The sequence below is a fragment of the Phoenix dactylifera genome, unplaced genomic scaffold (genome assembly GCF_009389715.1).
Source record: "Phoenix dactylifera cultivar Barhee BC4 unplaced genomic scaffold, palm_55x_up_171113_PBpolish2nd_filt_p 000320F, whole genome shotgun sequence".
In the NCBI taxonomy this organism is placed as follows: Eukaryota; Viridiplantae; Streptophyta; class Magnoliopsida; order Arecales; family Arecaceae; genus Phoenix; species Phoenix dactylifera.
In genome coordinates, this window is record NW_024067789.1 from 33,606 (window position 1) to 105,352 (window position 71,747).

At 44.3% G+C, this 71,747-nt stretch overlaps 4 protein-coding genes across 6 annotated transcripts; 3 read left to right on the forward strand and 1 right to left on the reverse strand.

The window, feature by feature from the left end:
• Positions 1-6,648: 6,648 nt before the first annotated feature.
• On the forward strand, positions 6,649-8,917 carry LOC103708716 (pentatricopeptide repeat-containing protein At5g66520-like; the record flags this gene model as incomplete). Its single annotated transcript, XM_008793772.4, has 1 exon — positions 6,649-8,917. A coding segment is annotated over one exon (1,416 nt), but the record flags the coding sequence as incomplete, so codon positions are not given.
• On the forward strand, positions 8,078-8,710 carry LOC120105606 (pentatricopeptide repeat-containing protein At3g24000, mitochondrial-like). The gene has a single exon (XM_039118206.1). It carries the CDS (start codon positions 8,078-8,080, stop codon positions 8,708-8,710), a length of 633 nt encoding a protein of 210 aa, XP_038974134.1.
• A 6,311-nt stretch (positions 8,918-15,228) lies between the features above and the next one.
• On the forward strand, positions 15,229-31,195 carry LOC120103705 (serine/threonine-protein kinase D6PK-like). Of its 3 annotated transcripts, none has more exons than XM_039118208.1 (3): positions 15,229-15,397; positions 16,376-17,574; positions 30,100-31,195. In XM_039118208.1, exons 2-3 carry the CDS (start codon positions 16,583-16,585, stop codon positions 30,962-30,964), a joined length of 1,857 nt encoding a protein of 618 aa, XP_038974136.1. In that variant the 5' UTR covers positions 15,229-15,397; positions 16,376-16,582; the 3' UTR covers positions 30,965-31,195. The 3 variants fall into 3 exon arrangements, with proteins under 3 accessions (XP_038974136.1, XP_038974138.1, XP_038974137.1); XM_039118210.1 differs by having other exon boundaries at positions 16,380-17,574; XM_039118209.1 differs by having other exon boundaries at positions 15,230-15,397; positions 16,458-17,574.
• Positions 31,196-33,954: 2,759 nt separating this feature from the next.
• LOC103708718 (UDP-glucose:2-hydroxyflavanone C-glucosyltransferase-like) lies at positions 33,955-35,722 on the reverse strand. The gene has a single exon (XM_008793775.3). It carries the CDS (start codon positions 35,685-35,687, stop codon positions 34,320-34,322), a length of 1,368 nt encoding a protein of 455 aa, XP_008791997.2. The 5' UTR covers positions 35,688-35,722; the 3' UTR covers positions 33,955-34,319.
• Positions 35,723-71,747: the final 36,025 nt, after the last annotated feature.

Below are 71,747 nucleotides of genomic sequence, written 5' to 3' on the forward strand. Positions count from 1 at the left end.
TCTCGTATATCTGTTTCTTTTCATGGTTTATCAAGGCTGGACTCCTATATTTAAACCTTTTGGCATCTCTACGGTGTAGGATTCCTTCTTATACCAATTTGTATTGTTAAAGTTGGTGCGCACAAAAAAATAGAGTGAGAGATTCTTTCATAACAAATGCAGAAATATTATGATCCAATGAAAATTGATACATCAAAGTGCATCAAAGTGTGGTTGATTGTATTGATATGTATTGATGGTAGAAATATTGAACATCTCGACTTTGGATTAGGCCGATCTCGTTGACCTTGGTATAAATCGAGATGAACAATATCTCGACCTCGGATTAGGCCGACCATGTTGACCTCGGTATAAATCGAGGAGAACAACTTAGGCAATAGTGGAGGAGCCAATCAGCATATGTCGATAGAAACTAATAATTTTGGCAATCGGCAATCAAGGCAGCACTACAGTCGGTGCACGATCAGCGTCGTATGCCGCCCATGCTGGTAAACGTATAACTGGCTATTAATGCACATTGCATCAAATTAGATAACGACAAAATAAATTACCCTAAGGTGTAGTCTAGGAGTCCTCAAGTATGTGAAGTTCGTTTAGAGAACTCTACTATGTAAAAAATTTCTCTTTTCTACACTATTGCTTCTCTATTCTAAATTAGGCGTTGGGAGGGTTCTCGCCGGAAACTTTTCCACACCCTCGGCAGCCTTGTTCAGCTCAGTTCTTGCTGACCTCAGGGTCAACTGAGCTGCGCTCCTAACTGGAACCGAAATTTTGCGGTAACATATTGGCACTAGAGAAAGGGCGCCAGTTACACTGACATCAAGCGAATGGAGAAATTGTCAACATGAGGTCGCGAGGGGCACACAGTGAGTCTCATGCATCACAATGTCGTGCTCCGGCCTCACGAGGATCTTTGCAGAGCCCAGAACTCTTTTGGCCAGCACAACCCCTTGCGTCTGTGAATAATGAGCAGTTCAACCTATACATACAACAGGTGCAGGCTTTGACCACAATAGTTCAGGGCTTGTAACAAACAGCAGCACGATAGGACCCAACTGACCAAAATTTGTACAGCCTAGCTACCACTCCTTAACAACCAAAACGCCACATGCGCCTGATCAGTCAACACTCTCGACACCAAGGCTCGAAGAAGTCTCGCCAGAGTCGGCACACCCGACGAAGTGTCTTGGTCGAGATGGAAAATGGCATATTCTAAGCCCCCATTCCGACAAGGATTCTACTCCGAGTTTCTCACCTCGTTGCCAGGCAGAGCCCTCATGTCAGCAGATGCCGAACCTCGATAAAAAAATTAAGGAGATGAGTCGACAGATTTAGGCCTTAGCGGACAGGCTTCAAGGGTAAACAACAACCTCAATTTCTCCTCGGAACCCCCCTTTTCCAAGCAGATTATGAAGAAACAGATTCCACCTCAGTTCAAGATGACCCAAGTAGAGCTGTTATGACGTCACCTTGGATCCTCTAGATCATCTGGAGAGCTTCAAAGCTCTCATGATGCTGCATGGAGCCATCTGATGCTGTTTGTAAGGCCTTCCTCGCAACTCTTCGCCAAAGTGGTTTCGTTTTGGTTCTTAGGGCTTCGGCCTGAATCTATTCAGTCCTTTGAGCAGCTCGAATGTATCTTCATGGCACACTTCATCTCTAGCTAAAGGTAGCGTCATGGTTCTGATGCACTGCTCGACATCAAGCAGAGGGAGAAAGAGTTCCTTAGAGGTCATGTCAACCACTTCAATGTGGCGACATTGGAGGTCTGCAACTTGGATGAATCGGTCGCAATGTTCGGCATTGAAGGACGGTTTATGTGTCACGCTTCTTCTCCTTAAAGAAGCGCTACCCTACCGACTTCATTGAAATGTTGTCATGAGCAGGAAAAATATGTCAATATGAGGAAGCTAGGGCCTCCCATCGTGAGTCTGTTTATGGAAACCTCCCCGAGGAGGCAAAAGAAGGCGCGAAGAGCGAGGGGCATCAAGGAGTACTTCATCTTAGCGTGAAATGAGCTTGCGACGTCCCAAAAACCCTCCTTGAAAGTTTAAAAGTTGCGCTCCCCTCACTGCCCCGAGGAGTCAGATCCTTATAGAAATCGAAGGCCGAAGCTATATGTGCCCCCCACATTGAACGAAGGCTCCGATGAGAAAGAGAGATAAGAAGAAGTATTCCTGTTTCTATCAAGACCACAACCATGACACTGAGGAGCGCATTCAGGATGAGATCGAGGCCTGGCATGACCGAGAAGGGCCTACCTCAGCCTTTGATCTGCCTCCCCCATTATGGATCAATAATCGTCCGACAGCGGGGGTTATCAATGCCATTGCTGGCGGACTTGCTGAGGCTCCAAGCACCTCAGACGATCCAGCTTCTCAAGAGGCCAAAGCTGCCTCGAAGAGATAGCATATGGGAGACATCATTTTCTTCTTTGATGCCTACCTGAGAGAAGCACAAACTCCTCACGATGATGCTGTAGTCATTTTTCTTACAATTGCAAAATATGATGTAAAGAGAATCCTTATTGATAATGAAAGTTCGGCCGACGTATTGTTCTACGATGCATTCCAACGAGTGAAACTGCATGCTAAACAACTCTGAAAAGTAAATGCACTCATGGCCGGCTTCTTAGGAGATTCTGTCCCTATGGAAGGCGTGAACAATCTGCCGATCACCATGGGATGAGCCTCGAAGCAGCATGTTGAAACTGGACTTCCTCGTGGATCAGGTCCCCTCAGCCTACAATATAATCTTGGGCCGACTTGGTCATGTTATCTTTTAGGTTGGACAATTATGACAAGCATATTCGACTCAGACAAAATAAGAGACACCCCAAAAATGCCTAGGCCCTAACTTAAGACCTCCTAGGTCAACGATAGTTCGGCAACAAAACCAACCATTCCTATGGAGACACCTCGGACCTGTCCGAGACCTTCTTAAGCCGAGCTTACTCAGAATTCGAAGTAAATTTGGAGACGAACGCCAAAAAATCAACCGAGGAGTGTAAGATTGCCTGAAAATCCTCTTCGATCATCTGGTCGGAATTATCAAGAAATTATTCGAGGAGCCCAAGATTTGCTAAAATTCCTTGCCAATTCTCTGGTCGGAATTAAGCTAAGAAAAAGCATAAAAAAGAAGTTTGGTATGATGAACCAAACTTAGTTGAAAAAAATAAATCATGAAAGAACGAACCAAAGACAAGTACTTGGAAATATTTTTACTTTCATTACTTTTTAAGTTTGTACATAACCTTGGAAAAAACTAAGCAAAAAGCAAAGTACATTGAGCTCAGTCTATTCGAGCAAAAAGAAACAAAAGGAAAAAGAAACAAATGACTTCATTATTCGCTGTTGCTGCCTTCATCATCTTCATCGCCGAGGTTGGCTTGAAGGATGGAGAAGTCCATCTCCGAGAAGAGTCGATGAGCCTGAGCTCGACACTCTTCAAAGGCCTTCGTGAATGCATCGATCGCATTCACGGTGACTCATCTTTGAACTAATCCGAGGAGAGATATTCCTCGACTGCTTTGGCGGCCTTCTCCTCAGCTTGGATGACAGGCTCCCTGGCTTCGTGGCCTTCTCCTTGGCCATGGCGGCTAACTCCTTGGCCTCGATAGTCTCTTGCTCGGCCCGAGCAAGCTTTGTAGAAAGCTCTACGACATTCTGCTTGGTAGCCAAGAAGGCCTCTCACAACGGACATATGGCTTCCCATGATCATTGCCTGGTTCACGTGGCTGAGGTTTGGGATTTCACCAACTCGACTTTGTCCTCGAATGTCTTCGCCCTCTCCTCAGCTTGCCAGCCTCCCGCTTCATCTTGGGCTCTGAGCCATGCCTCTTGAATGCCAGGATCAACTTATACATGTAGCTGACCTTGTGAGCATATTGAAAAGAAGAAAAATTAGTGACCGAAGTGAATGACTTGGCGAAAATTCACAAAACAGAAACTTACCCGGATGACCGAGGAGAAGGCCCCATCGATTAGGCTGTTGACGGTGAAGGAGTGCATGAGCTTCTAGTTGGCCTGAAGCTGGATAGCTCGGACCACCTCCACGGCCACCCCGGGGGTCGCCAACGTTAAATCGGTCTCTTGGATCGACCACCTCGGGACGTAGGTGTTTGAGGCGCGGGCCAAGGTTGAAGGGTTGTCCTCAGCTGGGGAAGATGAACTCAGACGGGAGCAAACTGAGCTATGAGCCTTGGAGGATGATAGATGTGAATACGTGGTAGCGGCAGACGGCTGGGTGAGGTCGACCCCCTATGGAGGGGTTGACCTGATCGGAGATACAATTTTGACCCTAGGGTCGAGCTCCACATTCTTTTCTTGAGGTATGACACCTCGGGGGAGATCACAGAAACTGAGGCCTCGGTAGCTTCGGCGGTAGAGGTTAAGAGGATTACCCCCTCGACTTCTTCCTTTGTGGGGCTTCACCCTCGGATGACATGGTCGACATCTTGTGTTCTTGCGGACCAATGCCAGGTCGGTCTTCATTGCTGCAATAGCTATAAGGCCAAAGACAAAGTTAGACAAGAATCCTAAAGAGAAAAGATAGAAAAATTTCTGAAGAAGTTTACCCTGGGGGTTGGTTGGGTTTACATAGACGTTGATTAGCGTCACTTTGGACAACAATTCTTGCAATGTAGGAATCTTGGATCGAGATTTAAGAAAAGCACCCAAGGACCTTTGATCGTCTCTAGACAATCTCGAGTGCTGATTCAATGATCTCTGAAGTATCCTCCATAGGGCTTTCAAACTGCTATGGATGCTGGGAGAAAATAAGAAAGTATCTCCCTTTCCATCCATGAATGGAAGAGGGAGTACCTCGAATCAATTGGTGGCCCTTTTGAGGAGAAAAGTATCAATAGTTGGTTTCTCGAGGATGCCTCTTTAGAGTGGAGTATCTTTAAAAGAGAAAAATCGAGGTCCGAATGTTCAAAAAATGAAAAAGAGAAAAAAAAACTATTGAAGACCTGCCAAGAGTTCGAAATTGGCTGGGTCGGGACAAGGCTATAAACCCTCATCAACTGAACAAAGAAGGAATGTAGAGGTAATCTCAGCTTGGCCCTTAGAGTTTCCTCGTATAGGCCGAATCGAGATGGAGGAGGATTGGTTACCCGAAAGGTGAACTTGGGAGGTTAGAAGTGTTGAGCTCGGATGACATCCATTTTCTCTTGAGTGAGGACGGACACCTCATAGTTTGGTCTAGAGTGGACCTCAAGTTCCTTCCTCATCTAGAGGTAAAGACTGTCAAGCTCGAGTAGAATGGTTGGACGACCAACTCCTTGCCGAGGTGTGGACCTTGACATCACTCATCATGGCAAAAAAAGGAAGAGAAAAGATTAAGGAGAAAACAAAGGAAGGAATCCGAGTAGCCAAGAATGGGTACCACTGGAAAGTAGAGGAACACGGAGGACGTTGGTGCTGGAGAGGAGGAACTTCACCTGAACACCACTCGGAGCTGAGCTTGGAATTTGCAAATGAATCGGAGAAAGCAAACTGAGGGAGGGGGTTACCCTTATATAGAGGCATGGACGACCCTGCTCGAAGCAACGATTTGACTATCCGAGCGGATTCAACCACGAGTCAGCTGGGTATACGATGGGAGCAATTCACCAGGATTGTTGCATTAATGGCCCTTCAGGATAGCTCAGATATGGTGATGCTTCGAGAAGATCAACCGATGCATTAATGCTCTCTTCCAAAAGCCTTATCCTCGATCGGGATGATGATATGACTTCCATCATCCGAACTAAAATATAGCTTGGCCTCGAAAGTGGGAGGCAAGTGATAGAAAAAAATGTTGGACATCTCGACCAAGGTGAACAATATCTCGACCTCGGATTAGGTTGACCACCTTGACCTCGGTATAAACTGAGGTGAATAAGTTTGATAACAACCGAGGAGCCAATCGGCACGTGCCGATAGAAACTGACAGTTTTGGCAACCGGTAATTATGGCAGTACTGCAATTGGCGCACGATCAGCTCCGTATGCCGTCCACGCGGAATGATTTCTATGTTGTAAACGTCCAACTGGCCATTAATGCACGTTGCATCAAATCAGGTAATGACAAAATAAACTACCTTATATAGAAGGGTAGTCCGGGGGTCCTCATGTATGTACAGTTCATTTAGAGAACTTCACTTTGCAAAAAATTCTTCCTTCCACACTGTTGCTTCTCTATTCTAACTTAGACATCGGTGGTCCCCTACCAAAAACTCTCCGATAAGCAGATTTCTTGCAGGCTATCTTTGGAGGAGATCAACTTTCCGCACCTCGGCTGCCTCGTTTAGCTTAGTTCTTGCCAATCTTAGAGTTAGCCCAGCTGTGCTCCAACCTCAGTTCGAGATTTGCGGCAACACGTACTGTCTCCTGTTGTATGGATATGCTGTATTAGTATTGCACTGAAATTTGTCAAGGAAGATATATTGAGTTTCAGTGTATCGAACCTATCTTATATTGAGTGTATCAATATAGTACCGAGTACGGGCTTTGATATCGAGATGATGAACTTTGTACTATTTTTTTTTCTTTTTCTTTTGTAACCTTATTTCCAAACAAAACACCTAACTCTAGGAAATAATCTGGCTGCATGACTCAACTGGGTCTGCTATACAAATGCTTAATAGTTTGTTTTTTCTTAAAAAATCTTCGCTTGGACCTCGAGAAGGAGATACTTTCCCCCAAGCATCTCCCTGAAAACTAGGTGGTCTGATCCAAGTCCGTGTCGCCAGCAGCATCCAAGAGTGGCTTTATTGGATTTCGGATCTGCCGATCCGCCGAATTCTATCGTGGAAGGTTTAGAGCGTCCGAAGCCATGCTGTCGGCTGACCGTTTCTTCCCGCCAGCTCCCCCCTCTTCAGAACAACCAAAAGGGCCCAAACCCGTGTCCTCCCTCCAACCTCCCCACCACCCACTTCGCCTCCCCCTCCGAACTCCAGCAGCTGCACTCCCACCTCATCAAATCCGGCCGCGCCCTCTCCACCCTTCCCCTCTCCCAGGTCGCTGCCGTCTGCGCCCTCTCCTTCCCCTCCGCCTTCTCCTACGCCCGCGAGATCTTCCACCGCGCCGCCCACCAGCCCGAGACCGTCCTGTGGAACACCCACCTCAACTCCCTCGCCTCCTCGGCCTCCCCCGTCGACGCTCTCGCCCTCTTCGCGCGCCTTCGCTGCTCCGATATCGCACTCGACACCTTCACCCTCTCCTTCGTCCTTAAGGCCTGCTCCAAATTGTCCGCCCTGCCCCTCGGCCGCGCCGTTCATGGCCTTGTCGAGAAGCTCGGCTTCCATTCTGATCTCTTCCTCCTCAACACCGTCCTCCATATGTATGCTTCCTGCGGTGAGATGGATGTTGCGAGGCTCTTGTTTGATAAAATGCCGATGAGAGATGTTGTCACTTGGAATATCATGATCACCCAGTACACGAAGGTCGGAGAGATGGAGATTGCTCGCGAGCTCTTTGATTCGATGCCCGAGAGCAGCATCCTGTCCTGGACTGCGTTGATTGCTGGGTACGTCCAGTGCAGGAATCCTCGCGAGGCCATTCGCCTGTTCCACGAGATGGAGGCGGCCGGGATGAGGTCCAATGAGGTGACCGTGGTTGCAGTTCTCGCCGCATGCGCCGACCTGGGGGCTCTCGACTTGGGAAGGCGAGTCCACGAATACTCGGACCAGTGCGGTTTCCAGAAGAACATCCGGGTCTGCAACACGCTCATCGACATGTACATCAAGTGTGGGTGTGTGGAGATTGCTCGGAGAGTATTCGACGGGATGGAGGTGCGGAGCGTGGTGTCATGGTCCGCCATGATCGGCGGGCACGCGATGCATGGGCAGGGGGAGGAAGCATTAGAGCTCTTCTCAAGGATGACTCAGGCCGGCATCCAGCCCAATGCCGTCACCTTCGTCGGCCTCCTGCATGCTTGTAGCCACATGGGCTTGCTGGAGGAGGGCCGGCGGTTCTTTGCCAGCATGACCAGGGACTATGGCATAACCCCCGAGATCGAGCATTACGGCTGCATGGTCGACCTCCTCAGCCGCGCGGGGACTCCTCGAGGAAGCTCATGAGTTCATAAGCAACATGCCGGTGGAACCCAACAGCGTTGTGTGGGGAGCTCTCCTTGGAGGGGCCAGAGTGCACAAGAGCATCGAGATGGGAGAAGAGGCAATTCGGCACCTTTCTGTCTTGGACCCCCTTAATGATGGATACTACGTCGTGCTATCGAACATCTATGCCGACGCGGGGCGTTGGGAGGACGTGGCACGGATGCGGCGCTTGATGAGGGACCGAGGGGTGAAGAAGTCTCCGGGGTGGAGCACGGTCGCTTTGGATGGTGCGGTTCATGAATTCGTGGCCGGGGAGAGCGATCACCCTCGAGCGGAGGAGATTTACAGGAGGTGGGAGGAGTTGCTGGAGAAACTGAGGCAACGAGGGTACGTCCCTGACACCTCGGCAGTGCTGCTTGATATGGACGAGGGGGAGAAGGAGCAGGTTTTGTATCGGCATAGTGAGAAGCTGGCGGTTGTCCTTGGACTCATGAGCACGCCACCCGGGACACCCATTAGGATCATGAAGAACCTCCGGGTCTGTAGTGATTGCCATGCGGCTCTCAAGTTGATATCTGAGATAGCTGATAGAGAGATCGTTGTCCGCGATCGAAACCGGTTCCATTGTTTCAGGGGTGGGTCCTGTTCTTGTAGAGATTACTGGTAGGTTCTTAAATGTTTGATTGTGCTGGGTTAAAATGGTGTAAAGCCTGTAGTTATATGCCTACAAGAGTGAGCGACTTGGGAGGTCTTTGTGGTCGGATACTTTGATATTTAGGCTTCCAGACCTAGGAAGCAGTTTTCTAATTCCTCACTGTTTTCAACTCATTTGTTCAGTAATATTTGGTTGAAAATTTTGCTGAGTTTTGACAAATGAAATATTTCCTGTTCTTGCTTCAAATTTAGATTTTTGTGTTTATTAAAAAAAATAATGTTATAAAGGAATTCTGATTGGATGTTCATTGTCCATCTTAGCTGAACCTTGGTTCATGGTCACTTTCAAAGGGGTTGTTCTCATAAATATATCTCTTTTGACTTGGAATGCTCTCTTTCTCCCCTTCTTAGAAAGAAGTAAGAAAATATAGCAGCTAGGAGCAGAAAGATTTTATCACTAATGTATTTATCACAATTTAGTCTATAAATTATGTCCAATCTGTTTTGTTTTAAATAAATACATCTTTGCTTGCATTTATGATTTGATATTGTCCAATGTGATATATGTGATGTAGCCGTTTTTTTTAGGTAAGGCGCTCGTTTGGTTCGCGGGAAAAGAAGGGGGAAAAGTGTGGTCAACGGAAAAGTAATAGGATGCCTCTTGTTTGGTTGGAGTTTTCAAAGGAGAGAGATCGAAAAGTTGTATTCCCATGGAAATATGATTCCCACATTTCGGGCTCGTTTGGTTCGTGGGAAGTATTTTTCCTCCTATGAATATGATTCATGGGAAGCAGATTCCTATAAAGAGGATGTCTAGGAAAGTACTTTTGGCATGTTTGGTTGACTATGGAAAAATGATAAATTTTCAAAGTGCTTATGTTTAGTTGACTATCCACTTTTCTGGGAAAGTTATGTATAATTTCTATTCACCCCTTAATAAAAATTAGGCCTTTAATGCTTCTTTAATGCTGAAGGGCTTTTTTGAAAAAAAAATAAAAATATAGTGATTCCCGCCTCATGGGAAAGAAAGTCTTCGAGAGGTGCTCAATTGCCGATGAGATGAAGGATTCACACCAGCAGATTATAAAAGATTGGATTTTTTCGGATCTCGTTGCATGCGATACGATTATTAAGGCCTACCAAAAGGAAGGAGATCTTGCTGGGGCAAAGCAGTACTTAAGATACTTATCGGAAGCAGGATGGGAAGCTGACACCTTTTACGTACAATTGTTTGATCCTAGGCCACTGCAAAATTCGGATAGGGCTTGTTGGGTCTTTGTGATGATGCCACAGTTGGGCTGCCAGAGGAATGAAGTCTCATACACCATTCGTGCCCATGGGCTCTGAGAGGCCTGTCAGATTGACAGATTTTGTGCTGTTCTTGAAGATGGGGGATGACGGATGCTCCCTGAGTGCGCGTACTTACACAATGATGATTGCTGAAGCATTGCTGAATGAGATTTGTAGTAGAGGTTTGGTTCCCAGCACCACGACTTACAATGCTTTAGTCGATGGGTTCTCTAAATGTGGAAACATAGAGGCTGCTTTGGGGATTATGAAGCTGATGGAATTGAAGGGGTGTAAGCCTGATGCTTGGACATACTCAATGATGATTCATAAGCTTTGTAAGGAGATTGGCCTTGAGGATGCTGAAGCCATGTTTACGAATGGCTCGTTTGCTAATATCTTTACTTACACTGCATTGATCGATGGGTATTGCCAGCAGGGAAAGTTTGGTGATGCTTGTAGGTTTCTAAAACTGATGGAGTCAAAGGGGTGCAAATCAGATGCTTGGACTTATACAAAGATGATCTATAGCCTAAGGATAATAGGCTACATGATGCAAAAAGCATGCTGAACGAGATGTTTGATAAATAAATAAGCTGGTTGTGACTATTTGCTGTAAGTTCATACTTACATATCTTCTACCCCTCCCAATTTTCAGCTGGAGGCTTGTTCTGGTGTCTGGAGCTTTTTGCATACATGAGCTGCACAAGAGATCGACTTGTGAACGATCAGAATCTCAGATACAGTGCTAAAATCATCCAGTTCAAAAATAATGTACATATCAGCTCAAAAAAAACTGAAATTTTTTTTATTGAACATATTATGTAATGCACCAAATATACTCAAATTGTTCGCAGAAATTTAATTGAAGTAAATCTAAATTGAAACAATCTATGAAAGGCTCAAACGTTTTTTTTTCATGCAATATAACTTGATACATATCATCTTTTTTTTTCTTAATTTGGCATTCATGCTTCTGTTTGTTAAATTAAGCTATGTAAAGCTCTAAGTCATTTGGTTTTTCACTGTAACTTGGGGAATGCATATCAATAGTCTTGTGGTGAACTGTAGTTACTAATTAGAGTGAAGTCATAGACAGTAGAGGTCTGCATCAAACATAAGATGTATATGTAAATTCAGAAAAGAGTTGCAGTTAAACTGCACCTCTTTTCCCTCCCTATCAACAGCAAAAGTTGCACTATGGTGGCTGATGGTTGTGTTGATCTGGGCATATTCCACAACTCTCAAAACTTGTATCAAGAATTTACAGAAGTCTTTTAGGTCAACAACTCAAAATTCTAAAGACAACAACAAATACAGTATGCCAACATCTTGCCTCCAAATCTCTTGACTTCTATCTGGTTGTGCTTACAACGCCATGAGATCTCGTTCTTGTCCAAAACCATTTTGGCTAACTTCTAGAACCTAATTAGGGTTGTTTCTCTCATTGCTGAAGGTGATTCATTTTATTTTTCTTTCCTTTCATTTTATTTTGGGTTACATACAATCTTTTTGAGGGTAATTCCATCAATCCAGGTGATCTTTTGTAAGCTGATATAATAATTATTTCTCTGATAGAAAAAGCCTGAAGGTGATTATGGTCCGATTTAAAATTAAAAATTCAAACCATCGAATGTAATTCATGCACTCATCTTGTTGCCATTGCCAGTCACGGTCTGCTTGTATTCCGTCATGCACATTCTCATATTGATTGATTAACACTTAACTGTCTTTTACGTTGTGCAACAAAGCTTGCTAAAAGATAACCTTAGGGCATGTGGGACTTGCTACAACCTGCATCCACTCTATAATTTGGTGCTGCCACAGTATTGAGGACAACAAATTGACATATTTGGCACATCCCGGTGGCTTTTGCTTTCTTGCTACAGAAATCTGAAAACCGAGCCCACGATTGCTGACTGCTTCCAAATTCTTTCTGTTTCTAAATTCCATTTGCACCCAGAATGCAAATTTAATTTTTTCTTGTTAGATGTTTACACTTCCATTTCATTCTGTCACTGCACATATCTTTTTCATTCATATGCATGCATCTCAACATTAACTCATACAATCCGCTGGAAGTTTACCTTGGGAGTTTCAGGTTTTAAATTGGAATGTGATCATGGGGTCTCCAAACTCCCATGCCGAGCTTTCATTCATCGATGATAAGAAGCTACTGCAACTGTCTTGCCAAGTCTGTTCCCTAAGGACCTTATTACAGTCCTCATGGACAAACTATTGCAATTATATGATAACTCTGGATGAGTAAATACTAACATGAAGTTCCTATAGAAAATTACTAGTTCTGGACAAGTAAATAATAACATGAAGTCCCTATAGAAAATCAAATACAGAAGTCAAGCAGTAAGAAGATAACAATGTTAATAAGCAAAACTGGTGTATGGGATACCAATTACACTCTTCTTAACGGTTTTTAATCGCTCCAAGGGTCTTTGGTCCACAAACCCAGCAGGCAGTAATTCTGATTTTGATCTAACTATCATTATTGAGATCATGTAAGCACCACCTTGGAAGCTGCAGGCGGTCAACCGCACTAATCTTGAAATATATTTGTTTAAGCTTATTTAATTTGCACGTTTCTGGCCTCTGTTTGTAATTTATTATAGAGCATATATGCCTGAATCCAACTACATGTCTTCCCTGCAGGTCTTCTGCCAAAAGCTGCATTGTCATTTGGGCATCTTTCCATTTAAACAAATACTGTAGATTTTCCTGCAATTCTTTAGCAGTATCCAAGCTTTGATCCATGCGCATCCCTATCCTAACATTCAGTCATCGCCATTTGATCAATGTCTGATATCCTATCATGCTCGATGCACACTACTGATGTGATCACCAGTGCAATGCAATTCTTGAAAGTGGCTTGTATTAGCATATATTGCGACCACCATCGATTGTGAGTCCATGCAGCATGATTAGTACTCGATGAGCTCGTAAGTGCTAGCCACGCAGTCTCAATCCGATGCTATAATTTTGATTATCCTCCACTATATTCATTGCTTCTTAATGAGCTGCAAGCTCGTCATCTTACACCCGTAATCTTTTCTTAGAAGGTCTGTACCTAATGTATCCTATATATTGGATCCTAAATTAAAAATCATCCATTCTCATAATGCTTCCTATCTATCATGTGCGATGCACAAGCACCCTCAAGGTAGAACAAAGGAAAGGAGACTAATTAATGGCGCAATCTTTGGAGCTTTACACTGCTGAAGAGGTTTAAGAGATGCCTACCAAGGAGAGAGCTCCATGTGCTTTAGCTCATGGCCCTATGCATAGGCTTCATTGGGTTTTGTTGTGTTTTCTTAAAGAAAGGATTAGATTAATGCTGGTCCCGCCCTCATTGGACAATGCTGCATTGGCTCTCTGGATGACCTTGTTGGAGGCATCATTGGCTGATATAGCCCTTTTAATTATCCCTATATTCTACTCTGAAGGATGGAGTTAGGCCCTTAAGCATGCTTGATTGCCTAACATTGACCTAATCCCTAAAAGATACCTTTCAGAAATCCCATGACCTTGAGCTGTGACTTAGGACCACTTCAAAGCATCGAACATTGAGGGGAGAAAGAAAAAAAAGAAAGAAGAGGAGAGGAGAATATAGCAGATGGGAAGCCATGGGTTGAATGCGACTGCTTTGCCAGGATGAAAACACTTGGGAGGACTGACAGAATATTAAGACCTGAACAATAATAGATGTTGTGCCGCAGCTGATAGTGATAATTGGCATTTAGAAGGTACTCATTATTGCAAAAAGTGAAGCAAATACATGTGAGATTAATTGGAAATGTACCTCAAATGTCGACATTTCTGTTGGCGTTAGTGAAAGAAGCAATCAGGATTTCTAATGAGGTCATAAGCAGCATAATTTATAGGAAGTCACAATATTGAGTTCAGAGGAATATGGAAGCATGCTTAATCTAGGCAAATCCTTTTTTTGTTCTCTGTTTTCCTATTTCCACAACATCCCCCAAACATTATCCCAATGTTGGAATTCAATGGCTGTGAGTCCACTGCGGCATTGATGGATGGGCTCCATCATTAATCAGGATCTTGTCAGTTTGGGACCCTCCATGAATCTTGCAGCTAGATAGCTACAAAAAGTCCCACATGCTCCCAAGGGGGAGACTTCTACAGGTAAATAGACCCCCAACTAAGCATAGCACAGCAAATCTCACACTCATGCCCCTGTCCATGTTTGAACTTCTCCTTCCCTCTCTACTATCTATCTAGTCCCTCCTCCTCTCTCTTTTTAATGGCAATTAAGAAGCTCTGGTCAATGTGCACCAGAGCCACAGATGCTGCTGGCTGAGCTGATTTGGCTGCAGATTGTGCAGCACCAAAGTGCAGGTTTGTCGTTGCCCCACAACCATTATGTTTGCATGACTATTTCTTCTCAGCATGACAATAATTTCCAAACCTGCATGCCCTGAGAAGCAATTGAAACAAATCCGGTGCTCGCAATACCTGATTAAAAACATCACAAGTCATCCCCACACACCACTGTCACTGCGAAATGTGACCATAGCAATTAAGCTCTACAGAGCTGCATCATTAGTAAATCAAATTCAGTAGTTGTCTGGTGCCCTCGGGCGCCACCTCCGACAGGCTTCACGCAATGATCAGGCGGCCCGACTTAGCCTTCTGGTTTTGCCATATGACTATTATTAGCCTCTCAGCCACTTTGATTTCTAGTACAAACTATAGAATGCATGGGGCGATCTGAACTGAGAAAGTGTCCATCTTTACTGATAGATTCTTATCCAAGTTCCAAAATGCATTGGTTTGATGGGAATGGGAACAGGAATCGATCGAACAAAGGACGTTTTTGTCATTTCCAAAGATCACAAATTGGCTTTTAGCAAGGTAATAAAGACATGAGAGGGGGGAGATGTGAAGGAGGGAATGTATGTTATCTAGAAAAGTTTCTTTGGGGGAGTTAAAGGGGCTATGGGGAACTGCACCTAGATATTGGGGATTGGGGGGTAAATTTGAAGGGCATTGAGGCAAGTGAGGGTGGGATTTTGGGAGGGAGGGGAGAGCTCCCCTATTTGCCGTTAACTCACTCATGGGCTGTGGCCTGTGGAAAAAAGAAAAAAATATTGAAATAATTTATGAGAAAATATTTAGTTTTAGCCTTGACTCCTTTATTCTTTACACCCTCTTTGGGCACCGCACATACAAATAACCCCACAGCCAACGCCCACACGCTGCCCCAGCACCTTTCTAAAACTTCCCCCTTAATTTTTTTTATTTCCCCTCCCTTTTTCTTCAGCTCTTCTCCTTTCCCCCTTTCCCTCTCTTCTTTGTGGATACTGGTAGGAGGAAGGCCTACAGCCTACCTTCCCGTCTGTCAAACTGAAGCTTTAAAGTTGTGATCTTTGGGGAGAAGGTATGCTTTTGTCCTCCCTTTATCTCACTTCTGTTTTGATTTTTTCACCCCCATCTTCCTTTACTACTATTTTCTGTCTTTTTTGGTTCCGTGTGAGGGAGTTGGATCTGTGTTAGGGTTCGGATTTGCCTTTTAGATCTGTCATAATGTTTTGGAGGGAGGGGTTGGAGATTTCAAGGGAATAACATTCCAGTAGGATCTGCATGACTCTCCAGATATTCCCTCTTTCTATTCGGGCTTGCTGAAAGGTCCTTCTTAGGTGTTATTCTGGTTTTTTGTCGTGGAGAAACAACGCATTTTGATGTCTCTGGCATGACCCCTGGACGTTGAATCACAGTTTTCACATTTTTCTGATCTTTTTGGTTACTGGGTTTTTGGGGTTTCCTGGAAAAAAACATTATATAAAGGTGTGGATGTACTAATCCAGGCTGCATCTAGCTCTTTGTTGGAGAAGAAGTTATTTATTTTAAGTACGTCATGGTCCACCTTCCTCTCTGTTGTGGAAAGATGGTATCTTGATGTTGCTTTCATGATCTTTACTTTCTTTAAGCCCTTTTATTTAGTTGATTTAGGTAGATGCCTTGTGGCCTTCCTCTCAACTATATTTGATCTGTGTACTGGTGCATTGTTGGAGATACCTTTATTTCTTTTGTTCTCAAGATCTTATACTACTAAGTGGGTTGGAATTGTGTATCACCTTTTGTTACATAAATACTTCATTCTTGTGTATCATGGTGAAGTTATTGGGTGAATCCGTCTGTTCTGCATTTTGAATCTTGATCGATGGATCAACATGGTTTTTCCCTCGAAGTGTTAGGTTTGTTACTGGAATGAGGGGGGGGGGGGGGGGGGGGGGGCGCATGTTTTGAGCATATAGCTTCTGCTTTCCTGATCTCTTGGGATATTTTTTAAGCCACATTTTTCTTATGTTTGTTTCCCGTTCTTTGCTACTTATTTGTTGTTAATCATCATGGATAGGAAGGTTGCAAGGTCTGTTTTCTTTCTTGCACAATTCATAGTGTTATGAACTTTATCTGATGGTGGAGCACCCCATGCATAGATCTATCAAAGATGGAGAACAAGGCATTTGATTCTCCAACAGAATGCTGCATGCGTTTCCTGAAATTACTGAGAGTTCATGGATTGGTTTAACCTGCTAAATGTACAAATTCAGCTTTTAGATCAATGGATTCCAAAACTGTTCCCCAAACTTGCTCTGAACAACAGCTCAAAACACTTGCTAACCGGATAATAGAGCCAAATTCTTGTAAGCCTTCGCCTTTGCAGATTCCTAAGCCAAGCAAATCAGAGCCTACCACACCCGAAAGAATGCCAAAATCTGTAAATCAGAGCATACTAAAGCAAACTGCCACAAAGGTACCAGACCAAAAACCAAATCACCATCGAAAGGGATCTGTTGATCCTTTACCAGATAAGGTTCCTCTGAAGACTGTACTTTCTCCAGAATCTAAAGATATGCATACTTCCTCTGGTTGTCTGAAACAACCAGTACAACAAGAAGATCCAGTGCAATTGCCACAATTGAATGGGACCATGAGCTTGGAAGGTAAAGATCAAGATAAGAAAATCTCTGAGCGGAGCATTGCAAATGATAGCTTTGTTTCTGCTAAAGTCAGTGATGGTACCAGCAGTGTCACAAAGACCAGTGGAAGTGCTAAGATCAGTGACCGAGCCGACTTTGTGGAGAGTGGAAAGAGTAGTATGTGCAGGGCCAGTACAAGCAGTGATGAGAGCTCATGTAGCAGCATGAGTAGTAGTGTCACAAAGCCTCATAAGGCAAATGATTCAACATGGGAAGCAATTCAAATGGTGCGAGCTAGAGATATTGTTCTGTGTTTGAACCATTTCAGGCTACTAAAGAGGTTAGGCTGTGGTGATATTGGTAGCGTATATCTATCAGAGTTAAGTGGAACAAAGACTTATTTTGCAATGAAGGTCATGGACAAGGGATCTCTGGCAAGTCGTAAGAAGCTGCTTAGGGCTCAGACTGAGAGGGAGATATTGCAATGCCTTGATCATCCATTTCTTCCAACATTATACACCCATTTTGAGACTGATAAATTCTCATGTCTGGTGATGGAGTTCTGCCCAGGAGGAGACTTGCACACACTTCGACAGAGGCAGCCTGGGAAATATTTTCCAGAACAAGCTGTGAAGTATGTCCTGCTACTTCTACTCTATAACTAAATCAAATTTCTACCCTTTGAAAACTATTAAGTGGTCTGATAAGTTGGCTGATTGTTTATGTTGACACACACTCTCACATGTATATAGATATGTTTCTTGATATTTGCTTGTGCTAAAATAGATAGCAGTAATCTTCATTAATTTTTGTGTCGTGAAAAAATTATGCACAGAATTTGAATCAGTTATTTTCGACATCTTGGTATAACTATGAAATCTTCCTTGTTTCTTTTACTTATATCCATGTGCACTGTCACAATCATTTCTGAACTGCTACAAATTTTTGGCTGCAAATGCGTCTCCAGTCGTTCAGTTTGTAGGTAAACTGCTGGAGGTTTGGAGAAAGCATCACGAAGTTCGATAAAATCACTGAGTGTTAAAACTGAAGAATAAGCTGTGTGACAGAGCTGACAAGCATTTTGTAATCATCATGCAACCCTCCTATTGCACATGGCATCTCCTACCTGCTCGGTATGTTTGATTATGACCAGTACATTTTGATGGTAGAGATGCTTTACTCACAATCAAGATGTTTTACTCACAATCTGTAGTGAGTTCACATCAGTAGGACTTCAGAACGTCAAAGAGCTGTTGATAAGTCTCATTTAATTCAATGTCGAAGTAATGTTATGCCATGTAATTGCCAACTGATCTTGCACATATCAAGTGTCAGAAATCGCAGCCATGGTAAAATATGTAATCGTCACCCACTATGACCATAATTAATTCTTTTTTTATGTTATCTTGGATAGTTCAGAAGGAATGCAGGGGTGAGAATGCATGCTAAAATTGGGTTATCAAACATGAGCTCTACCAGTCTTCCATAAAGTAGAAGTAATGTTAAAGTTACCTTAACAACGTACTGAAGATTGTCTGGGTTCCTGTTTGACTCAATGGCTTAAATTTTTTGCCTAAGAGATCAACAGGGTTCTCTTTATTGAACATTGTCATCTTCCCCTTTATCAAGTTTCTTTGCATGCCTAAGGAAATTTTAGAGGGTTGCCTTCTGATAGGTTTAAAGTGCAACCAATAAGGTAGATTGCCCTGCAGCCAATTATCATGGCAAGCCCATCTCTTGCTTAAAGTGTCCTTTAAAAAGGAAAGGGGACCAGTCGTAAAGTCTGCTCAATCATTCTCAAATTATATGCTTAATAGTTGACCCCATTTCAATGGTAAAGGTCCTGGATGACTATGCTGATGATTTTTACTACTTTTAGAAGAAACTCTTGGATGAGCTGAGTTAGCATGTTTCATTTACATTTTCACTTTCTTATAGTGTCCCCAGCAGTACTATGTCGCTGTGCACAGGTCATGGATTACATAAAAAGTAATAGAGACTGAAAAAAAAGGATTGTATCACACATGTCATCACACTAGGGAAAAATTATATGAAACCAAAATTTTGATCAGTCAACTTCACACTTCATCTTGTAGAGTTATTATACAATTGATTTTATGTTTCTGTATGGCATCACCTTGAAGAAGCTAAGCTTCTTACTTGCAAGAACATCCTTTTGTGTGTCCTCTATCTCAACAATTGTATACCATCTTTCATAGATTCTTCTTCACAACCTATTAATGGTTAAGTCTTCAACCAATAACATTAAATGTTTTTAACTCCTTTCATCCTTGTGTTACTAGTTTCACCCATTTTCTTACAATTTTAATACAAGCCCAAGATTCTCTGCTCATCAATGCTTCCTTCACTCTTTGTTGCATATAAACATGCCATATTAAGTGGTTCTTCATTGTTTTATCTTCGATTACAGCAGTTTTTATGACTTTATAGTTTATACTAATAATTTGTTCTCTTAAATTCCTGACATGGCCTTACCATTACATCTTCATCAAATGTTCATATGTGCATCAGTAAAGGGGTTCAACTTTCTTTGGGATGAACTATAAATGACCTTAAACATAAAATTGGCTGTTTGCTGATATCAATCTATATATGACTATTAGATCTAGCAATAACTTTTTTCCCATTCACTTATAACTCTCTGATATGTTTCTAGTATGCAAAAGTGCTCATTTTCTGCTACATCATTATTTTAATTAGTTCAAGTTCTTTTATTCCATAAATGGACATGTATAACTGTTAATATTTTTCCACCATGCATATATTTTACCATTGAATGTGGATGTTGGAATAGGTTCTATTTTCTTGTTGGTGCATGCTTAGATGTCCGCTTCCATCACCTAACACAACATTCCTAGACGCTGAGATGTGCTACATGTCTACACCATCTTTCAAAATTTTGCTTATAACAAAGTTTATGTATTTTATCCTTATGATAATTGATCTGAGAGATAAATGTTTCTTCAAATATATTAACAACTTTGTTTATTAGACAGAAATGTGCATTGTTAAATGTAAATCTCTTTTAAGTATTCATAGTGCTAAAAGTTACCATCTTGGCTTGTTTTTCCTCGGGTAGATCTTAAATAGTTCTTTCGGCTGTTGTGAAATTACAGGACAATGTTTGGGTTTCGGTGGGAACTTTAAAATCGAAATTAAAGGTTCTGGTTTCAGCTGCAACTGATATGAAAATTTTGGCATATCAGACAATCTAAATATTTGGACCATATTAAGTGTATATAAATGAACTATTCATTTTATCTTTTGTTTTTCTCCTTGTTTGTTGAAATATTGAATAATATTCTTGTCACGCCCCATATCCGGAGCATGACATGGTCGTGCTACCGAGGGTACAACCCAAGATAACACAAAGCCAACATTACATTAGTGTTTCAAATCTATCTCAAATATAATAGAATAAATAGGAATCCAATTTCATTATCTATTAAATGCAACCAATACTGGTTTAGAGCGTCTAAATCCAAACGTAAATACCAAACCCATAATCCTTAATATTTAGAAAATCATTGACTACAAATTCATAGTCAATTTAAAATATTAAAATTCTTAACTTCAAGCTTGGACCATCCTTCGTTTCTGTCGACTCTATTCATCTAGAGAGAGAAAAATAAAAATAGAAGTATATGAGCGACGTAGCTCTGTAAGTAAACTTTTCACTGTCTTACCGAATTAGGCATAAGTTTTTGCATGTCAATGCATCATTTAAGAAAAATAACAGATATTCCAAAACAAGCATTCATAGTACAGTATATTAAAATAAGTCATAAAGCAAATCATGCATGAACAAATCATTCATTTTTCATAAACATAGTTTCAAGTTTGTATTGCAAATAAATTCGTAAATCATTCTTTACGTCATTTAATCCTATCATGGATCAAAACATTGCTCACAGATATTCGTGTCATGGTCACTATAATCTGTGACAGGGCTATCTTCGTAATCGACAAGATATCATAATTCGTATTCGATACCAACTTTAATCCGTTAGCAGAGGGCCATTTATGTTGGATGCTAGCTTCAGGATGTCGATTGACCCCCATTTCTAGGAGCGGTTATAGCAATCTGAGAGCCTTTAGAAAACTTATATCTTTTCTTAAACATATACACATAAATAGATGAAAAACACTAAATGGCATGATTTCATAACAAAGCTATTTTTATTAAACATTCATGAAACTATTTTTTATAATAAAGAATAATTTTTATAATACATATGTTGATTCATAATTTTAAGAAAAGCATAATATTTTCATAAGCAAATTTTATGCACAGAAAACATGATCATTTGAAAAATAATGAGTGTAAGATATACTTACCTCTTTTGTCTTAGGCTGTTAGATTTTGCTAGGCGACTCCGCTAGACCTATTTAAAATATTAACAACAAAATTAATTTCTAATTGATGGCTTTAATAAAATAATACGAGAAGACTTGACTGAGCGTACGGTGGTTTCAGATAGATCAGGTCTAGACGATTTGCTCAGTAAATCAGACTCAATCAGACTAAGATTAATCAATAAGGTTCATCAATGGGGATTTTAGGGATATTCAATAGGGTTGGAATAATCGGTCCCGTAGGCGGCTCTAGTATGAGGGTAGTTTAGGGCCTCTTTTCAGGGATCAACTCGGATTATAGATCAAGTCGATGAGACTCGGTTCGTGAATCCATGGGTCTTCTTAGAAAGAGAAATAGAGAGATGAGAGAGAAGAGAAAAAAAGAGAAACAAGAGGGAGATGGCTCTTTCTCTCTCTTCTCTTCTTTCTTCTTGGAAAAACAGAAGGAGGCGGCTGGTGGCTGTGGTCATGGTGGTCTAGCAAGGTAGCAGCCGGAGGTGGAGACACGAGGCGGAGGGCGGTCGGCTGTCCAAAAATCAAACTAAAAACAGGGTTGAGAAGAAAAATTTCTTGGCTCGGTGTACGCAGATCCTAGTCTGCTCGCCGGTGGCTGGGGGTTCGGCTTCGGCTAGGTACTGATGTAGGGAAGCGGCCGATGACTTCGGCGATGAATGCCTACGACAGACATTGCCGAAGAAAAGGAGAGGAGGAGATTAAAGGCAGAACAAGGGTGAGGTTTCATAGTAATTTTTGATCAAATCGTTGGCGGAATCCGACCGACAATGGATTAATAAAGAAAAGAGAGGTCGGGGAAGAAGGATTCAAGGTTCTTACCGGCTTCGGTGAGCGCTGCGACCTCGATTTTCGGAGGGCACGCTGACGGGATGCCATGATTTCGAAGGGAGAAAAGAGAGAGAAAGAAACTCGATTGCCGGTAGAGGTCCATCGGGGGGCTCTAAATAGGAGTGGAGGATAGGCTTATCCTTGTCTCTGATAGAGTTCGTGGTGGACGACTTTTTCTCCTCCGCTGCGATCAACCAGGGCTCTGCCTTGTTTTTGACTGAAACGGCCCTTCGGGTCAGGCCAATAGGCCAGCCTGATGAGGTTGGGCCTCACATTCTCCCATTCTTTAAAAAATTTCGTTCTTGAAACTTAACATACCTTCATTTTCAAGCAAATGGGGACACGAATTCATCTAATACTCCACCATGCTTGCGTTACGCACCTCTGATCAAAACTATTCTATACATGTCACATGCCTAACTATACGAGTCAAACCTAAGCTTAAGTTCTATCCATTATTAGACTTTTAAGTTTAACCCATGATCAAACCTATTGCCTTGATACCATATTTATCATGCCTTAGATCCGAAGCATGACATGGGCATGCTACCGAGGGTTACAACCCATGATATCACGAAGCCAACATTACATTTAGCTTTCAAATCCTTCTCAAAATATAATAGAATAAATAGGAATCCAATTTTATTATTCATTAAATGCAACCAATACTGGTTCAGAGCGTCTAAATCCAAACATATATACTAAGTCCGTAATCCTCAATATTTAGAAAATCCTTGACTACAATTTCATAGTTAATTTAAAATACTAAAATTTTTCTACAAAATCACCAAGCTTATTAGTGCGAACTCTGAGTCTGGACCATCCTTCGTTTCTATGGATCCTATTTATCTGGAGGAAAAAAATAAAAATAGAGGTATATGAGCGACACAACTTAGTATGTAAATCTTTCACTACATACCATTATCAAGTATAAGCTTTTTCATGTCAATGCATCATTTAAGAAAAATAACAGATATATCCAAACAAGCATTTCATAATACAGTATATTAAAACAAGTCATAAAGCAAATCATGCATGAACAAATCATCCATCTTTTATAAACATAGTTCCAAGTTTATATTGTAAATAAATTCGTAAATCATTCTTCACGTCATTTAATCCTATCATGGATCAAAACATTGCTTATAGATATTCGTGCCATGGTCACTATAACACGTTACAGGGCCATCTTCGTAATCGCGAAAATATCATAATTTGTATTCGTTACCAACTTTAACCTGTTGGCAGAGGGCCGTTTATGTTGGATGCTAGCTTCAGAGTGTCGATTGGCCCCCATTTCTAGGGGCGGTTATAGCAATTTGAGAGCCTTTAAAAAACTTATATCTTTTCTGAAAAATACACATAAATAGATGAAAAACACTAAATAGCATGATTTCATAACAACGTTATTTTCATTAAACATTCATGGAACTATTTTTCATAATAAAATATAATTTTCATAATATATATGCTAATCTATAATTTAAGAAAAGGCATGATATTTTCACAAGCAAATTTTATGCATGAAAAACATGATCATTTGAAAAATAATGAGTGTAAGATATACTTATCTCTTTTGTCTTAGACTGTCAGATTTTGCTAGGAGACTCCGCTAGACTTGTTTAAAATATTAATGGCAAAATTAATTTTTGATTGATGACTTTAATAAAATAATACTAGAAGACTTAATCAGGCGTTACGGTGGTTTTGGGTAGGTCAAGCCAAGATTATTAACAAGATTCATTTATTAGGATTTCAGGGACATTCAATGGGGCCGAGGCAATCGGTTTAGTAGGTGGCCCGGGCACTAGGGCAATTTAGGGCCTCTTTTTGGGGATCAACTTGGGGTTCATAGATTAAGTCGATGTAGCTCGGTTCATGGATCTATGGGTCTTAGAAAGAGAAATAGGAAGATGAGAGAGAAGGAAGAGAAAATAAGAGAGAAGAGAGAGATGGCTCTTTCTCTCTTCTCTTCTTTCTTTCGTATTTTTTGGAAAAACAGAGGAAGGAGGTGGTTGGCTGTGGTCATGGTGGTTCGGTTAGGTGGCATCGGAGGTGGAGACATGAGGCAGAGGGCGGCCGGCGGCGGCGGCCGACTGTCCAAAAATCAAATTAAAAATAGGGCCAAAAGGGGAATTTCTTAGCTTGGTGTATTCAAATCCCAACCCGCTCATCGACGACTGGGGGTTTGACTTCGGCTAAGGACTGATGCAAGGAAGCGGCCGATGGCTTTGGCGATGAATGCCGACAACATGCATTGTCGGAAAAAAGGAGAGGAGAAGATCAAAGGCAGAACAGGAGAGGGGTTTCATAGTGATTTTCGATCTTGACGGGATTTGATCAACAATGAATCAATAGATAAAGGAGAGGCCGGAGAAGAAGGATTCGAGGTTCTTACTGGCTTCGGTGAGTGCTACGGCCCCGATTTCTGGTGGGCACGGTGACGGGATGCCATGATTTCGAAGGGAGAAAAGAGAGAGAAAGGAGCTTGATGATCATTGGTGGTCCATCGAGGAGGGGCTCTAAATAGGTGTGGAGGCTAGGCTTATCCTAGCCTCCGACAGAATTCGTGGTGGACTCTTCCGCCTCCGCCACGATCAACCAGGGCTCAGCCCTATTTTTGACTGAAACGGCCCTTCGGGCCACGATTGGATGCTGAGTCGGACCAACAGGCCGGCCCAATGAAGCTGGGCCTCACATTCTATCCTTTAAAAAATTTCGTCCTCGAAACTTAATGTACCTTTATTTTCAAAAAAATGGGGGTTTAAGTCTTCATCTAATACTCTACCGTGCTTTCGCTGTGCGACTCTGATGAAAATTAACTCTTCTATACCTGTCACTTGCCTAAATATACAAATCATAAGCCTAAGCTTACGTTCTGCCCATCACTAGACTTTTAAGCTTAACCCATGATGAAGCCTATTGTTCTGATACCATATTTGTTATGCCTCAGATTCGGAGCATAGCATGGCAGTGCTATCGAGCAGTACAGCCCAGAAGCCAACATTCTGTTTAGCTTTCAATCTATCTCAAATATATTAGAATAAATAGGAATTCAATTTTATTGGCCATTAAATGCAACTAATATTGGTTTAGAGCGTCTAAATCCAAACATAAATACCAAACCCATAATCCTCAATATTCAAAAATTCATTGACTACAAATTTATAGTCAATTTAAAATACTAAAATTCTTCTATAAAACTGCTAAGCTTGCTAGCTCAAACTCTAAGCCTGGATCATCCTTCGTTCCTATGGACTCTATTCATCTAGAGAGAGAAAAATAAAAAAAAGAGATATATGAGCGACACAACTCAATAAGTAAATCTTTTGCTATCTTACTAGATCAAGTATTATTTTAAAAAAATAACAGATATTTCAAAATAAGTATTTCATAGTACAATATATTAAAACATGTCATAATGCAAATCATGCATGAACAAATCATCCATTTTTCATAAACATATTTCTAAGTTTATATTGCAAATATATTCGTAAATCATTCTTCATATCATTTAATCCTATCATGGATCAAAACATTGCTCACAGATATTCGTGCCATGTTCACTATAACTCGTGACAGGGCCATCTTCGTAATCGACAATATAGCATAATTCGTATTCGTTACCAACTTTTACCCATTGGTAGAGGGCCGTTTATGTTGGATGCTAGCTTCAGGGTGTCGATTGGCCTCTATTTCTAGGGATGGTCATAGCAATTTGAGAGCCTTTAGAAAACTTATATTTTTTTCTTAAAATATATATATTTATATAAATAGATGAAAAATATTAAATGACATGATTTCATAACAAAGCTATTTTCATCAAACATTCATGAAACTATTTTTCATAATAAAGCATAATTTTCATAATACATTCGCTAATCCATAATTTTAAGAAATATATGATATTTTCACAAGCAAATTTTTTGCACGGAAAACATGATCATTTGAAAATAATGAGTGTAAGATATACTTACATCTTTTACCTTAAACTGTCAGACTTCGCTAGGCGACTTTGCTAGACCTATTTAAAATTATTAACAACGAAATTAATTTCTAGTTGATGACTTTAATAAAATAATACGAGAAGATCTGACCGAGTTTGCGGTAGTTTCGGGTAGGTCAGGTCTAGACGATTCGCTCAATTTATTAGACTTAATTAGACAAAGATCAATCAATAAGGTTTATTAATAGGGGTTTCAAGGACATTCAATAGGGCCGGCGTGATCGGTTTAGTAGGCGGCCCGAGCACTAGGGCAGTTTAGGATCTCTTTTCAGAGATCAATTCAGGTTTGTAGATCAAGTTGATGGGACTCGTTTCATGGATCCATGAGTCTTCTAGAGAGAGAAATAGGGAGATGAGAGAGAAGAGAGAAAATAAGAGTGAACCAAGAAAGAGATGGCTCTTTCTCTCTCTCCTCTTCTTTTCTTCTTTCTTTCTTTTTTGGCAAAACAGAGGAAGGAGGCGGGTGGTGGCTGTGGTCATGTTGGTCCGGTGAGGTGGTGGTCGGAGGTAGAGACATGAGGCAGAGGGAGGACGACGGCGGTGGCCGGCCGTTCAAAAATCAAGCTGAAAAATAGGGCCAAGAAGGCGAATTTTTTGGCTCGGTGTACTCGGATCCCATCCTGCTCGCCGGCGGCTGGGGGTCTGGCTTCGGCCAGGGACTGATGTAGGGAAGCGGCCGATGGCTTCGACGATGAATGCTGACGACAGACATTACTAGAAAAAAGGAGACGAGAGTAGAACAAAGGCCGAACAACGGAGGGGTTTCATAGTGATTTCCAATCGATTCCTTGGCGGAATTTGATCGGCAATGGATCAATAGAGAAGGGAGAGGTTGGAGAAGAAGGATTCAAGGTTCTTACTGGCTCCAGTTAGCGTTGCGGCCCCGATTTCGAAGGAAAAAAGAGAGAAAGGTGCTCGATGATCGCCGGTGGAGGTCCATTTGGGGGGGGGGCTCTAAATTGGAGTGAAGGCTTGGATAAGCGACGGAGTTCGTGGGGGAGGAGGACTCTTCCTCCTCTGCCGCGATCAACCAGGGCTCTGCCCTGTTTTTGATTGAAATGACCCTTTGTGCTGCGATTGGGTGCTGGCCGGGCTAACAGGCCGGCCCAATGAGGCTGGGCCTCACAATTCACTTATAAAGCTTAGATTTTATAAGTATTGACAAGTTTCGAAAGTATTGAAACATTATCACATTGACATTTTGACATTAGTTTGTCTGTGATAGTAAACTCCTATAGGTATTCAATTTGTCTTATGTTAGAATGCCACCAAAAAGTAATGTGATACATAAAATCTGTAGTATGAACATGATCTTTTAGTATTTTACATTATTTTTTTCTAATTTTGATTGTTTAGTGAGAAAATCAACCAAATGCTCCATCCAGAAGTCCCCAAACAATAATATAAATTTCATAAGATGTCTAATTCTTTTTCCCTGTACTACTAATTATTACTTCTGATTTATTTTTAATAATTTTCAGCTAAAATTGTCAAAAGTAGCACCAAAACCACTAAAATTGACAAAGCTACTGAAAGTGAAACTCATTAGTCTAAGCAAGACCAAAACCAAGTATACAAATTAAAAACTTTGATTCAAACTTAATTATGGTGCCATGAGGTTTGTTGGTTTTTCAGTATGAAACTTATTATGTAGTGCATGAGTATTATCTGGGTATTCTAATAACAAGCACATGCATTCAGACATTCTTTTGGACATCTTTTTCCATATTCCTATTTAGATGGAAGCAGATAGCTAAACAATGACATGGAACCTCATATTTAGGTTACGTTGGGCATTCTTCTGGGGGTTATTGCCGCATCATGTTTACCAAACCACCATTGACATTGCTGGGAAGTGAGTTACTGAACCATCCAGCAAGCTTGAAATTTGATTCAGAATTAACAATATTATTTCTTGGTTCTTATCCGATTCCTTTTGTAGATGAGGTCATGATTACTGCATAATTTATGCTCAATTCTTTATAGTTCTTGAATTTTCATTTCAAACATGAAATGATTCATAGAAGAAACATGATGCAATTGTTTGAAGCTGCACCGGCATCTCCAATTCTATGAAAGCTAGAGTAGATACTGGTGCTTAAAGCAAGATTAGTCTGAAATGGTAAGGAAGCATCGTCAGAGAATGATGATAATAGGCATAAAGAAAGGATGATGGACGATGGGAGCATAAAGAATTAGTACAAATCTTGATTATTGCTCAATGAAATGCAAGCATAAGGTAGTGAAAATATGTGAGGAAGGAATTATGTAAAATGTGGGAACTAAAAGAGAGAGATATAATAGAAAAGTTGTTCTTAGAATTTAGTAACTTAGAAGTAAGGGACTTGACAATATTTTATTTGAGCACTACGATGTTGCGGCAGAAATTGCAGTGTTGAATCTGAAATGGAGAATCTTGAGGAGGGAAAAATAGAGAATCAACTAAGGATTTTTTTATCTTACTTGAAATGGTCAGAGCACTTTTCGGCTATGCAAGTGTATGGCAATCCTCATATTGAGCCTTTAACAATCCATTATTTTGAATTAAATATCTACCTTATTCAGGGATTTTGCTTGCCTTGATACATGGAGCTTGTTTGTTGTTTGTGGTGACCAACACAATCAATATATTTGATTACCATATTATTTTGGATAGGACTAATGGTGTTGACTATCAACCATTTTGAAGATTAATTCCTTAGTATGTTCTATCAACCATTCTTTTTGATACTTTTAAATTCTGCAGCATGGGAAATTGATGAGCATGAAAGTGTTTCTGATGATGCCAGTTTGCTGTGTTTATTGCTAATCATAGCTATAAATAAAATAGTATGATCTTGAAGATAGAAAATGGCATATTCTTGAAGTCAAGGAGGCTCTTATCTTATTAGAAGTGGCAGAGACTTTGTTTATCTGAAGCCTTCCTATAGTTTCCAGAGTGGGAGGCTACCATCTCAAAATTTAGGATGTGAAGGCACCTGGAAGCATCTTTATCAAATAATACTAGGTGTTAAAAATAATAATATCTGTTCATTTGCCTTTTGTATATTAAAGAAGTCACAGTATGAGCAATTAGAAAATGGCAAAATAATAATTGATAGGATTAGAGATTGAATTGTGGTTACTTTGAAGATTAAGGAAGCGGATGCAAAAAATTGAGCAACATTTTGGGTTGGATGTGACACTTGCGAAGTTTGTCTAATTAGGCACATTCTATATATGATCGATGTTCAATTTTAGTTTCACCTAATTTTAAAAATTCTTTTAGAAAAACCAAGATTTTCATCAATGGAATTCTCATTAAAAGAGGCAGATAAGGACCTTAAAGAACTGAGAGGTCAGAGACATTCGAGGATAGGGCAATAAGGAACTAATATCTCAAGCAGGTTATATATTTTGAGTAAATTATAAGAAGAGAAAAAGCTGCTAAACCTTTTCGAGGAAGCCATTTTGAAGGGTTTGATTCTCATTCCTGGACTTTGTTAGAGTTGTTTCAAAATAAAATCATAGAAGCCACCGAAAAGGTCTAGTTGCGGCAAATAATTGCCTTTTAGCTTAATCCACCAACCAGCTACTTGTGGTGCTTGATACAGCAGACAGTGACTCTTCCAACCTCACGCTAAATTTAAGGTTATCTAGTCAATCCAGGGGCTATTTTTTTTTTTTTTTTTGTAGTCATTTTATCCCCATTCAGGATCTAACAAGCAATTATCTTCATTAGCAAAACTCAAATAGCATGGTTTGAAATTTAAGATGATCAATAACTTCCAGATATCATTTTGAGATGAGATAGTTTACCTAATAAAATTTTATTTCACCTGTTATATTATCAAACTCTTTTTCTTTCTTTTCAACTGTATAATATTCAATTTTAGAGAGAACATTAAGTAGTTGCATGCATATTACTCATTATTACTCCTGCTTAAATTGCAGATTTTATGTAGCAGAGGTCCTTCTTGCACTGGAATATTTGCACATGCTTGGAATCATATACCGTGATCTCAAGCCCGAGAATGTCCTTGTTCGGGAAGATGGCCACATCATGCTCTCCGACTTTGACCTCTCCCTGCGATGTACAGTGAGCCCCACCCTGATCAAGTCCTCCAACCTAGATGCTGACTCCTTCCGAAGAAACAACCCAGTTTACTGTGTCCAGCCTGCTTGCATTGAGCCATCCTGCATACAGCCGTCGTGCATGGCCCCCACGACATGCTTTGGGCCCCGCCTTTTCTCGAAGTCTAAGGATCGGAAACCAAAACCTGAGATTGGAAACCAAGTCAGCCCATTGCCTGAGCTCATAGCAGAGCCCACCGATGCTCGGTCCATGTCATTTGTTGGTACACACGAGTACTTGGCCCCAGAGATCATCAAAGGTGAGGGGCACGGGAGTGCTGTGGACTGGTGGACATTTGGCATCTTCTTGTATGAGCTTTTGTTTGGTAAAACTCCATTTAAAGGGTCTGGTAATAGGGCCACGCTCTTCAATGTTGTTGGGCAACCATTGCGGTTCCCAGAGTCTCCGATTGTGAGCTTCTCTGTGAGAGACTTGATAAGGGGTTTGCTTGTCAAAGAGCCGCAGCATAGGCTTGCATACAAGCGTGGGGCTACCGAGATCAAACAGCACCCATTCTTTGAGGGTGTGAACTGGGCCTTGATACGGTGTGCTAGCCCTCCAGAGATCCCAAAACCAGTCGAGCTTGAACGGCCCCCACGGCCACCAGCATCAACAAGTGAAAAGGTCGTGCCTACCACTAATCAGAAAGGGTCTGATATCTATCTAGAATTTGATATCTTTTGAGTTTTTCCTGAGCTGGAGAGATTGGCTGTACCAAGGGAAGGTGTAGAGTTTTCTCATATCTTGGATGGCAGGTGATTTGAATTATAGATTGTTAGATTTCTCTCACGCTGTTTCGGTTGTTTCCAAGTGACAATCCAAGATCCAAATTTGTATGCGTTATTGAGTGCTGAATATTTTTATTTCTCTTCATTGATCCTAGAAAGCTTGAAACTTTAAACATCTCTTTTTCCATCCTGTCATCAATTTCTTTGAGGTGTTCTGGGTCATGTAGTCATTATATTCCTGTTGGTTCTTAAGCTTGGTATGGAATATCTAGTATATCCAAGGTGTAATTTAGAGTGTTGAGACCTATGCGGATTATCTTGGAAGCACTTGCAATTGCAACTGAAGCAGGTAAAACTTCCTGAAGCCTTTGTTCCTGTTGTCTAAATTCATGTATGTTCAAATAATTCTTTTAGACCAAGACATGTAGCTCATCTTTCACAGCAAATTCCTTCTTTACTCAGGTGATAACAAGCTGGTGTTATAAATAAATCTGCAACACCATTTGGAACATTTTCCCATGTGCGTGAGCGTTGTCTTGATTTATCTTTCTGCATATTGTTATTATGATACTTCACCGGCAATTTTGCAGGTCTTGAAAGGACCAGTTATTTCAACCCCAAATAACTACCTGGAGATGTCAACTCTTCTATTATTAGCGGCGGCCTCAACATTTCCCTTCCTTTCCTGTTTGCTTTCTGCACAAGAGGCTGCACGGTACAATAAAACGTAAGAAAAAGCGCAAACAATCTCAAGCTTTGCGACTTTTTAATAATTTTCACCTTTCATATTGATGCAGGAGCATGGGCTCAAGCATGCATGGAGATCGAGTCCTCTCCTTGAGTATGCATCGAATTATATTGGGTCGAAGAGTTTTAGTGCTAAAACACATTGGATCCACGAGTTTTAGCGCCAACACACACATTGAGTCCAAGAGTTCTAGCACCAAAACATATTGGGTCCAAGATTTCTAGCATCTAGTTATATTGGGTTTTAATGTTTCAACGCCCTATTACATTGAGACCTAGTAGCGTTGAAGAGTTCTAATTTATTTGGCATCTTTGTAATGGGTCCATGTGTCGTAAAAGAGTCTTAGCTAATTTAGATACTTAGTCATATATCAATTAGAGAGTTCAAGTTAATTAGTAGTCTTAAGTTTAGAAGTTTGTGTCCAACATTGGGTGTGTCTAATATTATATTGAGTCTTTTTGTTTGGGCATATTAAGTTCTCTTGAGTTAGTGTCCAATGCCTAAATCACATTGAGTCTAAGGCGTTGAAAAGTTCTTGTGTGTGTGTGGAGTCTAGTCATTTAGTCCTCGTGACATTTGGGAAGAGTCCTAGCCGACTTGGACTCTCATTCCATGCGCCATGAAGAGTTCAAGTCGAGTGGGAGTCCTATCTTGTTAGTTAATTTAGACAATTGTTTAATTTAAAAGAGTCCATGTCAAGTAGGAGTCCTAGTTTAAGTAGGAGTTTTAGTTAAAGGAGTCACTGTTAAAGTAGTTCTTTAAATTTCAGATTGTAAGAGTCCAACTAATCCTAACCTCTAACTCTATATAAAGGAGAGATTAATTCAGAGATTAGAGTTTTATAGAAAATTTGAGAGCCTCTCTCGTGAAAGAAGTGAGATGCTTTCTTTTTCTTTTTCTTGGTGAGACGTCAAGTCTTGGTAGGAGTTGGTGAAAGCGAGACTCCTTTTTTGCCATCTCTCTCATCCAAATTTATATTTATTTTTCCTTCCCTTATTTTCAGCATTTCTTTTCTATTTCTTACGCTATATCCTCTTCTTAATTAAGAGTCCTAGTAAGAGAAGGACTTCTCCCTTCTCCTCATGCCATCCTAGTCATATCTCTTCTTTTCCTCACTTGATATCCTTTTATTTAAGAGTCCTTGTGACAGAAGGACTCTTCCTCTTATCTCATGCTAACAACCATCCTTATCTTACGCCATATTGTTTTCCAAATAGAAACAACTCAAAACAAGGTGAATGTATAGTCACTTGTATAGAGGCCTAGGCTCGGGGGTCTGGTCGTGAGGACAGGGGGACTCGTGCCGCCTACCTAGCCTATCACTACTGGCTAGATAGGAACGCTCGAGTCTTCAAGGGAGGCGGCCTTCATTTGGGGGTGGTGGCGGCCCGAGCGCTACAGCACGCAGCGGAAATAACAGGCATCATTGAGGTATCACTTACTAGGTTGGCCAGAGACATTTGGGCCCCTCATTTTGCTCTTACAGCGTTCAAGACTATACATGTCACCTGGGTGCTTCCACCCCCTAGCTTTCTGAAGGTGAACTTCGATGGCAGCGTTATCGAGGATAGGCAAAGCGGCGGTGTGGGGCTCGTCATCAAGGACCATGATGTTAGACTAGTAGCAGCAGGGGGTCGGTAGATCTTCGACTCGTCAGTAGTATCCGACGAGCTGCGAGCTGCCTAGGAGAGTGTCTCCTATGCGAGGTGGATACTAGGCGCGGACCGCCTCCTCCTCGAAAGAGACTCGACCACGGTGATCGAGTGGATCCGGGGTCGAGGCCGCTTAGTCGAGAACCGGCCGCTTCTCCATGACATTCATAGATTATTAGGGGAGTGTGCCTTCCATCAGGCCTCGCACGTCTACCGAAAGACGAATGATGCGATGGACTGGATGGCCTCTTTTGCGGTGCACCACTTCACCTGAGCAGATCACGGATCGGTGCTAGAGTCTTTCTGTACCATGTGCCTTCTGATTTTGTTGGCGGCATTCACATCCGTTATATGTGAACCGCTGATGTACCCAAAAATTTCTACATACAATTTTTCTTATTACAACATTCATTAACAAAAAGTTCTAGAAATAAAGTAGGGCTCACACAAGTTGAGTCCTGACACCAGTACGGTGGAGATAGCGGAAGCAAATAAACTTCCAAGTCATTCTATTTTGATACGGAGGTGGAGAATAGAAGAGAATACTAGGGAACGCACGCTAATATATTCTTCAATCACTTCTTCCTTACACAGCGACATGTTACAATACATTATACAGAAACATAGAGCCCCTCCATATATCCCTTGCATAAATGCATAACTATAATCCAAAAGACCTATCTTCTAAACACTTGCATAAAATAGTAGACAAATTCTAGGGGACACTTATGTAAGAGACATGAATGATTTAATTCTGGGGACTAATTCACTTACCATGATCCCACTTACATTATTGACCTCTTGGACCATACCCATAAGATGATGCCTCCTTGAATGCCATCGAAGTTGCTTCAAAATGAGACCACCACTAAATTTGGTTTACTCACCAACAAAAGGAAACAATCTCAGCTTCATCGCATCTTTAGCATACCGATGAACTCTGCCAACCCCTTACCAGAGCTCCCATCCGCAGCCACGGCCTTCACAGCCTCCTCCCCCAGTCTCGCTGCTGAAGCCTGCAGGCCGTCATCCTCCATCAGCTGCCTCACTCGCTCACCGATCTCTTCCCCCATCACCACTTCCTCTTCACCATCCCAGCTCCACTCCACCCAAATCCCAAGCCCACTCCTAGCCACCACCTCTGCATTCACCCTCTGGTCCCCTCCTCTCGGCCACCCCAGGACTCGAACACCATGTAACGCCGCCTCGCTCAACGAGTTCCACCCACAATGGCTAAGAAAGCCTCCAATGGCTCTGTGCCTCAGAATCTCCTCTTGATCCACCCAACCCTTCACCACCAACCCCCTATGCTTCACTCTTTCTAAATACCCTTCACCCAACAACCCCTCCAACTCCACTTCTCCATCTTCTCTATCAACTATCTTACTCTTCGCCACCCACAAGAACCTACACCCACTCTTCTCTAAGCCGACTCCCAACTCCCTGATCTGTTCCTTCGACATGGCAGTCCGGTTCCCGAAGCAAACATAGACCACCGACCGTGCCGGTTGGCCGTGGAGCCAGGACAAAGGCGAGCCTTCATGACCAAGACTCGCAGCTTGCAGTGGTCCAATGGCGATCACTGGGGGGAGCCCTGGCGCCACCTTCCCCCGGTTGAGTGCTGCTAGCGCCACTGGCTCCAGTGCTTCGAACGTGTTCACCAAGATGCCACTAGCTTTTGGAAGAATTCGACCATTTTCCACGAACTGGGTGGTGAAGGGATGACTAAGGTTGTGAAGTGCCCGAGGGATCGATGCCTTGGGTACTCTCCAAAGCCCAGGGATCTCGAAGTCGCTGACGCCAGCACTGCACGTAGGGAAGCAGGCCAAGAGTGAAAGCATTGCGGCGGAGGAGATGAACCAAATGTAGCTCGGAAGGCCGATGGCAGCGGCGATGGGAATACAAGTGGAAGCCAAGAAGATGTCGATAACAAGGGCGGAGAATGGAGGAGATGAGGAGGCGAGGAGGGCGGGGAGGAGGTGCGCCGAGCCGCGAATTGCCTGCACACGGAGAAAGAAAGGGTCGGTGGAGGCGAAGCCGGAGGGATCGTATGCGACGAGGTCGAAGTCGAGACGACGGATACGAGGGAAAGCAGCAAAGAAGTCGGCGATGTGGCAGGATTCGGCGGCGGACACGGTGGGTTGGACGGTGATGAAGGAGACGTCGCAGCCGCGCTCGGAGAGAGCGGCCGCGAGGCTGCAGAAGGGCTTCAGATGGCCCATGCCCGCGCTCGGGAGAAAGGCAAGGTGGGGTTTTTCCGGGTCGCTGGAGGATGACATTTCCAATAGTGGCACGATGGAGAAGGAGAAGTCTAACTAATAATTTATAGGTGCAGGAGAGTCTGATAATGACGATTGGGTCCCTGTCACAGGGTAGGGGAAGGCGTGGCCACAAGGGCAGTTGAAAAAGAAGGGTTTTATTATTATTATTATTTATGCATTCTCCTAAATATTAAAATTTATATAAATATTTTTAATATATATATATATATTTATAAAATATTTGTTTTTTGTGTGCATTTTTTATTTTTTTTGTTTTGCATATATGCATATACCATCTAATGCCCTTAAAAAATTAGTAGTTTAAAATAAAAAATAATTAAAATATCTTTAATAGGTAGATATGCAAAAATATTAACATTTGATAACGGTATATACACAAATAACATTTTGCAAGAATATTCATATAATTTCACATATTTAGAGTTTATATAAAAAAAATCTAATTTTATCTTTTTTTCTATTTTAATCTATTTTAAAACTCGGATTTATTTAGTGCCTATTTCTCAATATTTGACAATTAGATAACAAAAATAATCATGAGATTATTCTACTTTATAACTGTTGCTGGTGGTCCAAACCGAGAACGATTGGCACAGCGGTGTGAACGGGATTCCGTTTGGGTTGCCTTGGTTGGTGTTGATTGCGCTCCACTTTCCACCGGGAAACCTGCAAGCAAGCCTCGCACCACCACTGGGGTAGTGGGGGCCCTCCGACGATCAAGTCAGAGGAGATTGGAGGAGAAGGAGAGATAATAGTAGCAAGTAAGAGAATGTACTGGAAGTTCTTGCTTACCTCCCCCCTTCTCCCCCAGCCGCATATATACCAGGCTGGGGGGTCCTTCTGGGGGGTTGGTCATCGTGTGGCACGATGGAGTTGCCACTGACATGGCCGTTACAGGGCGTCGTGGGGCAGCGCTGGGTACGGCCATGACAGGGCGTAGTGGAGCTCCGCTTTGTACGGCTGTTACAGGAGATCGTGGAGCAGCGCCGGATACGACCGTTGCAGGGAGTAGTGGAGCAGAGGGTCGCGGCGTGCTTCAGGGGAACAGCCTGTCGTTGTCGAGAGATTGCCGACTCGGGGTCGGATTGCTGGATCAAGGGGCAGCCGACTCGGGGTCGGGCTGCGAAGCCGAAGATATCCGACTCGGGGTCGGGTTACTGGATCAAGGGGCAGCCGACTCGGGGTCGGGCTGCGAAGCCGAAGATATCCGACTCGGGGTCGGGTTACTGGATCAAGGGGCAGCCGACTCGGGGTCGGGCTGCGAAGCCGAAGATATCCGACTCGGGGTCGGGTTACTGGATCAAGGGGCAGCCAACTCGGGGTCGGGCTGCGAAGCCGAAGATATCCGACTCGGGGTCGGGTTACTGGATCAAGGGGCAGCTGTAGTCTTCTTGGGCGCGCGTGCCGGTCACGTGGGGCATGGTGGCTGAGTTCCCCCGTAACAGTAGCCCCCCACTTCCGAGCCTGGAACCAGAAGGGGAACGGGTGAAGGAAGTGGTGCTTCGAGATTGCCGCCATCCCTCGGAGAGGCGCGCGCGTTTCGAGCTCCCCGCCTTCTTTATGGCGTATGGCGGTTGTTGCTGACCTGGCAGTCTGAGGATTTCGGCGGACATCCTTCCTTAATGGCGTCGATTCGACTTTGGGGCGCGAGCGACCCTTCGGCAGCCAGGCGTTCTCTGGCGTCACCGAGGCGTCACCCACCTTTCCGCCTATTTAACCGGGGGTCCTCCTCCGTCCGCCTTTCTCTTTACAGACATCTTCGAGTTTCTCCTTTGCGCTGCCGTCATCGCCGTCGGACTGTTCGCTTGCTCCTCCTTTGACGCTCTCGGAGCCGTTCTTCCTTCTCTTCTGGTGAGTTGCCCCATTCTTTAATTTAGGGCTTTCCATACTCTCCTTTTGTATTAGTGTACTCCAGTCGTTCTGGTCCTTTCCCCCTTCTTGACCCTGTCCTGACCGTAGATTCACTGGCCATTAGGGATGGGCGAAGTGAGAGCAGACCGCATTAAGTCGGAGTTAGTCGCCGAAGACCTAGATAGGTTCGTGGCTCGATACCACCTTCCCGAGGCCTGCAATGTTACGCTCCCGGGGCCTGAGGAGAGGATGTCCCATCCTCCTCCAGGGAAGGTTGCCATCAATGAGGGCATTCTTCAGGCCGGGTTCCGCTTTCCCCCCTCGGACTTAGTCGTTCAGGTGCTTCGGGGTTTAAGAGTGGCGCCGACGCAACTGGTGCCGAACTTATGGCGCGCCCTGACGGCCTTTCAGGTTCTCTGCCGCATGCACGAGGTTCCAGCCACCCTGAATGTCTTTTGGGAATGCTACGGCCTGAGCGGCCACCCCCAGGATAAAGGGTGGTGGTGCTTTGCGGCGCGGCGAGGGTGCGGCCTCGTCAAGGAGGCTCCTACCTCCATTCACGGCTGGAAGGGGCGCTTCTTTTTCGTTGACGCGGATCCCTCTTGGGGAATCAGAGCAACCTGGGAGACGCCGATGAAGTCCCCGATTGGCCTATCGAGGTTGTCGAGGGAGGAATCCGATGGCGTCGCCGTCTTGAAGGAGTTGGTTGCCGAGGGCCGGCTCCCCCCGGTGGCTCGCCTTATTTCCGAGGATACCTTGGTGAACGTCGGTCTGAGCTCGGTCCCCGCTGACCGTGAGCCCGCCACCATTTCTTTTTTAGCTCTTTTCTCCTCTTTCGTCTCGTTCTTTCCTTCAGTTTCTCAACCTCCGACCACCTCGTCCTTTTTGCAGAGATCGACGACGTCATGCGGTCAGACAAGGCAACGGCTGTTGGTAGGACGTCCCTACTGGAAGCAGTCCGGAGGAAGAAACGAGCTCCTCCGAGCGGGGCCCCACCGGCGAAGAAGTCCCGCCGGCAGGCGACTCCGACGCCGACAGACGGGTCCGGACCCACTGATCAGGGGGACGCCGCGGGCGCGGACCGGGAGTTGACGCTGTATCAGCCCTCCGATGCCGAGACTACCATTTCTCCGGAGGCATCACCCGGGCGCGCCCGAGATGGACGGGTCGGACGTGATCGGTCCCCAGCCCAGCCTTCGACTCGGTCGGCTCCGGGCGATACGAGGAGGGACGCGCCGAGGCCCCGGCCGAGCGGGACCCTGTCAATTCCAGGGGCGGTCCCCGCCCCGAGCATGGTCAGCATGACTCTTCCCCAAGCGATGGGTAAGGGTAAGGCTGCAGAACCACCGTCCGACTCCGGGGAGAAGTCGGGGTCGGCTTTCACTTTCGCCGGCGCCCGAAACCTCATCGAGACGGTGCTGCTGGAGAAGGACCGCAGGCGGGTCCGGGAGATGAGGGTCCCTGACGTCGGGGCTGCCAGCTGCGTCTGTCTCATGTCGGTGAGTGCTCTTTTGGTCACTTTCATCATTTATAGGCTCTGTTGATCCCCGCCTGACGCCCTCGTTTTTCCTATCTCTTAGCTCGCCCAGTACATGATTCGCCTGGAGGAGTGCTACGAGGAACAGGCGAGGCTTCTGGCGAGGGCCGAGAGCCAACTGAAGGCAGTAGAGGAGGGAGGTCAGGCTGCGGCGGGGAGGACGACCAGGGACCTCGAGACGAGGCTCCAGGTGGCCGAAGAGCGGGCACTCGGCTTCGCCACCCTCGAGAAGCAACTGTTGGAGGCTCAGGAGCAACTCAAGGTTGCCTCGGGTCTCGAGGGCGAGATCAAGAAGGCGGAGGAGCGGGCCGAGAAGCAGTCCCGGAAGGCTGCCGACTACCGGGAGAGGTGGGAGAAGGCCCAGCGGTCAGCCGACAACGCCCGCAACCGAACCCGGTCTCTTGAAGCCAAGCTGGGCGAATTGGAGTCGGCCTTGGAGAAGTTCCGCGCGAGCGACCAGGAGCTTCATTCGCGCCTGGAGGAGGCTGAGGCTGCTCGCATTGCCGCCGAGGCGAAGCACAAGGAGGCTCAGGCTGATCTGCTGAGGGTCTCCTCCGAGGCGGATGACCGGATTGTGGCGAAGGTCTTGGAGGCGAAGGCTCAGATTATGGAGCGGGCAGAGGCGGCGCTGGCCGAGAAGAGTGCGGAGATCGGGCGTCAGGCGGTATAGGCTTATCGTCAGTCCGCCGAGTTCACCCGTGATATGTCGGAGGCGGTACAGGCCTATCGTCAGTCCGACGAGTTCGTCCGTGACATGTCGGACGCGGGATCCGACTCCTTTGTCTTAGGCTTCGAGGAAGGCCTGGCAAGGGTGTCGGCTAAGTACCCCGAAATTGACCTGAGTGGGATCTCCCTTCTCGACTCCCCTCCGACGCCGTCGCCTGCTGATTCTCCAACCGTCTCCCTACCCCCTGCGGACGTGCTCGGCGTTCCCGACCCGGGGGTTCCTCCAAGCTGACCTTCTGTATTTTTGTTCTTTTCTTTGTGTGTTGGCGTTTTGCCAAGTTGTATGGGTCTCGGCCCTGAAACAATGAAAGTTAATGCAAATAGAGTTTCTTTATTTCACTTTCGTCCTTCTTCTTTTTAACTCTTGGTAGCGTCTCGCTGACTCCCGACTCTTGAAATTCTTCTGGCGCTAGGCCAGGTATCTGAGGGTTAGGCCTCAGGAAATTCTTCCGGCACTAAGCCAGGCGCCCGAGGGTTTGGCCTCAGGAAATTCTTCCGGCACTAAGCCAGGCGCCCGAGGGTTTGGCCTCAGGAAATTCTTCCGGCGTTAAACCAGGCATCCGAGGGTTAGGCCTCAGGAAACTCTTCCGGCACTAAGCCAGGCATCCGAGGGTTAGGCCTCAGGAAATTCTTCCAGCACTAAGCCAGGCATCCGAGGGTTAGGCCTCAGAAAATTCTTCCGGCACTAAGCCAGGCATCCGAGGGTTAGGCCTCAGGAAATTCTTCCGGCGCTAAGCCAGGCATCCGAGGGTTAGGCCTCAGGAAACTCTTCCGGCGCTAAGCCAGGCATCCGAGGGTTAGGCCTCAGGAAATTCTTCCGGCGCTAAGCCAGGCATCCGAGGGTTAGGCCTCAGGAAATTCTTCCGGCGAGGGTTAGGCCTCAGGAAATTCTTCCGGCGCTAAGCCAGGCATCCGAGGGTTAGGCCTCAGAAAATTCTTCCGGCGCTAAGCCAGGCATCCGAGGGTTAGGCCTCAGGAAATTCTTCCGGCGCTAAGCCAGGCATCCGAGGGTTAGGCCTCAGGAAATTCTTCCGGCGCTAAGCCAGGCATCCGAGGGTTGTCAGGCCTCAGGAAATCTGAGGGTTGTCAGGCCTCAGGAAATTCCGCTCGTTGGTCGGCCAAGGCTGTCGCAAGCCGAGGCGACCGGTCGGGGCTTCAGGCTAGTCTGCTCCCGGGATGATCATCGGGTTAGCCTGGCATCTGAGGGTTGTCAGGCCTCAGGAAATTCCGCTCGTTGGTCGGCCAAGACTGGCGCAAGCCGAGGCGACCGGTCGGGGCTTCAGGCTAGTCTGCTCCCGGGATGATCATCGGGTTAGCCTGGCATCCGAGGGCCGAGCCTCGGGAAATTCCGCTCGCTGGTCGTGCGCCTGTCGCTTGCCGCCCGACGGGATTTCTCCATGGCCAGCTGCGATCGTGTTTCTCCTCCTCTCCAAGCGTCGCCTGGGGAACACCAGATGGGCATTAAATGCTAATTAAGGGGTTACCTGGGAAATCGGATCGCCAGTTGCTGCTTGCGAGGAGTGTCAGTTAAGCGGCCGCGATACGCGCGTTCTTCGAGGCGGATGCGGCCTGGGGCGCGAGCGGAGATACGTGGACCTAGGGGTACAGGCCACCCGGAGTGTCCTGCACAAAGAATGCGATTAAGGAAAATGACGCTTAGGAAATCGTAGGAAGATACGCCTCGAGAGCCGGATCGGCTCCGGATTCAATGCGCCCGCATTTATTGGAGCCACCCGCATCGGAACGACCGGGGGGGCCGCAGTTTGGCTATAAATACAGGTGCAGGTGCGATGGAGCCTGCCAAGCCGGAGCTGTTCAGGTTGCCATGGATCGTGGGCCTCCTCTCCGGCGCATGGTTGAGAGACCCCTACCGAAGGAACGGGAGGCGCGCCCTTCGCGACTTCCGCCAACTAGCCGTTTCATCTGGGATCAACAAGGAGGTTCTCCCCGGCGGAACTCCGCTCTAGGCGTTTCATCCGGGATCACGTCTCCCCTCCTTGAAGTTCGGCCTCCCGATTGAGCTCCGCACCAGGTGCTTGATCTGGGACCGCGCCTCCATATGCTCTTCCCCCTTGTATTCCTTCTCTCCCCTAACACTGGGGAGGACCGGAATATCCCTTGGAGGTGGCGTTCCCCTGGAGGCAGAAAGAGCTTCGTCTGCGGCGGCTCCTCGTCTTTTTCGTGAGGCGTGGATGGCGCCTCTGGGTAGGAGCAGTGTGGACTTCTCCTTCGTCTACTTCTTCTTCATCCGCGCCGGCTCTTCGTCTTCTTCGTGAGACGCCGATGGCGCCTCCGGTTGGAAGCACCCACTTCCGGCGGGATTGCAGCCGCTTCAGATGGAGGTTTCGGGATCCCAGATCTTCAGCTCCTCGGAGTCTCCGCCTCTTCTTTACTTTCTTTACACCCTAATTCCCCTCTGGGAATTCCTTGTAATCACACGAGCACGCCATTGTAACCAGAAATTATTGAAATGAAAAGTGTTATACATTTTTGAACTGTCTTTCTGGCGTTGTCGTTCTACTGGTAATACATCCGCAGGTTAGCAGAATTCCAGCTCCTTGGAATTTCTCGACCATCTAGGGCCTCCAACTGGTAGGAGCCAGGTCGGTTTACCCAGCGAACCCTATACGGGCCTTCCCAATTTGGCGCTAGCTTCCCACCTTCCGCAGGTTGAGATGCTTTAGCTCGCCTTAGCACCAGATCTCCAACTCTGAAAAGCTTCGGCCGGACCTTGGAGTTGTAATATCGGGCCACCCTCCGCTGATACATCGCCATCCGAACCTGCGCCATTTCCCTCGCTTCTTCCAAGAGATCCAGGTTCCCTCGGAGTTGCTCCGAATTGGCCTCGGGTCGGTGCGCGGCCACCCGAGGTGAGGGGAGTCCGAGCTCCACGGGGACAACGGCTTCCGTGCCATAGGTTAGGCTGAAAGGCGTCTCCCCGGTAGGGGTCCGATGCGTGGTCCGATACGCCCAAAGGACATTCTCGAGTTCTTCGACCCAAGCTTGCCCCGTCCGACCGATTCGCGCTTTGATTCCTTGGAGGATTGTCCGATTTGTGACCTTGGCCTCGCCGTTGGTTTGGGGATGCGACACAGATGTGAACCGATGCTCGATCCCGAACTCCTCGCAGAAGTCACGGAAATGCTTGTTGTCGAACTGTCGGCCATTATCCGAGATGAGGACCCGAGGTACCCCAAATCGGACAATGATGTTCTTCTTCACGAACTTCCGGACTTGCGCCTCCGTGATAGTGGCCAGCGGCTCTGCCTCCACCCACTTGGTGAAGTAGTCGATTGCAACAATCAAAAATTTCCGCTGAGCTGAAGCGACGGGGAATGGTCCGAGGATATCCATTCCCCACTGGGCGAAGGGCCAGGGTGCAGTGATTGGTGCCAAGGGGACAGAAGGGACTCTCTGGACGTTGGCGTGGCGCTGGCAGGCGTCGCATTTCCGTACATGATCCTTTGAGTCCTCCAACAAGGTAGGCCAATAATAGCCTTGCCTCATGATCTTGTGCGCCAAGGACCTAGCCCCCAAGTGTGATCCGCAAACGCCTTCGTGGACTTCGCCGAGGACGTAGGCCGCTTCCGAGGGGCGGAGGCACTTTAAGAGGGGGGCGGTGAACGAGGTCCGATACAGCCTCCCTTCATAGAGTACGTAGTGGGCGGACTTCATGACAAGTCGCCGAGCTTGATCTTCGTCTTCAGGGAGGATCCCTTCGGCGAGGTAGGCGACAAGCGGGTCCATCCAAGACGGCTCCGGATCAATCGCCATCACCGCTCCAGCCTCGCCGATGCTCGGGGCATCCAGGGTCTCCAGATAGATCGCCCTCGACAAGTTGTGCGCGTCTGCGCTCACTAAGCGGGACAACCTGTCGGTCCTGGCATTTTCACTTCTTGGGACCTGCTGGATGTCGACACTGCCGAGGTCGGGAATGAGTGCTTGCACCTTTCGGACGTAATTCTGCATGGTCGGGTTCCGGGCTTCGAACTCCCCACGGACCTGCCCGACCACCAGCTGGGAGTCGGTGAAGACTTTTAGGCGCCGGATGCCGAGCTCCTTGGTGAGTTTGAGTCCCGTGACTAGGGCCTCGTACTCCGCCTCGTTGTTGGTCACTGGAAATCCGAACCTCAAGGCATACTCGGCTATCACTCCATCAGGGCTGGTGAGGACCAGCCCGGCCCCTCCACCTTCGGGGTTCGACGACCCATCGATGTGAAGCGTCCAAATCGGGAGGTCGAGGCTGGGTATTTCCGGCGATCTAGGTTCCGCCTCCTGCACCGTGCACTCAGCGAGGAAATCCGCGAGCGCCTGGGCCTTGATGGCGGGTCGGGGCTGGTAGCGGATGTCGAACTCACCAAGTTCTACTGCCCACTTCACCAGCCGTCCCGCATTCTCAGGATTGCTGAGGATCTGCCGCAGCGGTTGATCGGTCAAGAGGGTGACAGAATGGGCCTGGAAATAGGGGCGAAGCCTCCTGGTCGCGGTCAGCAGCGCGAAGGCGATCTTTTCAGCCTTCGTATACCGCGTCTCGGCATCCCGTAGGACCCGGCTGATGTAGTACACAGGCTTCTGGAGCTTTGCCTCTTTCCGAACCAGTACCGCACTGACTGCGGTTGGGGAGACCGCCAGATAGAGGTAGAGCATCTCCCCTTCTTGCGGCTTGGACAGCAGGGGAGGAGACGCCAAGTATTCCTTGAGCTGGTCGAATGCTGCTTGACATTCGGCCGTCCAGAGGAAGTCTTTCGGGCGTTTCAACACCTTGAAGAAAGGTTGGCAGCGTTCGACCGATTTTGCCACAAATCGTCCGAGCGCGGCGACCCTCCCAGCGAGCTCCTGAACCTCCTTCACTTTGGTCGGAGGGGACATATCTTGGATGGCCTTGATTTTGTCCGGGTTGGCTTCGATCCCCCGCTGGTTGACAATGAAACCGAGGAACCTCCCGGCCGAAGCGCCAAAGGCGTACTTCGCTGGGTTCAGCTTCATGCAAAACTTCTGCAAGGTGACGAAAGTCTCCTCCAGATCCGCGATGTGCTGGTCTGCATGGCGGCTCTTCACCAGCATATCGTCCACGTACACCTCCATGTTCCGGCCGATTTGCTCTTTGAAGATTTTGTTGACGAGGCACGGGTAAGTGGCGCCAGCATTCTTCAGACCGAAGGGCATTACCTTGTAACAGTACAGCCCCCGGTCTGTTATAAAGGCAGTTTTCTCCTCGTCCTGTGGAGCCATCATTATCTGGTTGTAGCCGGAGAAGGCGTCCATGAAAGACAGCAGCTGATATCCGAAAGTCGCGTCGACCAGTTGGTCTATCCGCGGAAGCGGAAAGCTATCCTTGGGGCATGCCTTGTTCAGGTCGGTGTAGTCGACGCACATCCTCCACTTTCCGCTCGCCTTCCGGACAAGTACGACATTTGCCAGCCATTCGAGGTAGCTGACCTCCCTTATGAATCCTGCCTCCAAGAGCTTGTCTACCTCCTGGTCGACCACTCGGATCCGATCCGGGGCACAGTGTCTCTTCTTCTGCTTTACTGGTCGGTGGGTTGGGTCGACGTTGAGGGCGTGAGAAATGACCTCCGGGTCGATCCCAGGTACATCGGCCGCCGACCAGGCAAATACATCGGCGTTGGCTCGGAGGAATTCCACCAACCGAGCCCGAGCTCCCGGGTCGAGATTGGTGCCAACCCGGACCGTCCGGTCCGGGCGACCTTCCTCGAGGGGAACTTCGATCACACCTTCGGCCGGCTCCCCGTGCCGCAAGGCCACCTCGTCTCTGGCGTCGAGGGACTCGACGCTTAAGGCTTCTACGGGCTTCTTTCCTTTGAGAGTTGCTAGGAAACATTGCCTTGCGGTCGGTTGGTCACCTCGGACCTCTCCAATCCCGGCCGCCGTGGGGAAACGCATGAGCAAGTGGTACGTAGAGACCACCGCGCGAAGGGCGTTCAGTCCGGGTCGTCCGAGGATAGCGTTGTAGGCCGAGGGAACACGGACGACCAAGAACCCGAGCCGCACCGTGGCTTCTGCGGGTGCAACGCCCGCAGTCACAGGCAGCTCAACGACACCTTCAGCCGAGACAGCGTCACCAGTGAATCCTATGAGGGGGGTGGATGTTTTGTGCAACAATTGTCTGGACAAGCTCATCTTTTGGAAGGCCTCGTAAAACAAAATATCAGCTGAGCTTCCACTATCCACAAGAACACGCCTTACATCATAGTTTGCCATAGTGAGGGAGATCACCATGGCGTCATCGTGGGGGGTCTGAACCCCCTTTACATCTTCATCACAAAAGTGATTACATTACCGACCCTCTGCCTCTTTGCGACGGCTGTCCCTGATGCTTCAGTCGAGCCCCCTGCGTTCCTCTCGGGCCGGGGGCAGCCCCCAGTGATAGTATGGATCACGCCCGCGACGGGTCGATTCTGCTCCCGAGGCTCCGGAGGGGCCGAGTCGGCCGGACGCGAGTCTGCGGGGGGACGTCGGTCGTTCACATATCGACCGAGACGCCCTCGGCGGATGAGAGCCTCGATCTCGTCCCGAAGCTGGAAGCAGTCTTCGGTGTCGTGGCCGTGGTCCCGGTGGTACTCACAGTACGCCCGAGAGGGCCTCCTCCCAGAGATCTTCTTCATCTGTCTCGGGACCGGGAGGTCCTCCCGCCCCTTGATTTCCATGAGGATCTGGGCCCGGGGAGTCAGGAGAGGAGTGTACCGGTTGAAACGTCGGGGCGGAGAACGAGGGCGTAGGGCGCCGTGGTTCCTCGCTGGCGACAGGCTTCTGCGCCGATGTTGAGGCGTCGGGCTCCTCCTCTGGCGTGCCTCTTTTCGCCTTTTCTTCCCGAGCTTTGGAGGGATCTCGGCGGCCTCCTTGCTCCGGTGGGCGGCCGCCTCCTCGGCGTCCGCATACTGGTTCGCCCGGGACAACAGCTCCGGGAAGCTCCGTGGCAGGCGTTTGTCCAGGGAGAAGGTGAGTCTGCCCTTTCGGAAGCCACGCTTCAGGGCTGAAAGAGCCACTTCCTGGCTCAGGTTCCGGACTTCCAGCGTAGCCTTGTTGAAGCGGGTAAGATAATCCCGCAAGCTTTCTCCCTCGTTTTGCCGGACATCAAAGAGGGAGTCGGAGACCAGTCGCCGCCGGCTACTGACGGCGAAATGGGTGATGAAGAGGCGAGTAAACTGGTCGAAGGACTGGATTGAGTTAGCCTCCAAGCCGGCGAACCACGCCCTTGCCGGGCCACGGAGGGTCGCCGGGAAGGCCTTGCAGAGGAGAGGATCTGATGCTCCGTGGAGGAGCATAAGGGTCCTGAAACTCTCGACGTGATCCCGCGGGTCCGCCGCCCCGTCATAGGGCTCGATCGCCGGCATTTTAAACTCCGGCGGATTCGGGGTCCGCAGGATCCTCGAGGCAAGCGCCGGCTGGGAGGAGATCTCCAAGTCGGCGAAGGGATCTTTGGAGTGGCCCTTCAGGACCTGGAGTTGTCGGTGGAGATCGTCCACCCGTCGGTCCAGGGAGCGCGACCGATGGGTGGGAGACAAGGAGCACCGAGAGGGGGACCGACTGGAGCGCGGGTTCCTTGAGGACTGGGGGGTCTGGGAACGCGCCCGGGCCTGCCTCTCGTACCCCGCGCAGCTCCGATGGGAAGGTCCCGGCAGAATGGATCGTGCTCGAGAATCTTCCTCGCGCCGGCGCCCCTCCCCATGGGAGAGGAAGGAGCGCGGGTTGAGGAGGGCAGGTGAGCGCTCAGGGAGCAGCGGCTCCTGGGCCCGCTGCGGTGCCCGAGACATCACACCCTGCAGGTTCTGCACTGCCTCCGCGAGGGTGCGAACCTGCTGGGCTAACTGGTCGAACTGAGCGGCTTCGACCATCTGAATGGGGGGTGGAACGGTGGAGTGTTGCTGAGAATGTGTTGGAGACGCAGCGGCCTCCCGGCCGGAGGCGCGAGAGGCCCCGCGACCGGAGGCATTGGAAGCTCCACGACCACCTCGCCGTGCCATTACGATCGCTCTGAGATTCGGCCCTTCCTCTAGCGCCAACTGTTGCTGGTGGTCCAAACCGAGAACGATTGGCACAGCGGTGTGAACGGGGTTCCGTTTGGGTTGCCTTGGTTGGTGTTGATTGCGCTCCACTTTCCACCGGAAAACCTGCAAGCAAGCCTCGCACCACCACTGGGGTAGTGGGGGCCCTCCGACGATCAAGTCAGAGGAGATTGGAGGAGAAGGAGAGATAATAGTAGCAAGTAAGAGAATGTACTGGAAGTTCTTGCTTACCTCCCCCCTTCTCCCCCCAGCCGCATATATACCAGGCTGGGGGGTCCTTCTGGGGGGTTGGTCATCGTGTGGCACGATGGAGTTGCCACTGACATGGCCGTTACAGGGCGTCGTGGGGCAGCGCTGGGTACGGCCATGACAGGGCGTAGTGGAGCTCCGCTTTGTACGGCTGTTACAGGAGATCGTGGAGCAGCGCCGGATACGACCGTTGCAGGGAGTAGTGGAGCAGAGGGTCGCGGCGTGCTTCAGGGGAACAGCCTGTCGTTGTCGAGAGATTGCCGACTCGGGGTCGGATTGCTGGATCAAGGGGCAGCCGACTCGGGGTCGGGCTGCGAAGCCGAAGATATCCGACTCGGGGTCGGGTTACTGGATCAAGGGGCAGCCGACTCGGGGTCGGGCTGCGAAGCCGAAGATATCCGACTCGGGGTCGGGTTACTGGATCAAGGGGCAGCCGACTCGGGGTCGGGCTGCGAAGCCGAAGATATCCGACTCGGGGTCGGGTTACTGGATCTAGGGGCAGCTGTAGTCTTCTTGGGCGCGCGTGCCGGTCACGTGGGGCATGGTGGCTGAGTTCCCCCGTAACAATAACAACTACTGTATCTTATTTTATCGAAACATAGCTTATAATAATTATTATTATAGATGCATATATGAGGACATATATTAGAATATATAAAATAATTAGAATATCTTAAAAGCACATGATAGATTGTCATAATTAGGCTTCCTTGCATTGCTATGCTCATGGGTGGAAGAATAACATCAATTATCCTCAAACAAAATTATTGAAGGACTTCGAACCCTTCAGACTTATTAACAATCTCTACGGCCATATGGTAGAAAGCCACCTCTTATGTTGTGTATCTTAAACCACTTTTTTTGAAGCTTTAATTTTCTAGAAGAAGAAAATTTCTAGTGTATGGGGCCTATCTTGTCACAATAATTTTAAGCCAGCCACCGGCCTGCACATGAAAAATTTTTCAACTCTAAAAGATAAACATTGTAAATCTCATACGCTAAAAGATAAATATTGCAATTCTTTCACAATATTTTTTTTAAATAATTCACAAAACTACAAGCAAGACCTAACCATCTTCATGTAAAAAAAATCCAATGATGGGCTGTCTATGGTGGAGAAAGGAGTCGAGAAAATGATTTTGATTCCAAACAAAGAAGTGAAAGAGAGGGTCGAGAGAGATCGAAAAATTTCTCAAAGGAGATAGAGATATTAGTTTCCAATGAAACCTGTTAACCTGTTATTCGCTTCAAAAATAAAAAGATACTTTCATAATTTTAATTAATTTTTAATTTAAATAAATATATTTTTGGCTAATTACGTTAGTTGAATCGCTATGTCAAAGGTATTAATACAAAAATAATATTTTGTGAGAGTATGCAGTTAAATATCAATTTGGAGGGCATTCATACAAATTTCAATATTTAGAAGGATATTTATGCAAAAATTTAAGAATTTTTTATATATGTATATCCTCCTAACTATATAAAATTACATGAATACCTTCAAAATTGCTATTTGTATATATATCCTTATATACGTTTCTTTTTACATGTTTACCCATTAATGATATTTTCGTCATTTTAATTTTAAACCGCTAACTTCTTAACGACGTTAGATGGCATGGATACATACATAAAAAAAGAGTTTTTTGCATGGATACCCTTCTAAATACTGGATTTTGCATTAATATCCTTCCAAAATTGATTTTTGTATATATACCCTTGTAAAACTCTGCTATTGTACAAATACTCGTAATAAAATGGTTGTTCTAACGGTGTACAAGAAAAATCATATTTATATTAATTGAAAATAAAATAAATTTTAAAATTATGCTATTGTCTCTATCTTTTTCTCCTGCTATTGGAATCACGATCTATTTGCATGTCTACCCATTAAGAGTATTTTAGTCATTTTAATTTGAAACCGTTAATTTTTTAACGTCGTTAGATAGCATGCGTACATATGCAAAAACAAAAATTAAAAAAGGATAAAATGGAAAAACAAGTGTTTTATGAGGCTATACATGCAAATATAATTTTTAGAAGGGTATTCATGCAAAATTCGATATTTAGAAGGGTATTCATGTAAACCCCCCCAAAAAAAGAGTATGCACACAAAATAAGTGTTTGATGAGGATATACATATAAATATCAATTTTGGAAGGATATTCACGTAAATATATATTTTTTTTATAAATTTAGAGAACCCATCTACTGGAATTTTTAATATAGGAGAGCGACTAGAAACATCGTAGTACAAGTTCTCTTAAATTAAAATTTATTTAAATTAATATTTTATTTTAGATTAATGTTAGAATTATGAGGTATTGTAAGCTGTGTTAGATAATGAAATAAAATTTACATATTATTAGTTAATATTCATGATGTTATGTTAGAATGTTTTATAAAAAAAAGATATATACAATTGATGCGACATCTGGTTTCCGATCTTCGGCGGAGGCGTGGCTCGTCGGAAAGATGTAGCATTAACGCCAACGGTGAGACTGATGTTGACTGGCTACCGTTTCGTTGCAGCTGCCCTTCATCACCCACCCGTCGTTAATGAAGCAACCGAAGTAGAAGATTGTCGGCATGTTTCTGTTTTTTTACATATTATTAGTTAATATTCATGATGTTATGTTAGAATGTTTTATATATAAAAAAAAAGGATACGATTGATGCGACATCTGGCTTCCGATCTTCGGCGGAGGCGTGGCTGGTCGGAAAGATGTAGCATTAACGCCAACGGTGAGACTGATGTTGACTGGCTACCGTTTCGTTGCAGCTGCCCTTCATCACCCACCCGTCGTTAATGAAGCAACCGAAGTAGAAGATTGTCGGCATGTTTCTGTTTTTTTTTTAATTTTTTGTGTGGACCGCATCCATAAAAAGGACAAAATGTGTGGAAACAGAGATCTGGAAGGACGTTTATGGTCTGCATGTGCCTCCCAGCATCGGCGGCCAATGGTTCTCGCATTGGACCGACCGGATCGTGGTTCTATCCATCGGGCGAAAGTAGGATCGGACTCGTTTTAGCTGTTTGCTCCGCCGTGGGAGGAAAGGGACAGGAGAGGAGCACCGCTACCACCAGCACCGCCTTTGGAGTCGGACAAGGAAGGGGGCTGGCTAGTCTTCGTCGTTGCCTTTCCTTCTTTTGAAACTCACTGGGTTTCCGGTTACCGTTAGGTGCGGACGGAGAATGGAGATTTTATTTCCTTTGAAAAGAGAGCGGAAAGGTGAGGAGAGGCATTTGATGATCAAACGAAATAGGTGACCATACCCGAGGCCGGTACTTGGCACAATGGCACCGAGTGTACTCTAAGGAAGACTCGTCTATGGTGATCGATTGGATCTGTGGGACGGATAGATATGGTAATGGTCATCCCCTTATCTGAAAGATTCGCAGGCTAACTCAGATGATGAGCGTTTTTTCAGAAAGCATATGTGTTCAGAAAGGCGAACAGGACAGCGGACTGGATTGCCTCCTTTGTCGTCCGGCACTCCGAAGATTTTTTTTGGATATCTGTATCGAACGTCCCTCTTTCTTTATATTCTTTACTCTTCCATAATCTGATAAACTCTATACACCTTAGAGTTATATGAAATGAGTAGCCATTTTCACTAACAATAATAAAAAAATAAAATAGGTGTTTTTTTTGGGAAATGGAGAGATTTTATTTATTTATTTAATATGGAAAGTGGGGGAACAGATGAGGAGGCTATGGTTATGGTTGGGGAATATTTAAGGAAAAGAAGAAAGAGTCGCGTGTGTGAGAGAGGAGAGAGAGATGGCATGGGTCGTCCATGATCCGAAGCTGGCAGCAACGAGAAGCGTGGTGGAGGCAGCAAGGTGGCTGTTGAGAATAACTAGGAGTCATGAGGGGGTTTACAATTCGAAATGGGTTAGGTTTGTCTTATCTTTGATTTAGTCCATCTAGGGTAACCAGACCGAGGCGATATAGGCCTAGAATTTGCGACTTCAAGTGAGCCTGAAGCCCATTTTCTATCAGGCCAGGACCGGACTGCCAAACTTTCATTCATCTTGAGCCCATTAGAAGTCCTACGGAACCAACTAATAAAACCAATTCTCAAGTAGCTTGGAAGTGGTTTGTGGGTTATCATTATCCTATGATCATATCTAACAGGAAGAAAATACTGGAACAATTGATTTTCGAGTGTTACCATCATGCAATGCTAACTTCAAAATATATATTGCAATTTGCGGCAACATTAGGCTTTGGCTTCCGGCAGTAACTTTTTTTTTTGGCTAGGATCTTGCAGTAACCTCTGAAGTTGATATTTCTGTTGGTACATTTTAATACTAAAATGACACCAGTTGCTAATGATTTTGAGATAGTTGAGGGGCACTATAAGAAATCAGGAATTGCTGATACTTTTTTAAGTATATACCGACACTTATAAGCATCAATAGTTTTATTCATGACACTTTCTAAAGTGTCGCAAAAGCGTCCGCTATATTGCTTCGAAAATCAACTTGACGACACTTTTTGAAAGCATCGCTAATTGCAGCTAGTTATAAGTGTCGGTAATACATCTTTTAATGGTGGTTTAAAGCAACATAAGAGTTATTTTTTCAAAAAAAATAAAAACTCTAGCTATATTTACCAAACACATATACAACAAAATTCGTATAATAACACATGTCACAATCAAACTGATCATTCAAAATATTTATATTATCAAATATGATTGCATTTATATTGTCAATTTACATTTATAATGTGCTTCAAAAAATATAAAAAATATATATGAAACTCTTAAATAAATAGTCTAAGAACTATTAGAGGTTGATGACATTATCATCATCATCATCTCTACGAGTTATCAGAAACTTTAAAAAAAATAAAAATGTTAGAAGTTAAGAACATAAAAATTATTATTATTATTATTATTTTTTCTTATTTCACTGATTTTACTTCATTTATAGCTTCTGTCTACATCAGAGTTGGGAAGATATGATGAAAACGTTTGATTGCAGACCCCAATACTGATCCCTCAAATCATCTAAATACTCAACCTTTTAGCTAGAGCTTCTGCTAACGCTGCTTTCCTCATTCTCTAGAAATATATAAACCAACATGTTTTTCTATTCATCCTTAATTGCTAAAGTTTCTAGTTAAATCTGGTACAATATAGAGTTGGATGACAGACCAGGAAATTCCATTTCTCAACATATTAAACCATATCAAACAGCTTATATCCAAGCTACTGGGAGACCGAGAATCATTTATTTCAACTTTTTTTGGCCTGTTGATGACATCCGAGTGCCAGCTATAGTAAGTGTTTTAATTTCTCTTGCACAGGTCATCATAGAGCTCATTCAAAGAGCCATCTTAGAAAACCAGTAGGATAAGCAAGATCGGGAGACCATGTAGAAATTTAAGAAATCTCTAAGTTTTTTAAAATTCTAGGTCAAAATTCAAGTGGCAACTCAAAAGAAAAATATTCTAGAAATAAAAACTCACTAGCATGGAGGAAGGCTGGTTGAGATCCACAGCGGAGGAGGCAAGTCGACCGGAGGAGGATGGTTGGCCAAATCTTCGAAGAACACTGCAGATTGGCGGTGGGTACGGGCAGCAAGGAGGAGGAGGAGGAAAAAGTTGGTAAGGGAGAAGGAGGCGTCGGAGAGGGGGAGGAGGAGAAGGAGACCTGCGCGGACGGGTGGAGGCGGAGCTCGGAGGGGCGGTCGGTCGGTCGATTTGGGCACTGGAGAGGAAAGAAGGCTGAAATGGGGATGATCGATGCTGGGTCAAGCGAGGGGTTAGAGATTTAGGAAACCCGACGACGCTTATAAGCGTCGTCTTAGTTTTATTCTAGACGACGCTTACCAAAAACCATCGGAAATAAAAATTTTATTTTACTTCCAATGCTTTTAAGCGTTATACTATATAGATGTTAGTAAAAAGTATCGGCAAATTTTGGTGCGATAACTAAATTATCGATACTTTTTTCTAGCATCGGCAGGTCACAGTCGGAAAAACCTATTTTTTTGTAGTGGTTGTTGGCTTAAGACAAGGGAGCAACAAGCACTGCACTGGACACTTGGATAGTGAAGATGTCTTTGAGTTAATATGTCAAACACTTGGCGGCTCTCAAGGAAAAAATGTTCTCACCATTGAAATAAAGATGCAGAGTGGTTATGGCCACTTCCAAACAGCAAGGAATTTTTTAGAGGAAGACAACCTAGTCTATAATTGTAAGGGAAAGAAGAGATATAAGGTTGAAGTCTTAGCCTTGGTGAGGGAAGGTGAAGAGTTGTAGGCATCCAGTCAAGAGAGAAGCTGCGAGTCCAATCATGGCTGAGGATTGAGACGATTCAAAATTGATAGGCATCAGCTTGTTGGTGCTGAGAACAATTTGTAAAGGACGTGATTCACCAATGGGACTGAAAGAGAAGTTTCTTAGGGTTTGTCAACAGTGGGAGCCAAGAGCTATTTGGTGAAGACTAGTTTATGATGGTTGAGAGGCTGATGGTGGAGAGCACCTGAGCTTAAGGAGAGTGGCAGGATGATGAAAGCCCTCAAATGATGGATGGTAGGTGATGTGTTGATGGTGTGCTGAGTGACTAGGATTTACCAAAGTGTTAGATGAATACCCACGGTAGGATGGTTGGTAGGGGCTTGATGGCATGATGGATGGATGGGATTAATGGACCACCTCGGGGCAGCACCAAAAATCAAAGGATGGCGGTGGAATTTGAAGATAGGACTAGCTCAAGCTAGCACCTGTTTCTATGGGTCGGTTTAGAGCTAATGCCCAGATTTTTTTTATTCATTCAAAAGATCCTTTCAAATTACATGAGAGGCTTATTTATAGGACCCCCTAGTGATCTCAGCCATCTCTTCAAATGAAAGACAATTCAAACTCAACTTTCAAATTCAAAACAGCAAATCTAAAGCCTAAAGATCCTCCTTCTTTCAACGGACCAAGTCAACCTCCAAGCCCATGCATATGTCCTTAAATTCAAATGGCTCATCCGCATACCTTTTAATTTAAATTCAAATGGTTGATTACTTCCCCTAAGATTTTGGAAGCCACATGCCATGCTCCACGACATGCTCCTCCCCATGTGCCATGCTTCCTTGCTGGTCTTTTGTGCCTTGTATGCCTCCTTTCAAAGTGAGCTCAAACCTAATTGCATTGGGTCCTTGCAAGCTGCCATCCAAGCAATACATGTGCTTGGCTTTCTTTGCTTTGGCTCTCATTGCTTTTCTTGCTGCATTCCTCATGGCTTTCTTCATATCTTCATCATTCCTCCCCCTTCAAGACCGACCTTAAGGTCCAACTCTGAAAATTGCTCCTTGAGAACTTGGATGTTTTTCCATGTGGCATCTTCAGTTGTAAGTCCCTTCTATTGCACCGAAGCTTCGGTTCGGATTTGACCTCCTTTCCTCACTTGTCGGTATTCTAATACCTTATTTGGCTGAACATTCACTCTTCCTTCTTCATCCACCATTGGCCAATCATTGACCACCTTGCTTGGATCCCCAATTCTTCTTTTAAGCCACAGGACATGGAAAATCGGGTGGATAAGGACTCCAGTTGGCAAATCTAACTTGTATACAAGCTGCCCACATTTTTCTAATATTTGATAAGGCCCAAAATATTTAGCTCTTAATTTGCTAAGTGTTGCCTTTGATAGTACCTTATGCTTCCTTGGTAGGTATTTGAGGTAGACCCACTCATCCGGCTCAAAGGACTCCATTCTCCTTCCTTTGTCAAAGTGCTTCTTCATTTGTTCTTGAGCTCTTGTCAAGTTCTTCTTCAGCTCCTTCAAGACTTCATCCCTTTTCCTAAGCTCCATATCCACCAAATGATTAGGTGAACTTCCAGCTTCATAGGATTCAAGTATAGGGGCCGGCCTCCCATAAAGAACCTCAAATGGTGTTGTCTTGATGAAACGGTGGTATGAAGTGTTATACCAAAATTCTGCCCAAGATAAATGCTCCTCTCACCATTTGGGATATTGATGCACATAACATCTAGGATATTGCTCAAGAGTCCAATTGGTTACCTCACTTTGGCTATCGGTTTGGGAGTGGTAAGTGGAGCTTCTTGCCAACTTCATGCCATGCATCTTGAAGAACTCCCTCCAGAAATTACTCATAAAGATCCGATCTCTATCCGTCACGATACTCCCTGGCATACCATGTAGCTTCATAACATTGTCCACATAGAGCTTGGCTATGGATTTGGTGGTGTAGGGATGCATTATGGCCACAAAGTGAGCATATTTGGATAGCCGATCTACCACCATAAGTACTCCATCAAACCCATTGGAAAGGGGCAGCCCTTCGATAAAATCCATGGTGACATCTTTCCATGTGTTAGAGGGTATCAGTAAGGGTTGCATCAAGCTTTTTGGTTTGCAGCTCTCACTCTTCATCCTTTGACATGTATCACACTCCCCCACATTCCTCCTTATGTCACCTTTCATGCCTTCCCAAAAGAACAAGTTAGCTACCCTTGCCCAAGTTCTAAACACACTTGAATGTCCTCCCTCTTTGGAATCATGAAAGTGGCTCATGACTCTTTTTCTAAGCTCCCCTACGTTCGGCACTACCACCCTTTCTTTGTATTTTAAGAGTCTATTTTGCACTTCATAACTTTTCACTCCTTCTCCCCCTACTTCTAACTTCTCCATCACCTCTTGGCACCTTGGATTAGCCCCTAACACCCCTCTAATATCTCCCCAAATCTGCCATGAAGGTCCTGAAATTGCAGCCAACAACTCGCCATCATCCCTCCTTGAAAGTGCATCGGCTACCCTATTTTCTTTGCCCGGCTTATACATCCCTTGGAACTCAAACCCCAACAACTTTGCACCCATCTTTGCTGATTCAGAGTGGTGATTTTCTGCTCCAAAAGGTGCTTTAATGGTTGCTGGTCCGTGACAATCAGAAATTTTTTGCCTATGAGATATGGCCTCCACACCCTCACGGCCTCCGATATAGAAAGCATTTCTCTAGCATACACACTTCAACCCTTCTTTTGCACCCCCAAGGCCTTTCCAATGTAGGCTAGAGGCCTCTCATTTTGAGTCAAAATAACACCTACTCCCACATTGCTTGCATCCGTGTGCACCTCGAATTCTTCTTCAAAGTTTGGCATGGCAAACACCAGTGTTGTTGTCATGGCTTTCTTGAGAGCTTCATAGGCTGTCTCCTTCTTCATTCCATCTGAAATTATTCTTCTTTAACATGCTTGTGAGTGGCTTGTCGATGGATCCATAGTCCTTGACAAACTTTCGGTAGTAACCGGTAAGTCTCAAAAACCCTCTCATCTCGGTTGGAGACTTTGGCTTCGGCCGCACCACCATTGCTTCCACCTTCTTCGGATCAACCCTCACTCCCTTGTGTGAGATCAAATGGCCAAGATACTCTAGCTCTCTTTGACCGAATGCACACTTGGACAACTTGATGAAGAAAGAGTTGTCAAGTAGCACCCGCATTACCAGCTCCAAGTGCTTCAAGTAGTCAGTCCAACTTTTCGAATATACCAATATATCATCAAAAAAAACCAGCACATACCTCCTCAAGAATGGTTTGAGGATCTGATTCATACATGCTTGAAAAGTAAAGGGGGCGTTGCAAAGCCCAAATGGCATAACCAAGTATTCAAAGTGGCCATTGTGAGTTCGAAAAGTGGTCTTGTGAATATCACATTATGCACCCTAATTTGATGATACCTGGCTCGGAGATCTAGCTTGGAGAAGAACATAGACCTTCCAAGCTCATCCAACATGTCGTCAATGGTAGAAATTGGAAACCTATCCTTGACAATTGCTGCATTCAAAGCTCGATAATCTGTGCAAAAGTGCCAAGTGCCATCCTTCTTCTTCACCAATAGAACCGGACTTGAGAATGGACTAGTGCTTGGCCGGATGAGTCCATTGGCCAACATCTCATCCCCTTGCTTCTCTATCTCCATCTTCTGAAAGTAGGTATACCGGTAAGGGTCGACAATCACCAATCTTGCTTCCTCTTTCAGTGGAATCCGATGAACAAACTCCTTTGAAGGCGGCAAAGACTTGGGCTCCTTCATAACTTTAGAATATTTCAGCAACATCTGTTGAGTTGAGCCCCGTGCGATGCGACGATCGCAGCGGAATCTCGCACGGGATGTCGTTCATCGTATGAACGCGCCACGGATCGTAAATTTCAAAAAATTTTCTGGATCCAAATCCAGAGGATCTTTGAACTCATGAGGAAGGAGAGATTAGGATTTGAAGGAGGTTGATTAAATATCATATAAACTGAAACAAAAATCGGAAACAAAGATTTGAAGATCCCATCTTCAAACTTTATGCGGGTGGAAAGACACCGCAGCCTGATGATCTTTATAGGTTCATGTTTGAGCCGCACACGTGTCCGGCCTCTACAGGTATCCACACGAGAACTTGACTATCTGAGATCAGATCTCACCGGAGTGCTAGCTCCTTGCAGAGACCTCTCATGACTATCAAAGATAATAGAAGAAGATCAGCAACATACCTCCTTGAAGAAGAACTCTTTCTTCTTCAACCTTACTCGCGATGGAGGAGGAGGAAGTAGGAAACTTTCACCGTTGATCTTCCTTACCTTGCTGCCGTGGAGGAAGAGGATGGAGAAGACCCTCTTGCTGCCGTGGAGAAGGAGGAAGAAGATGGGCTTGGGGTGTGGGAGGAAAGGACTCTCCTTTCCTTGGCGTATGGCTCTCTCCACTTTGGTTCTTCTTCTCACTTTCCAACGCCTTAGAAGAAGAGGAAGAAGGTCTTCACCTTGCTGCCGTGGGAGAAGAGAAGGAGAGGGAGAGAGGAGGCGTGAAGAAGAATGAAGGACCAATGCTCTCACATGCCTCCAATGCCTTTTATTTATAGATGGTGGCTTAGGGTTTTCCAAGGTTTATCATGATTAGAGATAAACTCTCCCTTTGCCGCCCACCCTTGGATCTTTGCCAAGTGTCCATGGAGCCATGATAAGAGGATTAAAATCCTCTTAGGTGGCGCCTCAAATGAATGCATGACATGTATCATTGGATCAAGAGCTTAGAGCCTAATCACATTGGGCTTGAACCTCTTTTATGGCGCCTAGTGATGAGAGCACAAAAGTGCGACCTACATATCACCTAAATTAGTATTATTGCTAACCGATAATGATAAATTCACTGGATTAATATTATATTTGGGTCTGACACAGATTTTCATAAATTAGAGATAAAATGCACATTAAGTACAAATTTGACTAAAGAAGGATCCCTTCCCAGATCCGACCCGGTTGAAGATCGGGTCGGGTCCGAGTCAGAGTCGGGTCCGAATCGGGTCCAATTTTTCTGTGCTTTTGGGAAAGAATTTTGGGAAAATCTAATTTGGCCATATCATAACTATAAGGTGCTAGGTGACCCATGACTTGAAAGACTTGAAATTGACCTCCAATCAGAATAGATGACCTGTGACGAACTTAGTCCATCCGTCTACAAGCCAAATTTCATATCATACTTTTTTTTATTATCCATATGACTAATTGGACGGAACTTGGTGTCTCCCAGCTCCCTCTCAGGAGGGCAAAGAAAGGCCCAGATCTTCTTCCAAAATTCAATTCCATTGCAGAAACCGGCACATGACCCATGGCGAGATCCAAGCGCCCGATCAAACGCAGCCAACACCCTTCCTCTTCCGTGATCCCAGCCGTGGCATCCGTCCCATTCCTTCCGCCCGTTTCAAGTGCAGCCCGGATCTGCGTCCCCACCTTCCATCCGCGTCGTGCCAGCCACCGTGCCAGCGAGCAGCCGCGTCCAAGCTTCAGCCGATCCCTCCATCCGTGCCTTCCTTCTGTGCACCCTCGGATCAGCCCCTCCTCCTCCGCATTCATCTCCCTCCCAGCAAGGAAAATCCCAGCAAAGAAGATCCTCCGAACCGGAATCCCAGCTCTTCCGTGATCCCGCCGATCCCGCTTCCAATCCGGCACCCAAAGAAGGGAAGATCAGCAATCCAACGCATCTCCTCCCCTCCGTTTTTCTTCCTCTTCCACGTGCAATCCCGACGATCATGCTCCCAGCCATCCGTGCCTTCCTTCCTTGCATCCACGGTCAACTCCTCACAGCATCCCGTGAAGGAAATCCACGGACCTCACGCGTCCGTGATCTTCTCCTCCGCAATCGTAGCATCTCAGCTCTTCCGGCTTCAGCCCTTCCTCCGCATCGAAATCCCAGCAGCCGTCCACGAAGCTTCCGCCCGGATCTCATCCGTGATCGACTCCTCCCCGTGTCCTCACCGCGTCTGCCATCTCCCTTCCGCATCAGGCGTCCGTCCGCGGCTATAAGAAGAGAAGGAGGAAGAGGAAGGGGGGTGTGCTCGGTGGAGGCTAAGAACCAGGGAGGAGGGAGGCCATCGGCTTGGGAGAGAAGAGAGAAAGAAAAGAACAGGGGATGCTCTGTTCTTTTGGAAAGAAGAAAGAAAAAAAAAGGAAAATTAGTATTTTATTTTCCACCGTGAGAGAGAGAGAGAGAGAGAGGGAAAAGAGAAGTAATTTGTTTTTTTTATTTTTCTTTCTTTATTTGATTTGCAAAATAGAAGGAGAATTAGGCCTCTAATCTCCATTTTTATTTGTAATCAGTTTTCCCTTTTATGAAATCCATCAATTTTCTTTCATGCAATCCCTGTTCTAGATTCAAATTAATTTCTATTTTTTTATGCAATCTTTTAATTTTTCTTTGATGCAATATATTTAATTTTCTTTTATAAAATTTATGTTTCATGCTTCAATCTTCTTAGTGTCGTCTATTTTAATTTATGCCAAAACTCTTTTTTTGATTAATTAATTACATGCTTTTCGAATCTAAGTACCTGTCTTTTAGTTAATTTTAATTAGAAAATATTCAACATCCTCAAAATAATGTTTTTCTTTTATCATTCAAAAATCGATTTCAAATCCGAGTGAACGTTCTAATTTTTATGCAACTCCAATCGCCTCCCTGTGGATCGACCTCTTACAACCGCTATTCTTCGAGTAGGAAAGGTAAGAGTAGAATTAAATTTAAACTTTGTTCGTCGGTTCTAACAACGATCTGTCTAGCATATTTTTAGGTAGACAGGAAAGGACGAACAGAATTTTGGCGCCGTTGCCGGGAAGGCAAATCGAGAAGCAAGAACGATCACGAAGATCAAATTGGATTTTGGATGCCCGGAGTGAACGCACTCCGGTAGTAAGTTTTTATTTTTATTAATTTTTTTTATTTTGATTATTTTAGTTAGTAATTTCGTAGTTATTAAATTCTAAAATTTAAAATTCGTAATTAAAGTTTTCTAAAAAAAGAAAGTAAAAAAAAATTTTTAAAAAAATTTTTAAAATTTTTTTCAAGAATTCAAAAATTTAAATTCAAAATTCGAATCTGTGATTCGAAATTTGAAATTTAAATTTAAAAAAAAGTAAAAAAAATTAATTAAATTCAAAAAAAATATTATTTTTGCTAGTAATTGATAGGGTGCAATCCTCCGAGGTGATCATACCTCTATTGGGGCTCCTCACGGAGTAATCTCCAGAGCTTATTCAACGGGTATTCGGAGATTGACTGACGCATAAGGATTAGTTTTAGTTTACATTCAAGTTATTCCTATATAAAAAAAACATAAAATTTAAAAAAAATAAGAAAAATAAAAAAATTGCTTGCTCATTTAATCAATACAACCTAATGACATTGCATAAACTTTAAAAAATATTGATTATTTGCTGCATTTAGTATTAAGCATTTGCATAAAGTAATTAAGGGCAAAACCCATTAAAAAGATAAGGTCGGGAAGTCATTACCTGTCCTTAGCCCAAAAATACCACCTTGCATACTTATCTTAAGCCAAATTAAATTAAAATCAAATTAGACGTTGGCCTTAGGGTTTTCAAGCTCAATTAGGCTTTTGGAAAGAAGCGGCTGAAAGCCACTCCAGTGAGAATTTAGTAATTGGTGATGTCTAGGAAAGTTTTACAACAGTGAGAACTGTTACAGGTATTGTGGTATCGGTGTATCCCTTCTGGCACCACCACACACCCCGGGACTTTCCTGGTCACTGATTACTGGATTGCTTAACTGGTAAGCTCAAGCTTAATCTGAAAGGGAGATTAGGAGCTGTCTAATCTAGGAGAGAATTTCAGAAACTTTTTAACCTGATACATCTCTGTGCAACTAGATTTAAGAAGCTACTAAACCTCACTTAGTTCTAAGACTAATAGGGTCAAATTGTTGTGTGGTGTTGGTTGTGGTCATCTGTGTCTAGCTCTTCTCTTCTTTTAGGATTTCGTTCATTATGGGAGTCAAATCTAATGAAGTATTGATAATGTATGCATGGTAGAAGGTCATTAAGGGATAAGTTAACCCCATTTGATCCTGAGATTGACAGAACTTTTCATCACAACTTGCGAACTGTAAACCAACTGTCAATCTCTATAATGGGTGAACACATTAGAACTTTGAATGAGTTATTCGCACCCGCATCCGCTAGTCCCCCTACTTGCATAGTATTACCAATTAATAATGCAGCCCAATTCGAGATTCGGGCTGCAACAATAAACATGTTACCCAAGTTTCATGGGTTCGAGAGTGAACAACCCTACATTCATTTAAACAAATTTTTGACAATCTGTCAAACATTTAGAAATCAAAATTTAGATGAAGAGGGTATTAAATTAAGGTTATTTTCCATAACTTTAGAGGATCGTGCTGCTGCATGGCTGTATTCCCTAGCTTCAAATTCCATCACATCATGGAAACAACTATCTAGGAAGTTCATGGCTAAGTTCTATCCCATGGTAAAAACTGAAAAAATTAAGGATGCAATCAGAACTTTTAGAGGAAAATCTGAGGAGGAATTTTTCCAACTATGGGAAAGATTCCATGATCTTTTGGTCAAGTGCCCCCACCATGGGCTTGACAAGGCTGATCTAGTACATTTCTTTTACAAAGGACTACCTCCGGCACATAGAAACATGATCGAGTCCATGCACAAAGGTAGGTTCATGAACCAAACCCCGGATCAAGCCTATGAATTTCTTGTGGACTTAGCCGAGAACGCCCAAAATTGGAGTAGCTATGGTGAGGAAGTAAATAGAGATGAGTTCGGATCTAGAAAACCAGGTAATTATGAAATGAAGGCAGACCCAGAACTCAAAAATGTCATGTCCAATCTGGTGACTGGAATGAACAACTTAAGCAAAACGTTTGATGCTTTCACTGTTTCCACTAGCTCGAGTTCATACAAAGAGTTAAATCCCATCATGAAAGTGGATCACGAGTCACATAGTTTATGTATCTTGTGTAATAGTTCTGAGCATCTAGTGGAGTGCTGTCCTAGTTTACCCAACATTAAGGCTGAGCAGGCAAATGCTCTAAACTCATATAGTGCCTTCAAGAAGCCCACTCCCAATTCATTCAGCCCAGTCTACCACCCTGATAATAGGTTCCATCCAAATTTCTCATACAAGCAAAATGAACCTATTCAGCATCAAGGTGGTCCACCAGGTTTTCAGAAGAATTTTTCCAGGATAGGTCCATCACAAATAAACCAATCATTGGCTCCACCTATCCCTACTTATAGTGCCCCTATCCCTCAGCAAACTACATCATTGGAAGCCATGATGGCTAACATGATGAAGCAGCAACAAGACTTCATCCAACAACAACAACATACCAACATGGCTCAAACCCAGACTAACCAATTCCATGCGCAAGCGATTGCAAAACTTGAGGTTAGTCTGAGCCAAATAGCCAACTCTCTAGGGGATAGGAAGAAAGGTGAATTGCCCAGTCAGCCAGTGCCTAACCCTAGTAGGCAACAGAATCAAGGGCCGAGAGGTCAGTTTCATATTGATTCTAATGGAAACCCTAACCATGAAGTCCAGGCAATTACCACTTTACGGTCTGGCAAGCAAGTGGACAACAAAGTCCAACTTCCTGTGCAAGAAAAAGAAGAAAAGCATGAGCCAAACCCCACCCAGAAAAAGACACAAGAACAGGGAACACAAGGAATAGAGGAGAAACCAATAGAAACTTACACACCTAAGGCTCCCTTTCCTAGTAGACTACAAGACTCAAGAAAAAAATCTCAGTACGATGAAATCATGGAAGTCTTTAAAAATGTTCAAATAAATTTATCCTTCCTAGATGCCATCAGACAGATCCCCTCTTATACAAAATTCTTAAAAGACCTAACCACGGTGAAAAAGAAAACCAGTATTCCTAGGCAAGCTGTGATGGCGGCACAAGCCTCATCTCTTATTCAACAACAGATTGCCCCAAAATACAAAGACCCTGGTTGCCCCACTGTTGAAATTAAAATAGGAGACACCATCATTCGGAGAGCCCTACTAGACTTAGGAGCAAGTGTAAACCTATTACCCTATTCTGTCTACACCAAACTAGGTTTGGGAGAATTAAAACCCACAAACATTACCTTATCATTAGCAGATAGGACTGTGAAGTATCCCAAAGGAATTGTAGAGGATGTGATTGTAAAAGTTAATGAATTCTACTATCCTGTGGATTTTGTAGTCCTTGAAACTGAACCAGTAAAAAATTCAGAAAGTCACATTCCGGTGATCCTAGGTAGACCATTTTTGGCCACTTCAAATGCTGTGATTAGTTGCCAAAATGGAATAATGACTCTAGCCTTTGGGAACATGACTGTCCAGCTCAATATTTTTCATAGTAGTAGTCAGTCAACTGAGATGGACGATTTGGAAGAAATTCACATGATTGAGAATATAATTAGCAGTTCTTTTGAAGAATCAAGTTATTCTGACCCATTAGAAAGATGTTTGGCTAATTTTGGTCAAGATTGTGAGTCAAGTCAAGAGGTTAATGCATTGTTAGATTCCATTCCAGTGATGGATACTAGCAGATGGGCCACCAAGTTTGAATCATTGCCTATTTTGGAATCTCAGCTAGTGTCATCCAATGTCAAACCTCCACAACTAGAACTTAAAGACCTTCCCAAAAACTTGAAGTATGCATTTCTTGGAGAAAACAAGACCTTACCTGTTATAATTGCATCGAATCTAACTAAAGAACAGGAAGAGAAGCTGTTAAGTATCCTTCAGAAGAATCAGGAAGCTATCGGTTGGTCTATTGCTGATATTAAGGGGATTAGTCCTTCTATGGTCCAACATAAAATCCATCTAGAAGAAGATGCAAAAATTTCTAGAGAACCACAAAGGCGACTTAATCCAATCATGAAGGACGTAGTTCGAGCCGAGGTCATCAAGCTTTTAGATGCAGGGATTATATATCCTATTTCTGATAGTCAGTGGGTAAGCCCAGTTCAAGTCGTACCTAAAAAGTCTGGCATCACTGTGGTGAAAAATGATCACAATGAGTTAGTCCCTACTCGAGTCCAAACAGGATGTCGAGTATGCATCGACTATAGGAAGCTTAATGCCATGACTAGGAAAGACCACTTTCCTCTACCCTTCATCGATCAAATGCTAGAACGGCTAGCTGGCTACTCCCATTACTGTTTCCTCGATGGTTATTCTGGATATAACCAAGTCCCTATCGCACGTGAGGATCAAGAGAAAACCACATTCACCTGTCCTTATGGCACTTTTGCCTATCGTCGCATGCCTTTTGGGCTATGCAATGCACCAGCTACATTCCAACGGTGTATGATGAGTATTTTCTCCGACATGGTGGAGAAATTTTTAGAAGTTTTCATGGATGATTTTTCTGTATTTGGATCCAATTTTGAGGAATGTCTACACCACTTGACACTTGTTGTAGAACGCTGTAAACAGAAAAACTTAGTTCTTAACTGGGAGAAGTGTCATTTCATGGTAGAATCAGATATCGTTTTAGGACACATTGTGTCACAAAGGAGAATTGAGGTGGATAAGGCCAAAGTAGAATTAATTGCTAAATTGCCACCTCCCAAAACTGTTAGGAAAGTCAGATCCTTTTTAGGGCATGCGGGTTTTTACCGTCGCTTTATCAAGGATTTCAGTAAATTGTCAAAACTCTTATGCGATTTGTTAGCAAAAGATGCTACTTTTAATTTTTTGCCAATTTGTATAACTGCTTTCGAAAAACTAAAGTCTGAACTGACTTCAGCACCCATCATAAGGAGTCCTGATTGGAGTCGCCTTTTGAAATCATGTGTGATGCATCCGATTATGCCATAGGTACTGTCTTAGGTCAGCGAGTAGAGAAGCTTCCCCATGTTATTCATTATGCGAGCAAAACTCTAAATGACGCCCAACTCAACTATTCCACCACTGAAAAAGAATTGTTGGCAGTTGTTTTTGCTCTAGATAAATTCCGCCCCTACCTGATAGGATCTAAGGTTCTTATTTATTCTGATCATGCCGCCCTTAAGTACCTTCTCACAAAGAAGGATGCTAAGGCAAGACTCATTCGTTGGATCCTATTGCTCCAGGAATTTGATCTCGAAATTCGAGACAAAAAGGGATCTGAAAATGTAGTAGCTAACCACTTGTCCAGACTAATTGTTGAGTCATCTACAGAATCATTACCTGTATCCAAAACTTTTTCGGATGAACAACTAATGATGATTTCCCATACTAATGTTCCATGGTATGCTGACATAGTCAACTACCTCGTTACTGAACAAATGCCTAGCTCTTGGACCAAATAGGAGCGATTTCGCTTCCTAGCTCGTGTGAAGTGGTATTTTTGGGATGAACCATACCTATTTAAATATTGCCCTGATCAGATCATCCGACGGTGTATTCCTGAATACGAACAAAGGAAAGTCCTTTCCTTTTGTCATGACCACGCTTGTGGTGGTCATTTCAGTGGTAAAAAGACGCCTGCAAAGGTTTTGTAGTGCGGATTCTATTGGCCCACACTATTTCATGACTCACACGAGTATTGCAAAGCATGTGATCGATGTCAAAGACTAGAAAAAATTTCAAGAAAAAATGAGATGCCCCTGAACCCGATCTTAATTGTAGAAATCTTTGATGTTTGGGGTATTGATTTTATGGGTCCTTTTCCTATGTCATTTGGGCACCAGTACATACTCCTAGCTGTTGACTATGTATCTAAGTGGATTGAGGCTATTGCGTGTAGGACCAATGATCACAAAGTAGTGATCAAGTTTCTTAAGGAGTCAGTCTTCGCTCGCTTTGGCACCCCTCGTGCTATCATTAGTGATGGGGGGAAACATTTTTGCAATAGAATTTTTAAAGCCCTTGCTAGGAAGTACAACATCACCCACAAGGTTGGTACACCATATCATCCACAAACGAGTGGACAAGTTGAGATTTCCAACAGAGAAATCAAGACCATCCTTGAAAAAACTGTCAATCCATCTCGAAAAGATTGGTCCCTTAGGTTAACAGATGCATTGTGGGCATATCGTACAGCCTACAAAACACCAATTGGAATGTCCCCATATAGGATTATCTATGGCAAGGCTTGCCATTTACCTGTCGAGTTAGAACACAAGGCCTATTGGGCAATCAAACGCCTAAATTTCGATCTCGACAAGGCGGGAGAACATAGAAAGCTTCAGCTCGACAAGCTTGAAGAAATTAGGAACGATGCTTACGAGTGTGTTAAGAAGTACAAGGATCACATGAAAGTCATGCATGATAAAATGATTACTCGTAAAGAGTTTTACCAAGGACAAAAAGTTCTCCTATATGATTCTCGATTACATCTATTCCCTGGGAAACTTAAATCTCGCTGGACTGGCCCATACACAGTAGAGAAAGTGCACCCGCATGGTGCAGTAGTAATATGCAATACCAAGGATGGTAGGTCCTTTCAAGTCAATGGACATCGTTTAAAACCATACCTTGAGTATCTGAGTCCAGAAGTCGAGGAGACACTTCTGACCGACCCTGTCTATTATGAGTAAATCGGAATTGTCTGGCTGAAGATATAAAACTTAGCGCTCTTGGGAGGCAACCCAACATATAAATATCTTCTATAAAAAAAAATACTAACATGCAGGTTTGGGGGATTTTGCCCCAACTTTCAATTAACACACCCATATCAGGTACTTCTCCTCTGTCCTCTTACTGCTTTAAATTTTCTTTAACATTGAGGACAATGTTAGATTTAGGTTTGGGGGTATTTTTACGCATTTAAAATTTTATAAAAAAAATATGTTTTTAGTTAAAATTTTTGAAAAAAAAAATATATATACAACACACAAGGTATATAAAATCTAAGAGCCCAATGACTAGTTGGAAGTAGTGCAAAGTGAGTTCTTTTTATTAAGTTTCTTTTAGTGAGTTGTAAGCTAATTAGTACTTTGAATTTCACAACACATCTGGCCTACATTTTCTAAGGTATAGGTTCGACATTGTGTTGAGAATATGGTAGCAACCTCGAATCTTGATGAACCATCTTTTTCTGATCCAAAAAAAAAAATGGTGGATTTAGTCAGGTACATCGAAAAGGGCTACCTATTGTCAAAGGTCAGCGGGCTTGTGATGAGGAACCCGAGTATAGGTCCGTAGGGGAGTCTTGATGCCCGACACCTCATGCCAACTGGTGTGAGAATTGTCGACTAATTGCTCGCTACATGGAGGAATCATCACAAGAGTAAAAGTGCACAATATATACATTATCATTTCTCTTTAATGTAAAAAAAAAAATCAAAAAAAAAAATTAGTGTAAAAATGAAAAAAAAATGTATATTGACCTTAAGAAAGACAATAGTGTGAAAGCCGTCGTTGTAAAAATTCGAGTAAACTGAAATATTATAGATAAAGCCCATGAGGTATTAAAGTAAACATCCACAACTCTCGAAATCCTGCAGAAAAGATGATTTTGAATCAGCAAATAGGTCTTGTCCGACCAATTCTTGGAAACTACTAATATTTGCGATATTTTGGAGATCCAAAACCTTAGCTTGTGCATGGTCCAAACTTCACTGAGCACTCAAGTATAAATAAGTCTTACAACTTCCTAACGGAAAACTTAATAACTTCAACTTAAATTGCATACTAACCTAGAAATTGGGCTACTTAGTAATTAAAATCTTGTGTGATTTTGAAATTCTTATCAGTTATGTAGTTGAAATTAAACTTTTATTTCACAAACCAAATTTTATTTTGGGATCGAAGTTTGTGGGTAACTTCACTGCAAACCCTCACGAGACAACACTCGTCCACTAGGGTAACCTAGGGGTCTAACGGCTTGTTGCACGTGCTAAGTGCAGTCGTAATGCTCTACGAAAGTGAGTATTTATCTTAGTTCATGTATATTTATATATATATAATAAATAAATTTTTTGCACTCTCATTTTATCATTGTCGCACTAAATTGCTAGAGACTAGCAATAAGCTGGTTGGGGGGTGTGATGAGAGCACAAAAGTGTGACCTACATGTCACCTAAATTAGTATTATTGCTAACCGATAATGATAAATTCACTGAATTAATATTATATTTGGGTCTGGCACAGATTTTCATAAATTAGAGATAAAATGCACATTAAGTACAAATTTGACTAAAGAAGGATCCCTTCCCAGATCCGACCCGGTTGAAGATCGGGTCGGGTCCGAGTCAGAGTCGGGTCCGAATCGGGTCCAATTTTTCTGTGCTTTTGGGAAAGAATTTTGGGAAAATCTAATTTGGCCATATCATAACCATAAGGTGCTAGGTGACCCATGACTTGAAAGACTTGAAATTGACCTCCAATCAGAATAGATGACCTGTGACGAACTCAGTCCATCCGTCTACAAGCCAAATTTCATATCATACTTTTTTTTATTATCCATATGACTAATTGGACAGAACTTGGTGTCTCCCAGCTCCCTCTCAGGAGGGCAAAGAAAGGCCCAGATCTTTTTCCAAAATTCAATTCCATTGCAGAAACCGGCACATGACCCATGGCGAGATCCAAGCGCCCGATCGAACGCAGCCAACACCCTTCCTCTTCCGTGATCCCAGCCGTGGCATCCGTCCCATTCCTTCCGCCCGTTTCAAGTGCAGCCCGGATCCGCGTCCCCACCTTCCATCCGCGTCGTGCCAGCCACCGTGCCAGCGAGCGGCCGCGTCCAAGCTTCAGCCGATCCCTCCATCCGTGCCTTCCTTCTGTGCACCCTCGGATCAGCCCCTCCTCCTCCGCATTCATCTCCCTCCCAGCAAGAAAAATCCCAGCAAAGAAGATCCTCCGAACCGGAATCCCAGCTCTTCCGTGATCCCGCCGATCCCGCTTCCAATCCGGCACCCAAAGAAGGGAAGATCAGCAATCCAACGCGTCTCCTCCCTTCCGTTTTTATTCCTCTTCCGCGTGCAATCCCAACGATCATGCTCCCAGCCATCCGTGCCTTCCTTCCTTGCATCCACGGTCAACTCCTCACAGCATCCCGTGAAGGAAATCCACGGACCTCACGCGTCCGTGATCTTCTCCTCCGCAATCGTAGCATCTCAGCTCTTCCGGCTTCAGCCCTTCCTCCGCATCGAAATCCCAGCAGCCGTCCACGAAGCTTCCGCCCGGATCTCATCCGTGATCGACTCCTCCCCGTGTCCTCACCGCGTCTGCCATCTCCCTTCCGCATCAGGCGTCCGTCCGCGGCTATAAGAAGAGAAGGAGGAAGAGGAAGGGGGGTGTGCTCGGTGGAGGCTAAGAACCAGGGAGGAGGGAGGCCATCGGCTTGGGAGAGAAGAGAGAAAGAAAAGAACAGGGGATGCTATGTTCTTTTGGGAAGAAGAAAGAAAAAAAAGGGAAATTAGTATTTTATGTTCCACCGTGAGAGAGAGAGAGAGAGAGAGGGAAAAGAGAAGTAATTTGTTTTTTTTTTTATTTATTTTTCTTTCTTTATTTGATTTGCAAAATAGAAGGAGAATTAGGCCTCTAATCTTCATTTTTATTTGTAATCAGTTTTCCCTTTTATGAAATCCATCAATTTTCTTTCATGCAATTCCTGTTCTAGATTCAAATTAATTTCTATTTTTTTATGCAATCTTTTAATTTTTCTTTGATGCAATATATTTAATTTTCTTTTATGAAATTTATGTTTCAGGTTTCAATCTTCTTAGTGTCGTCTATTTTAATTTATGCCAAAACTCTTTTTTTGATTAATTAAATACATGCTTTTCGAATCTAAGTACCTGTCTTTTAGTTAATTTCAATTAGAAAACATTCAACATCCTCAAAATAATGTTTTCCTTTTATCATTCAAAAATCGATTTCAAATCCGAGTGAACGTTCTAATTTTTATGCAACTCCAATCGCCTCCCTGTGGATCGACCTCTTACAACCGCTATTCTTCGAGTAGGAAAGGTAAGAGTAGAATTAAATTTAAACTTTGTTCGTCGGTTCTAACAACGATCTGTCTAGCATATTTTTAGGTAGACAGGAAAGGACGAACACCTAGGTTGGGTCCTAATCACATTAGGACTTATCCCTTGATTATGAGCCCAATTTCTAATCACATTAGGACTTAGGCTAACTCCTAATCATATTAGGAGAATTAGATGGTGCGCCATGCATCCTACGACGCCATGGGAACTTTAGAGTCCGCATGGTATGAACACGACTTAATGCATTTTCATTCTACGATGCCATATGGATTTTAAAATCCGCATAGTGTGAACACGACTTAAGGCATATACCCTTATCTAATCAGATTTGATCCAATCATGAACCCAACTCAGTTTGGGTCAAACCAAATTTGATTTGGCTCATCAAATCAGCCCAATTGAAA

Bases quoted from the DNA above. Each gene is read 5' to 3' on its own strand.
- LOC120105606 (XM_039118206.1), top strand. From the start codon at position 8,078: ATGCCGGTGGAACCCAACAGCGTTGTGTGGGGAGCTCTCCTTGGAGGG.
- LOC120103705 (XM_039118208.1), top strand. From the start codon at position 16,583: ATGGATTCCAAAACTGTTCCCCAAACTTGCTCTGAACAACAGCTCAAA. The intron at 17,575-30,099 runs GTATGTCCTGCT...CTTAAATTGCAG, and splicing joins TTTCCAGAACAAGCTGTGAA to ATTTTATGTAGCAGAGGTCC.
- LOC103708718 (XM_008793775.3), bottom strand. From the start codon at position 35,687: ATGTCATCCTCCAGCGACCCGGAAAAACCCCACCTTGCCTTTCTCCCG.